This window comes from Lycium barbarum, chromosome 8, assembly GCF_019175385.1.
Source record: "Lycium barbarum isolate Lr01 chromosome 8, ASM1917538v2, whole genome shotgun sequence".
In the NCBI taxonomy this organism is placed as follows: domain Eukaryota; kingdom Viridiplantae; phylum Streptophyta; class Magnoliopsida; order Solanales; family Solanaceae; genus Lycium; species Lycium barbarum.
The window spans coordinates 112774065-112846153 of NC_083344.1; the positions used below are offsets into that span (position 1 = coordinate 112774065).

A 72089-nucleotide genomic window follows, 5' to 3' on the forward strand; every position below is an offset into this window, starting at 1 on the left:
GTTAATTGAGCATTCTGTTATATTACTTGGTATCTTATCATCATTATGTTGGATATTCTCCTTTGTTAGGTCTGATATTCAGTGGAATAATAGTGGGCAGCGGATGAAAATTGCCTCTATATAACAAGTTTAATGTTTCTATCCATTCTAAAGACATTAGATTATCTGTAACAATTGGAGTAATAGGGAACCTGCAATAGTGTTTGCTGGGAAGCATATGATGGCACCAGCATATGATGGTGCCATAATAACTCCTTGTTATGTTTATTACTCTGTCTCATGTTCACTTACTATTTACTTTGCTGATCAGAGTGGAGTTCATCATGCCATAAATCCTGATCCATACAGAGGTGTTTTCGGTTCTGATGGGGAGAAGTATGCAGAGGACGTTGAAGATCTTATCCAATCCGCAACATCTGGAAGATGTGCTGCTTTTATGTCTGAAGCTATACAGGTAATCATCCCTCAATGATTTTCCGTACAACATCGCGTGTATCATCCTCTAAATGTTCCTTTTTAAGTGTAGGGTGTTGGTGGGATAGTTGAATTGGCTCCAGGTTACTTGCCTGCTGCATACAGCACTATACGAAAAGCTGGAGGCCTTTGCATTGCAGATGAGGTTCAAGCTGGATTTGCTCGAACCGGAAGCAACTTCTGGGGATTTGAGAACCAAGGAGTGGTTCCTGACATAGTGACAATGGCAAAAGTCAGTCTCTTCAACAATGACAGTCTGCTATTTTCCATACTCGATTACAAAAGAAGACGTCCTTCTCTTTATAATTTGGCCAAAAATTAAGCTTCTTTTACTTCGTCATTTCCAGGGCATTGGAAATGGAATACCCCTTGGGGCTGTGGTAACAACTCCCGAGATTGCACGGGTCTTGACTCCTAGTCATCATAATTACTTCAACACATTTGGTGGAAATCCCGTGTGTACTGCTGCAGGACTTGCTGTCCTTAAAGTGATTGAAAAAGAGAAGCTTCAAGAAAATGCCCATGTTGTTGGTTCCTACTTGAAAGAGCGCCTTATGGATTTAAAAAATAAGCATGAAAGTGAGATTTTTTTCTCCTTTCACCCTTATGATTATTACCTCTACAGGAGGATGATCTAATCATTTTTATAAACGAACCACTGCATCTCTATCATTGTCATTTTCAATTGACTATGGCTTCTGCAATAATGTTTATGCAGTTGTTGGTGATGTGAGGGGAAGAGGACTGCTTCTAGGCGTCGAACTAGTCACTGACCGCAAACTGAAAACTCCTGCAAAAGTTGAAACTCTGCATATCATGGAGAAGATGAAAGGTAAGTTTCTTTTAAATCGTCATCCTTTTGTCCTGTCGTTAAATTAAACCTTACGTATTAACTTAGTTTATCTATTCGGTTTAAAGATATGGGAGTACTAGTTGGCAAGGGTGGATTTCGTGGAAATATCTTCAGAATTACTCCTCCACTTTGTTTCACTAAAGAAGATGCAGGTACTTTTTAGCTCTTAGAAGTACTTGATTGCTTCCAAATCTCTTCCTTCCTTTCTCAAAGGAAATTGGCTACTACATGTTTTCCCAATTCAAGCTTTACTCGGGCTCTTATATATCTAAAACTTCGATTGCAGATTTTCTAGTTGATGTCATGGATTGTGCAATGTCAAAGATATAATGGCTCCTCTTCACTACACGCGTACATGCGTTCAAGATACTACACTATAACAGTTTGGCAATTACATTATCTCGAATATGATAATGCCATAGTTAATGGAACTCTTTTATACAGCTTTTATCTTCATATGTCAGTTGAAATCAACAGCCAAATGTATCTGTATGGCCTACTTCAGTACGTACTGTACCAAACGATCATATAATATGTGAGTCAACAGCTCGTTGTCTCTGGAAATCCTGTCTTGTTTTTTCTTTATGTGCTAGCACATCATCTTATTATCACCTGCAATCATACCTCGAGACAATATTAGGACGATAATGTGCGTATACTGAGTCAAAACTAATAGCTTGTTTGGCTAAGCTTTTAAAATCAGCTTATTTTAAAAAATATTTTTTTTTCAAAAGTATTTTTTTGGCTAAAAGCAGTATGTGTTTGACCAATTAATTTAAAAAGTATTTTTGAGCAGCAATTAATATAAAGCCAAGCTTTTAAAAGTACTTCTTTGCGTATTTTTCTCAATAAGTACTTATCAAAAAAGTGTTTTTGGACAAAAGCTATTTTTTTAGCTTCTCAAAAACTGCTTCGGCTACTCATCAAAGCTTGGCCAAACACTTTACTTTTTAAAAATGAGCATTTATTGAAAAAATAAGTACTTTTGGAAAGAAAATAAGCTTGGCCAAACAAGCTATAACATTAATACCCTTGGTTTGTGTTCATATTTCATGATTTATCTGATGACTCAATAACTAGTTGCCTAAGCATCAGTGTCTGTAATGACATTATCAAACAGTGTAAACTCTCAAGATGAAAGACTAAGCAAAGTCTTCTCTACATTTTCCTCTAATTATACAATACCAAGAGACAGAAGTATATGAGAAGGGACTATAGTTGCAAAAATAATGACCTAATGTGACTTACTATTACACTCGAGTTACTATTAAAATCGCCTCAAAACAGAAGGCTCGTTTGGTTGCTGGGCAATGAGGAGTTATTTATGTAATAAAACTATCATTATTTTGATACTTCGTTTGGTTATAAAAATGGGGAAAGTTATCCTTCACATAGAATTTAATATAAGTTATATAATGTTTGGTTGATTTTTTCTCTTTATTTATGGAAAACATAACATCGCTAATGAAACATTTGGCTCAAGTTTTCTTTTCCACATAAGTAATACATGTTTAATTAAACTTTGCATAATTAATCTCTGCATTATTTATACATTAATAACTGATTCCTGCATTACTAATGTTTGCATAATTAATCTAAGCATTAGTAACACTTGCATTATTCTAGCGAAGAACTAAACGACCCCAAAGTGATTCCGAGCCCATAAGTGATCTTATAAAACAGGACCATATTGTCATATACTTCAAGTATATATTTGTTTAATCAATTTTGTACTCATTATCGATCAATCACGTTTCAAATCACATTTATCTGCTTTATGAAAGCTGTAACCTGCTGTTCGATTTAACTCGATACGGAGTTAGTACTCGAGGGGGAGTGTAGGGCTGTTTATTTTTATTAAAATTAAGACGTTTGAATTTGAATTCATATTTAAATATTAAAATATAAATATAAAATAATTAGATTGTTTATTTTCTAGATATTTAAATGCATTAAATATGCATCTTTATTTTAAATATATAAAATTTAAAAAAGAATAATATAATATTATATTAATAGAATATTTAAAATATTATACGGTGGTAGTGGTGGTCATTGGTGATTGTGGGTGCCAACAGGGGTGGTGGTGGTTAGTGGTACTGTTGGGTTGACAACAACGGTTGTGGATAATAGCTAGTAGTGATAGTGACCGGTATAATGGTTAATTGTGGAGATAATGGTGATAGCTAGTGATAGCGATTGATAATTGTGATTGATGATAGTGACTGACAATGGCGATTGTTGATACATGGTGATGAATTGATAGTGGTGATTATCAATAGTGATTGGTGATTATTATAGTAATCGTAACTTGCGGTAATGATAACTATAACTAATGATTACTGACGACGACGACTGATATTCATATAAAAATGCAGAAGTATTATAATAACATTTTTTTTAGTTTATTGAAATCTATATACGTAATTTGAGTCAATGCAGTGAGTGAGTTGCATTCTATCACATAATTACATATATACCATTCGGTAATACGAAGTATCCAACTAATAAGTAACTGGAGAAGAGAAGATTTAACTAAAGCGATTTCTCAAGTCTTAATTTGAAAAAGAAAGGAAAAAAAGTGATTTGACCAGGTTAAACATAGTTAAGAAAATTGGGGTGTGATAATGACTACATTATTAAAAGCTTGGGGGTAAAGATAATTTCGAATCTATTTTAAAATCATCATTAACGCTTTTGAATTTCAAACTTCAAATTTAAAATTTCCCCTAGTTTCTTTTTCTTCTCTTCATTACAAGGAGTAAAGATATCTAATAAGAAAACAAATTATCAAAAAGAAACAAAAAAAAAAATTGATATTTCATAGGATATTTGGCATAAAATTTTGGGTAAAAACAATTTCGAATTTGTTTTTAAAAAATCATTACCACTTTCGAATTTCAAATTTCGAATTTAAATTTCTTCCCTCTTCTCTTCTTCTGTTTCCTTCTTTTTCTCTCTCAACTAGGAACACAGATAATTTGGTAAGAAAACAAATTACCAAAAAGAAACATAACATTTTAATATTTCGTAGGCTACTTGGTGTTGGAATACAATTTAATTTATTTTATAACATAAATTTAATCTATTTATCATTAATATAAAATAATTGTAAAAATTGACATTTTGTATTTCAAAATCTTCAATTTCAATTTGATAATTCGGTATATAACAAATTATGCATACTAGGAGTTTTTATGGGACGATACGGTATAATTTAAAAAAATTGTTTAGTAATTTTAATGTTTATTTAAAAAATGTTCTACCATTACCATATTGAACTAACTCAGTATGATTTAATATTTTTAAGTTTTGAAATTCTCTTTATGTGGTATAATAAATTGCTAATCTCTATTTATTTGATTTTAACTTACATACAATGAGAAAAATAATTTTGATAATGGTGGGAAACTTTTCATGCTTGAAATGAATGAAGATTGCCCAAGTGTTAAGTGTTTGAAGGAAATAATTGCATATTTACATATTTGTATTGTTTATAATTATACATATTTAATTTAGTTTATATTTAATGGAGTAGTAAAATAATGAATCTATTAGTATGAAGGATTTCAGAATTTTAGGCAACTTTATTAATATATTTAAGTTAAATAAATTATTGTTATCAATATAATAATATAATATGTATAAATTACATATATAATTAAGTATTTCGATAGAATATGTAGTATTTCAATATTTTTAAAAAATGTTAGATATCATACTGAATACTAAATATTTTAAAATGCCGAATGTCAAAATACTGTATTGAATATGTAATACCAAAATTAAATTATCAAGATTTTTGATTTTAATATAATAATTCGGTATTTATTGATAAATAAAATCAGGAGGTTTTTATTTTTATTTTTTATTTATTTCTTAGTGATTTAGAATAGAACAAGTAATAATAATAGAAAGAGAATGCATAGAAATTTCCATCTCAAGATTTAGAAAATCTCGTGTTGAAATTCAAAATATGCACTCAAATAGTACTTATAATACATTTTTAAGAGGTAAATGGAATATAACATCTAAACATATCTCGATTTTTAATTTTTAATTTTTCTTTTACTTTTCTTTTTTGTATAGGAATTTCCGTCACAGGATTTAGAAGATCCTGTGTTGCTGTTCAAAATAGTACTAGTAATACTAAGAAGTAAATTGCAATATATAAGCATATAATATCTCAATTTATAATTTTCAATAATATTTCTTTCCTTTTTTGTTGCTTTCCCCATAGCCGCACTGTGTATTTTCCTTCTTCCTCTTTTTCTCCGTCATCCTACCTGTACATCCGCTCCTCTTCCTCATTAAATTAATCCTTTGAGTTTTACAGTAATTAATCTTGATTAATTAATTAAATTTAAATTCAACCACAACGCATCTCCCCATTTCTCTTTAATTAAATTAAATTTCTCCTTAAACCCTACCTTTTTATTAACTCTGTTAATGAGTTAGAGTTGAATGACATTAGGAGATTTAATGACTTCTCAAACAGCTGTTGTTGTGGATCACGAAAATGTAGATAGGGTTAATATTAGGGATTTGGAGGCTGGTTCTAGTAGTATTAGTAATAATGGTGTTGTCGTTGATAATGGAAAGGCGGCGGCGATGACGACGACAAGTATGGTTTATTTGCCACAAAATGTATGTTTTTGTGAGCTTCGACATGACGCGTTCGAGGATTATGTGCCTTCAGGACCGGCTGATACTGGTTTGGTCTCCAAATGGCGGATTAAGGACCGAGTAAGACGTTGCTTTGTTTTCATTTACACATCGTATGCTTTGTTTGGACGGTCGTTACGTGTCGTTTCATAATGTATTGTGTTTTATTGTGTTGTGATGATACTGTATTGTTTTGATGAATGCAACGTTAGGGTTAGGATAGATTGTAGTGTTTCCCGTCGTTATATAATGGTACACTTACAATGTTATAAGGGAAGAAAGGTATGACTTATGAGGTGGAGTTATTAAAAAAAGAAGGGTAAAGGATAAAATAATATTATTAAAATATAAGCAAAGGAAAACTGAGAAGAAAATAAGATGACGACGACGACAAGTATAACTTATTTTTAATGAATGCAATGTTTGGATAGATTGTATCTTTTTCCATCATTACATAATACCACACATCAGTCGAGTATGAACTTACAAGAAAAATAGGGTACGGAGTAGAGCTACTATAAAAAGATAGGTAAACAATTATTAGATGACAAGCAAAGACAAAATGAGAAGAAAAAAAAAAGGTAACGATGTGATCACACCAAATCGATCGTTACGTAAAATAGGACTTTTCGTCATTACATAAAGATAGATTTCATGATACGAAACAATAAAATTTAAGTAACAATCAAAACAAACATTGTATTTTAACTAACGATACGATACAATAAAACTTAAGTAACAATCAAAACAAGCATTGTATTTAAAACTAACAACACAATACACTACAAAAGGTAACAACCGTCCAAACAAGGTGTTAGTGTTGTAAATTTTCTGGAGAAAATTGTGTGAATTTGGAAGCACATTCTTAGAACGTTTCAGATGATAGAAAATTTTAGTTTTTAAATGTATAAGGTTGAATTTTTAGTATTTGCTTGTCCAAAAGAAAGAATCAAACTTTAGTATAAGGGGCAGCCTGGTGCACAGAGCATCCTGCGTTAGAAGGGTTCGGGGCAGGGCTGCACCCCAAGGGATGTGATGTAGACAGCCTACCCAAATGCAAGCATTAGTGGTTGCTTCGGTTTTTTTGATAAAGATTGAATTTTCAGTATTTACCCGTCCAAAAGAAAAGATTAAACTCTAGTATAAAAGGACAACTTGGTGCACAAAGCATCCCACGTTAGCAGGGTTCGGGGAAGGGCCGCACCTCAAAGGATGTGATGTAGACAATCTACCCTAATGCAAGCATTAATGGTTGCTTCAATTTATTGATAAAGATTGAATTTTTTGTATTTACCTCTCCAAAAGAAAGATTAAACTCTAGTATAAAAGGGCAACCTGGTGCACAAAGCATCATGCGATAGTAGGATTCGGGGAAGGGTCGCACCCCAAGGGATGTGATGTCGACAACCTACCCTAATGCAAGCATTAGTGGCTGGCTTCATTTTTTTTTTTTTTTTTGGATAAAAATTGAATTTTTAATATTTACCTGTCCAAATGAAAAGATCACAACTCTAGTATAACAGGGCAGCCCGGTGCATGAAGCATCCCGCGTTAGCAAAGTTCAGGGAAGGGCCGCACCTCAAAGGATGTGGTGTAGACAACTTACCTTAATGCAAGCTTTAGTGGTTGCCACAATTTTTTGATAAAGATTGAATTTTTAGTATACCTGTCCAAAAGAAAAGATCAAACTCTAGTATAAAAGGGCAGCCCGGTGCACAAAGCATCCCGCGTTAGCAGGGTTCGGGGAACGGCCGCACCCCAAGGGATGTGATGTTGACAACCTACCCTAATGCAAGCATTAGTGGCTGCTTCAATTTTTTGATATAGATTGAATTTTTAATATTTACCTGGCCAAAATAAAAGATCAAATTCTAGTATTAAAGGGTAGCCCAGTGTACACAGCATGGCCACACCCCAAGGGATGTGATGTAGACAGCCCACCCTATTGCAAGCATTAGTGGCTGCTTCAATTTTTTGATAAAGATTGAATTTTTAGTAGTCACCTGTCCAAAAGAAAAGATCAATCTTTTGTATCTGCTTATAAATCTTTAGTTTCAACTTTCACCTAAATCTATCACTATGCCTCAAGCTAATTGCAATCAGTCATATGAATGTTCTGTTCTCATTCTGCTCAAATTCAGTATTGATACTATTGTCATTCGAGCCTTCATTTCCTTTTCCCCTTTTTGATTGAGATAGTTTGAAATTTGTAGTTTAAAATTTGTTATCTTTAAGGAATGTTATTAGTTTCTGCTCAAGATTTTCTTGGATTTTAGTTTAGTGTAACGTTCATTGGTTCAAGGATAAATCCTCTCCTTGTCTGTCAAATTAAAAGTGAATTTTTTCTGTTCCACAATGTCCCACAATGTCTACCTTGGTAGCAAGCCAACCATTAGTTCCTTTTGGTTTGTTCTTTGACAATAGTTTATTAATATGAGTCAGCGGTAAATAATAATTGCTTAATATATTGTACCAAATATTTGCACTAAGCCAGTGCAACACATAATTACAAGTTGTACAAATCAGCTATTGCGTCTAAAATATCATCTACATCTAGTAAAAAAAAACTAATTTTTGACCAAAAGCGATCAACAAAATGCATCTAAGTTTCAGGCGCTGCATGTTTCTCTTTTTGCCTAAAACATTTACGCTGTTTCTTTCATGCCAAACAGACCACCAGATAACTTGAGGAACAGTGTTGCAGGTCCATTGAGCTTTCCTGCACAAACCCTCCCTGGTCAACCACTTCAGGATTTCTCTGACGGAGTTAGGCATGGTCCAAGTCATACCAAAAACTGACAAGCACATGTTCCATAACTGACTTAATACCCTGAAATTCAAAAAAAAGGTGGGCAACATCTTCAGATAGTTCTTCACACAATGGACATCTGCTGCACAGCTGAGAACCCCTTTTTTGGATATTCTTCTGTGTGAGGCATGCCTCCCTAGCCACAATCCAGGAGAAGCGAGAGACCTTTATAGGTGCCATGCTGTACCATATTTTTTTCCTAGGCCACAACTCGCTGTTGTTGCTAAAATCTAGCTTACTATAACAGCTTTTAACTGAAAAAAATACCTTTGGGGTGACCCTTCCAACTAATAGAGTCTATTTTGTTGTCGTCCAAAACAATGTTGCTTAGCATTTGTAGCAAGAGACATATCCTCTCCATTTCCCAACCATTAGTATTCCTTCTAAGATTCAAAGTCCAGCGTTGCGATGTACAGAAATCTGCAATTGTCCCATTGTGACATATTGATGGATTATATAGGAATTATATTTTCCACTTGTTGCGATTTACACCTGGAAAAAAGCTTTGTGAAAAAAGTCATGGTTTTACCTGGACCTCTAATCTAAATAAAGCTTGGTGACACCAGAAGAGGAGGCTACTATGAAGTATAAACTGATGTCTCAGTTTCTCTTATCTTTTGCTCTTTCTGACTTTTACTAAGTTGGGCTTACTCAAGAATCTGTTGTGAATGCTTTAACCTTGTGATGCTTTTGTTACTACTATCTTCAACAACTCAAGTTACCATGAAATGAAAGTGATTTTAAGATGTGATCATTTTCTTCTTGTGCACAAAAAGTTGTTTAGAGCTGCTTTATTTAGGCAAAAATAAAATAAAAAAGGTTGTCTAGAGCTGTTCTTGCTGCACAACAGTAGTCTGAAGATTAGAGTTGGATTTGTTAAATGCTTGATTAGATTTGTTTTATACCTGTTGCTTGTTGCTTTATGTCTTTTTTTATAACCAAGAAATCCCTGAGAGCCTCTGGCACATGGTTCAGAACTCAGTGGATAATGGGCTTGCCCCTCTCCCTTCTCCAGTTGTTGCTCGTTTCTTTATGTAAAAGAGATATGTAAAAGAGAAAATCTTACATATGTAGTACTTGAAGAACTTTTGTTTCCATCTTACTTTTGAGCTAGCTAATGTCTTACAGAGTTTGGGCTTAGTTCTCATGTAATAAATAAATGTTTGATTTCTTTACCATCTAGTCCATCTAAGCATGCAAAATTTCTTGCAGATGAAGACAGGATGTGTTGCCCTTGTTTTGTGTTTGAACATCAGTGTTGATCCACCTGATGTAATAAAGATATCTCCTTGTGCTCGAATGCAGTGTTGGATTGGTATGCTAAATTTTCCTTCTCTGAAAGAACAAGTATTTCTTCTTTTTGCTACTATTCCTTACTTTTAGACTAGGTAAATATTTTATTGACGTGATGGGAAAATCTCCAGTATACGAGGGCATACAAAAAGTAAAAGGTTTACAGAAAGATAAGATTATCTACAAAGAATACCGAATCATCTATCCTAACTGGGACCTCATTGGTGCTCCAAAAATTGAGTAGAACCAAAAGACAACAAAAAATATTTGTACTAAAGTATTATCCACCCTCCAAAAAGTCTCATGTTTCTTTCTCTCCATACAACCCCCTTAAGTGCCAAAGGGGTTACTTCCTAAGCTTTTGTGTCGTCCTTTCTTCCTCTAGGTTTTCGTTGTGAGAATGGTCTCCCTTACTGCTAACCAAGTGAAAAGCACATCTTTAGACCTTTCTACTCAACACCTTTGGTAGACGGCTTTTACTGATGCCCTCTTCTGATTTCATATTCAAGCATTTGGTCTGTCAAAATTTTATTCTGCTTATAGGGTAGGGCCAATAGATTTTGGAAGTCACCTACCTTGTAGTTCGAAAGGTTTCTAGATGTCCTACCCACATATACTATGTGTCTGTTCCAGTTGCTAGGAAGATGGAGAGAAGTTTGGAAAAGTTTAGGAGGGACTTCTTATGGCAAGTGAACAAGGAGAAAATAATATATAACTTGGTGAGCTGGAAATCTATAATGACAGAAAAAGAGACAGGGTGTTATCAGAATTAGGAGCCAGAATCTACCCAATAAAACTCTGTTATTCAAATGGCTTTGGAGGTTCTTTGGAGAAGAGGCCCTATGGAGAAGCGTGATCAATGCAAAATTATGGCTGGGGGGGGTACATATCTGCTACATGGCCTCATGCAGCTGGTTTATGGAACTATGGAAGTATATTTGACAGTTATTGAAAGAATCATAAGCAACTATTACATTCTAATTAGGAGCTGGAAGGAAACTTTACTTCTGTCAGGATCTTGGAGGGGTCATACATATCTTGAAGATCAGTGTTGTGAATTATACAGTTTTACAAGCAGTAAGTGGTGCTCATGGCACATACTGTGCAAATGATCAGGGATGGGATTCTCTTTAGTAGGCCCTCAATGATTGGGGGTTGGTAGGATGACCCTGTTCGTACTGGGTTTGGAGAAAGCTCCTGTTTTGACACAAAACTCTGATGGTATCTGGTGCCTGGATCAAAAGAATGGTCTGCTCCCTGAATATTCTTGCTACAAGCTAAGGCAGGAAGGCGGACTTCACTAACAAACTGGCAAGGAAGCACATACAAGGTGTAATGTTTCACTGACGGGTGGCAAAAGAGGCATGCATGACACAACATAACCTACAAAGGAAGGGGATGTATATTTGGAGCAGACATGTTTCGTGCGAAATGGAGAATCAAGATGCTAATCATTTGTTCTTACTGTGTAACATTACTAAAGTGAAAGTGTGTAAGCAAAAGCAACTGAAGAAGAACCACACAGCTGGAAAATAATCAGGCCTTGGAATATTAATACTTTCTTGGAAACAGGCCCTGCTTGCATTGTGTTATTTGGAAAAAGGAATCAATGACCTTTGAAGGGAAAAAGGAATGTGTAATTAAATTGAAATTGATATGTCTTGTTTTTGTTAGCTTTTTGGTACAAAACTGATGATGTACATGAAGCGGGCAATTCATTAGAATTCATCAGTTTAAAGGGTACAGTAGTGGCCCACTCTTAGTACTGTATCATCAATAAATATTTATCTTATCAAAATTTCAGATAGATAGAATCTGACGAATCATTCAGATAAGCACCATTCAATTAATTTTTTGGAGCCTTACTACTTTGAATACCTCCAACCAGAATAGCTCACTCCACCCTAGAACTCCAACATGTTTGCTGGGGTCCTCACTCTTAGTTCTCCGACTCCTCTGCTTCAGTGCTTGGAATCTTCAAAACCACCTAAAATAGACCTCTCCTAGTAAGCTCTTGTTCAACTTTTTGTTACGAGTAGAGTGCTTACGGTTAATTCTTTTTTTGGGGTTGGGGGTTGTTGAATAGCTTTCCAGTGCTCTCTTTTCACAGCATTTTTCTTGATTTTTCGTCCATCATGTCCATTCCCCAATAGCAATATGGGCAATTCTCCCATTTCTTTCCTTTTGTTTTTGTAGATTCTGTTCTCTTTGAGTCATTTTGCACTTTTACTTACCTTTGGATTTCATTCAATAGTTGGTCTTCCATTGACAAATTCCTACCTCAATTCCGTGCTGCCAATTCTTACCCCATCATCTGTCCTTTCATCATTTTATCATCAATGTTGTAGTTCTCATGACCTTCGAATGTGATTAGTCTCCTGCACCCCTAAGAATCCCTCGCCCCCTGTTTTTGCCCTTCCTTTTGTGAATAATAACCTTTGCAGGTTCTTCAGAGCTCTCAGTCCCTCGCATAACATTTGTTGAAGGTTCTGAGCCATACTTCTGCAATTGCTTATCTTTGGGAACCTTTGAAGTATAATGGAGTTCCGTATGCTTGTAGCTTATGCTATCACTTCTGCAATGGCAACAGAGTGTAGGAGAATAGTTGATGACAGTACATCTTGGCTTAGTCTGTTGTTTTACTTGAATATATTTTGGTATCAGCTATGCCAGCTTTCATAGTAAGCAGTTCATATTTTCTTGGGGATATTGGATGAATTCGGTTAAGACTTTACCTCTTAGTTGCAATCAGCAATTTTCAAATTCTAGTGCTTGAAAATTTCCGTCCAGCAGTGACTTTGGTACTTACTCAGAGTTACTCTTATTCCCGTATGACAGATCCATTTTCTGTGGCACCTCAGAGAGCTCTTGAAACAATTGGGAGAACATTGAACGAACAATATGAGAGGTGGCAACCCAAGGTAAGAAAAATGTTTTTCTTCTTATAGATATTATGCGGAACAAGGTCTATGCTATATTTTTGTGGTAAGATAATCAGTCATTTGTTTATAATGACCCAAATATCTTACTATATTTAGGCACGCTACAAGATCTCCTTGGATCCTACTGTTGATGAACTTAAGAAACTTTGCACAACATGTCGAAAGTATGCCAAGTCAGAACGAGTTCTGTTCCATTATAATGGACATGGTGTGCCAAAACCAACACCCAATGGTGAAATTTGGCTATTTAATAAGGTTTTCTTTCTTACTCAAATTGCTTTAGCAGAGCAAGTTGCAATATCTATCTTTTCTTATTGGGACATCTGGTTTAGAGTTATACGCAGTATATCCCATTGCCGATCAGTGACCTGGACTCTTGGTTAAAGACACCTTCAATCTATGTCTTTGACTGCTCAGCAGCTGGGATGATCGTTAATGCCTTTATAGAGGTACACATTTTAATAGCGCATTACATGCTTAATTATGAGGTGATCTATCCATCTGCTGAGTTCACACTCTAATAAAGCCATTTGTTTAATGCAGCTCCAAAATTTGACTGCCTCTAGTGCCTCTGGCCCTTCTACAAGAGATTGTATTCTGCTTGCTGCCTGTGAAGCACATGAGACGGTTCCTCAGAGTGCTGAATTCCCTGCTGATGTTTTCACTTCCTGCCTCACAACGCCAATCAAAATGGCATTGAGATGGTGACATGCTCTCAGCAAAAGTTGTTTATCCTATATCCTTTCTGCTTTTCTTCCCACTTTCTGTTAAACCTGTCCAATTGTGCAATGGGGCAATCTAGCTGCAATACTGGGAAACTTGGCATTTCATTTCAGTGGGTTTGGTCCGTTTGGTCCCCGACTGATGGAATATTATGATTTTTTCTCTTTGTGTTGTTCTGTAGTTTATCTTAAACATCATGTCTGTTCTGCCTCGGAAACAGCCATCCTACCTTGGTAGGAGTAAGGTCTGCGTACACTCTACCCTCCCCAGACCCCACGTTGTGGGATTTCACTGGGTTGTTGTTGTTGTTGTTATCATGTCTGTTCTGCATCTACTAACCGTATATATGGAAAGTCAGAATAGCTTTCTCACCAAAAGAATATTTGAAACAGGACAAGTCTCTCTGATACCCAAAGGAACCACATGGTTGTTGTTTATTATGCCAACTGTTGCAATAGGATTAATACTGTCTTAGGGAATTTCCACTCCAAATGTCCGAGTATACTCTTAGTTATTTGTGCTTACCTATGTCAGAATTCTTAGATAAGCTGTCACTTCATTTAAAAAATTATGACTTATCTTTTATTCATAAGAGTCTTTTCTGTTCTTTATTCTGTTTTTCTTAACTTTTCTATCAAATTTGTTATAACTAGTTTTTATTTTTTCATATCTACTTAATTGTTCTTTTTTGGCTGTTAGGTTTTGCACACGGTCATTGCTTCGTGAGTCACTTGACTATTCTCTGATAGATAGAATTCCTGGCCGCCAAACAGATCGAAAGACACCTCTTGGTGAATTGAATTGGATTTTCACTGCGGTAACTGATACAATTGCCTGGAATGTTCTACCACGTGGTAATGCGATAGACTAGTTAGATTGATGCAGTTTTCCTAGTTCCTTTTTGGCGTTTTACATTCTTTCTAATCTGTAAGCTTGGAAGCCACAGATCTATTTCAGAGATTGTTCAGGCAAGACCTGTTGGTTGCTAGTTTGTTCAGAAATTTTTTACTTGCTGAAAGAATCATGCGATCTGCAAATTGTTCACCAATTTCATACCCAATGCTACCACCTACTCATCAGCACCACATGTGGTAACTACATGAAACACTTCAGCTACACAAATTCATGCTTTACCTTCCCCTCATTTGGGGCCTGTACTTGTTCCACAGGGATGCTTGGGACATGGCAGCAGAAATCTGCCTTTTGCAGCTTCCAACTTTGCTGGATGATCCGAATGTGGAATTTCAGGTGGGATAATGAGTTATTGTCCCTTTGATTGTGTATATTTAGTTCCTAAAAGTTGGTCTGTATTCTGAAATATTTGTCCATGTGTTTTCTCAAGATCAAAATTTTCCCATCTTTTGATTTCTTCAGCCTAGCCCATTCTTCACTGAACAGTTGACAGCTTTTGAGGTTTGGCTTGACCATGGATCGGAGAATAAAAAGCCACCAGAGCAGTTGCCCATTGTGCTACAGGTAAGAAATATTATGGTTCAAATGACATGAAGGGCCATTCTTAGTTCTTCTTGCCATGCAATGGTCGTTTTAAATAATGCACGTTTCCGCATTCCCACACTATTGTCGACTTCTGTTTCTTTGTTTGGTGAAAAGGTGGAGTAAAAACATTTGGTTGTTAGCTTTATTGTTCCTTGATGAGGCATCAGTTGTTGACCTCTCGGGATTTGCTTAAATTTGTTCAAATAGAAGTAGTTTCTGCATATCATGCTAAAATTTTGAATAATAGAATGTTCTCAGAATTTAAAGAGGATAAATAACCAGAATGTTCATTCTCAAAAAAAAAAAAAAAACCAGAATGTCATGTCTTTATGTGAGGAATGGTTAATCTCTCCTCTTATACATTACTTAAAATGCCATCAAATATTGGATACTCCTCTCAGCATAATTGGGTTGTTTCATGTTTTCCATACTATTTTTCCCCCCCCCTCAAATAATCTAACAATCTATGGCAGATTATTGTACTGTTTTTGTCAGTTCTAGGGTGACCCATGTCCTTACTATTGCCGAACCAAATTACACAAGGCAAGTGATTAAAGTATCTTGGGTAAATCAGCAGAAGCATTGGTTTTAGTAATGTTAGTGTCCAGTCAAAACAATCATCTTAGTTTTTCTGTAGGGTTTGCTTGAAGGATTGTTGGTACTGTTCATTGGGTGAGCACATTTCTTTTATTTATTGTCAAGTGTGTCTGGATTTAGTCGGTGCTTTACCTATCCAACAGAAACGGAGTCACTTGGTGCATATGCTCTTGACTCTACGGAAGGATACAGAAATTGGAAAGTAATAGGATACAGCCTGATTACTAATTATCTTTCTAATATATTTTCCTATTTATTAGGTTGTCTTCACTTTTTGTTTTGAGACTAATTGTCTTCACATTCTCCAGGGCTTTGTTGTTTTGGTGCACTTTTCTCTTTGTAGGAGATGATAACCAGGTTATTCTTTGTTATTAGGTGTTACTTAGTCAATGCCACCGTTTTCGAGCACTGGTTCTTCTTGGAAGATTTCTTGATATGGGACTTTGGGCTGTAGATCTGGTACTTCTTGGTGGTAGTGCATTTCAAGCTTCTTGTTAATTAGCCTGGCTGCATCTAATTTTCAAGTAATACTTAAGTCATCAAATTTATTTCCAGGCCTTGTCAGTTGGAATATTTCCTTACGTTCTAAAGCTTTTGCAAACCACGACTCCAGAGCTTAGGCAAATTCTTGTCTTCATTTGGACGAAGATCCTTGCCCTTGATAAGGTACATAAATTGTTCTATCACCTGTATTATTCTAATATTAAATTTCCCATGTTTCATTTTTATATATATTTGTTTCTCATATAAATGTTTTGCAATCTCTTTCTGAACTTATTTACCATCACTGAAAAATAATAGATACAATCAAAAGAATTGAGAGTGCAAGAAATGCAGTGTGCTTCACCTGGATTACATTACACAAAGCATGTTTAACTCCAGTAAAAACTTTGGGGGCTCAGCATGTGGAGCTGATGCTTTTTTGTGCACATCAGAACAACTGTTCCTGCACTGCCCATCAGTGTTATCAAAAGCAAAAAGCGCAAAACAACTCTAAGCTCCGTTAGTGCTTTAAGCACAAAGCACAAATAAAGCGTGGGCTTTAGTGGAGGAGAAAAAAATACAAATATATATGTTTAGTGTAAGACTAATAAATAATAATAATAATAAGGATGAATAACAAATATGTGAACAAAGAAATTGATTTTTTATACGATAAAATATCAATTGTTATGTCAACTCTCTTCAGGAGACGTTCATTGGCAAGGAAAAGTACGTCTTAGAGCCCCGATAATGACACTGAACGCACATTAAGCGAGGCTAAGCGCTCAAACATGTTTTGTGCCTTGTTTCAAGGCTTTAGAGCGCGCATTTGACAACACTATTGCCCATGTCTTGGCAGATCTGGGATTCTTCACTAACCCATTTGGGGGTGGAAATTTCTCGATGTGATCTGATGTGATCTGCAGCTGAAAGACGAGGATAAATAAGCAGCATAAGGGTATATGAAATGCTAGCACTTTGTGTTTAATATGGAAACTTTTTGAAAGAATTAAATATAAGATGTGTTGGGAAAGCAGCCGATCTTTCCGCAACTATAAGAACTACGTCCCCATTGCAAATTAGTTGGGGTTGGTCATATGGATGCTCAATATTCATTCTGCTCCGTTAGACCCATTTCATTCAAATACTCAATGAATTAACTCTTAGGGAAACACCAGGCCGCGTAAGCGTGCCAAAACGACTTGTTAAAAAATGAATCTTGGGCTTAACTCAACCCCAAATGGCAAAAGCTTGCTCATGAGGTGAGCATTGTCCAGAGACCATATAAGGAGAAAAACAACCTATTCCTCAATCAATTTTGGACACTTGAACCCCTTCCTTCCCCCCCCCTCCCCCCCCAAATGCACACCAAGCCCACCAACTGGAGCGTAGACAACATAATATTGGGGGCCAATAATGGGACACATAGTAATAAGGATGGATGGGCATGACTCTGATACCTGTTAAGAATTGGACTTTGGACCTAACTCAATAGTAAAAAGCTAGCTCATGAGGTGAGGATAGCCCAAAGACCATATAAGGAGACAAACAACCCATTCCTCCACCTATGCGGGATACTTAACATGGCTAAACCTTAATCCTAACTAGTCAGTATTATCTATTTGGATTTTTTTCTCCATTGCATCCTATTCTTTGCCAAACTGATAAGGATTTTGAGAGATCGTAGGTCTTTTGAGACACCCTTTCTATTATGTGAATTAGGTCTACCATTCTTTTGTTATTGTTGTATCACTTTTGGGTGCATTTGGTGGTCTGCGTAGAACATTGTACATCTTAGACGATCTTTCATTTTTATCCTTTATGTATGTTACTTGTTCTGTTGAACATGGTTACTATGATCTTGTTTAATCTTGTATGAACATCTTAATGTTCACATTCTAGAATACTCTATCTTGCAAATGTGTTGGGCCATAGATGCTCAACAAGGACCTAGAGAAGCATATGACAAAGTCCCAAGAGAGCTTATGGAGATGTTTGGAGGCTAGAGGGGTTCCGGTAGCATACATTAGGGCGATCAAAGATATGTATGATGGAGCTAAGACCCGGGTAAGAAACGGTTGGAGGAGACTAAGGGCACTTTCCGGTCAAGATGGGGTTGCATCAGGGATCAGCTCTTAGCCCGTTTTTATTTGCTTTGGTGTTGGATGTCTGGACGAGTGACATTCAAGGAGAGATGCCATGGTGCGGGTTATTTGCGGATGATATTATATTGATTGACGAGACGCAAAGCGGGGTGAACTCCAGGTTGGAGGTTTGGAGACAGACACTGGAGTCTAAACGTTTCAGGTTGAGTAGGACTAAGATATAGTACGTGGAGTGCAAGTTTAGCGCAGTGATAAGTGACGTTGACATGGACGTGAGGCTAGACTCACAAGTCGTCCTCAGGAAAGGGAGTTTCAGGTATCTTGGGGCTATAACCAAGGTAATGGGGAGATGATGAGGATGTCACACACAATATTGGAGTAGGGTGGTTGAGATGGAGGCTCGCATCTGGTGTCCTGTGTGATAAGTAGGTGCCACCAAAACTTAACTTAAAAGAGAAGTTCTACAGAGTAGTGGTTAGACTTATGTTGTTGTATGGAGCGGAGTGTTGGCCTGTCAAGAGCTTTCATGTTCAGAAAATGGAAGTTGCGGAAATTAGGATGTTGAGATGGATGTGTGGGCTCACTAGGAGAGATATGGTCAGAAATAAAGATATTCGGGACAAGATGGGAGTGACCTCTGTGATGAACAAGATGCAGGAGGAGAGGTTGAGATAGTTCGGACATGTCTAGAAGAGAGGCACAGACGCTCCAGTGAGAAAGTGTGAGAGGCTGGGAATAGAGGGTCGGAGGAGAGGTAGAGGTAGGCCGAAGAAGTATTGGGGAGAGGTGATCAGGCAAGACATGACAAGTCTTCAGCTTACTGAGGACATTGCCCTAGATAGGAGGGTGTGAAGGTCAAGGATTAGGGTATAAGGCTAGTAGCAGGATTAATATTATTTTCCTTTTCAATAGGATCGGTATTATTCTCGTCTTTTTATTTCAGTATTCTCGTATTTTTTATTCTTAGTTTTCTATTGCTACTTGTCGTCGCTTCTGGTTTGTTTTCTTACTACCCTGATGTTGTTACTACTTACGTTTTCATAATTGCTGTATTTCACCCTTACTTGAGCCGAGGGTCTATCGGAAACAACATCTCTACCTACCAAGGTAGGGGTAGGGGTAAAGTCTGAGTACGCTGTAACCTCCCCAGACCCCACTTGTGGGATTGCACTGGGTATGCTGCTGTTGTTGTATAGATGCTCAACAGTCACTCCTGTGTTACATTACTGGTTTCACAGTTGTTGGATAAAATTTACCTTTTGCTTTGGTAGGTATCTTCATATAGCAAAGCAATCTTGCAGTGCCCTTCCATTTCAGCGATCCTATTTGGGTTATATGTGTTACAGCTTACAGTAGAGGGAGCTATTATCTTTAGACTATCCTGTTGACAACACTTTCTTAGTGCTGTTTCTATCAATAATACTACTTTCTGAAACAAAAACCACTCTCTCAGCACATATAAGCAATTTTAGCTGTGAAACGAAGGCAGTCGAACACTCATGGATATGTGGTTTCCAATTGAATTCTGCCCTTTTTCCTCTTTATCTTCTTACTTTCTTTTTTATTTGTGATCTTATATACAACCCATTGGATGCTTGTAACACCATGTTATTACCAATAGGAAGCAAGTTCCAGACTCTTTGGATTATTTAAATTTCTTTGCTCTTGGGTACAAACAAATTAATTAATACATACTTTGCTTTTCTAAGAAATGAAACTTAACGGAAAACAAAACCTTCAGCCAGCTCCATCAACCAAGCACCAAGTTGGAACGGACGTTATTACCACTAGATTTACGCATGTAGTTTGTGTTTTATGTTTTGTTAGGATATTGAACTATCTTGAATGCTATCTATTTGTTTATTCTGATGTTACCTGAATCTATTGATCTAGTTGTGGAAAGTGTAGAGTATGTTCTTTTCTCCTTCATTTAGTGCTTTTCACTGTGCATTTTCTTTCTTTTGTTTGATTATACTGTGTAGAAACTATATAATGTTAAAACGTTCAAATTTCTTTATTTTCTTTCAGATTTTTCGTGTTGGCATCTATCTTAGATTACTATCCCCTTTTGTTTGTGTTTGTCAATCCACTTTTAGTTTAATATTCATGAGATTACCCCTTTCTTTGGGATACCAGTCTTGCCAGGTTGACCTTGTTAAGGATGGTGGACATGTATACTTCATTAGATTTCTTGACAGTGTTGAGGCTTATCCAGAGCAAAGGGCTATGGCTGCATTTGTCTTGGCAGTAATTGTTGATGGTCACAGACGGGGTCAGGTGGCGTGTATGGAAGCGGGGCTTATCAATGTCTGCTTGAAGCATCTTCAGGGATCAATCGCTAATGATGCCCAAACTGAACCACTGTTTCTTCAATGGCTGTGCCTCTGTCTAGGAAAGCTCTGGGAGGATTTCACAGAGGCACAAGTACGAGGTTTGCAGGCAGATGCACCAGCAATATTTGTGCCTCTACTTTCTCAATCGCAGCCTGAGGTTTATTTTTAAATTATATGTCAAGTTGGTTTATTATTACTGTGGTTCTCCATTACTTTTTCAGACGTCGACTAAAGAGCAATTTATTTCAGGTACGAGCTGCATCTATATTTGCACTGGGTACTTTACTTGATGTTGTATTTGATACATCTAGGGATGACATTGGAGAGGATGAAGACTACGACGATGAGGAAATAATTAGGGCAGAAGTCATAATGAGGAGCCTTTTAAGTGGTCTTTCTGATGGAAGCCCTTTGGTACGAGCTGAGGTTGCTGTTGGTATGCTTTTACTGAATTAATCCCACCCCAGGGACCTTTCTTTGTGATGCACTTACGGTTCCTGCTTTCTGATTTGTCCCATATTTGATCTTTCTTTATGTTAGATGAGAATATTGCAGGTTTCATTATAGTAGAAATTTGATGATAAATCTAAAACAGCCCGCTATTATGTTTCTTGTTTATCTTGAGGACACCTTCTGAACTAAATCTGGCCAGTCTATGAATTTTGTTTATCTTTCACTTTAAAGAGGCTTCCTTATGCTGAATGATACCATTATTTAATAGCATACCACTTGTTCAAAAACTTCAGAGTTGCTCTAAAGTAGGAGAAAGGATAAAGCAAAAAATAAGTAGTACCCAAGGGTATTGCGTAGCGGTCAATGAAGTGGGTGGAGAACCATGAGATCTCCAGTTCATATCCGAGAAGAGACCAAAAACACTAGGATTTCTTCCCATCTGCCCAAGCCTTGGTGGGCAGAATTACTAGGTATCTGTACTGGTGAGAGGTAGCTGGTACCCAGAGAAATAGTCGAGGTGCGCACAAGCTGGTGAAAATAAGTGTAGAATAGTGAAACTTTTCTCCCTGCTTGCTCTATCATTGTCAAAAAGAATAAATATAGTTCAGCTGACAATTGTTTCATACATGTTTGCATGAGATATAATGCATGCCAACAAATATCTACTCCCTTAATAGCTCGTCTAATTCTCTGGTGTCCCCTCATTCCTCTCCTCTTTATCTTGTGCCTGATCTATTCGTGTGTACACAATATATTACTTAGCTAGTTCATGTTGCTCAATTGTTGTAGCTTTGGCACGTTTTGCCTTTGGGCATAAGAAACACCTGAAGTCGGCTGCAGCTGCATATTTGAAGTCTCAGTCTAATTCCATGCTGACTTCCTTGCCTTCTTTTGCGGTCAAGAGTTCAGGTAGTGGCTATACGACGCAACTCATTGTGTTCCACATGGAAATGTAGTTCCATCTCCTCATGCTCCTTTATTGACAGTGGCAGGTGACAGTCAGTCTATCTCTCGCGACGGTAGAGTCTCGACAAGCAGCCCTGTTGCAACACCTGGCTTCATGCATGGATCTCCTTTGTCTGATGGTTCTTCTCATCATTCTGATTCTGGAAGATTGGGTGATGCTGTTACCAATGGTGTTGTTAATCATAAAAGACCCAGGCCACTAGACAATTCAGTTTATTCTCAGTGTGTGCTGGCCATGTGTGTCTTGTCAAAGGATTCATCACCTCGCGTTGCAGGTCTTGGCCGGAAAGTGCTTTTGATTATTGGGATTGACCAAAACTCGGTCAAGTCAACTGTTGAATCCACAACATCCCCTAGCCCTAGTTTTGCTGGATTGAATCGATCGTCTTCTTGGTTTGACATGAGCGGAGGTATATTTAGTGACTCAAAGGAGACTAGGAGTCAATATTACTAGTTTTCTTACACCCACAATCCGCTAATCAACCTTGATGTTCAAGTATTTCCATCGATGCTCATTATGTTTTTTGAAGGATTTATTTTCCCCTTTGATACCTTTTTTTACTTGAACTGTTGCAGGTGGACATTTACCTCTGACTTTTAGGACTCCTCCAGTTAGTCCCCCCCGGTCTAGTTACTTAACGGGAATCCGAAGAGTTTATTCTTTAGACTTCAGGCATCACCTAATGAACTCTCCAGACTCAGGGTTAGCCGATCCCCTCTTGGGTTCTGGTGGATCTTCTGGAGCTTCAGAACGCAGTTTTCTTCCTCAGTCAACCATTTATAATTGGAGTTGTGGCCACTTCTCAAAGCCACTCCTTAATGCAGCTGATGATAGTGAAGAGATCATTACTAGGAGAGAAGAGAAGGAAAAGTTAGCTCTTGACCTCATTGCCAAATGCCAGCACTGTTGTGAGTCTATTGGGCTCATGGTTCTTTCCTTTTCCCACTGCTACCTTTCATGTATGTGTGTCATCATTTATCTAATAGGTGTCTAATGTGGCCAATGCTTATTTCTTTGTCTCAGCGGTGAACAGACTGCATAATCAAATTGCCAGTTGGGATACAAAGTTTGAGTGTGGTACCGCAACTGCTTTGCTGCAGCCCTTCTCACCAGTTGTGATTGCTTCAGATGAGAGTGAACGGATCAGGTAGACGAATATTGATCTAAATGAAGACATTGTTTCCATTGTTCCTTTTTCATGATCTTCTCTCATAGAACTGAGGGAAGGGTGGGTTAGTTCAAGTACTAGGTTAGTCACTGGAGCTATGTGTAATCTGTCGTTTCTACCAACAATGCTGCTTTGTTGGTAAGCAGCAAACAAGTGCTGGAACTATGCCTTTTTCCTAAGTAATTGCCAAATCTTCTTGGAGCTTCAAGAAAGAGATTCCATTTATATTGAAGTCTTTTTTGACCTCACTCTTTTATGGTGTTTCGATCAGGTGTTCTTGTTGGATCAGGTGGATAGGAGAATCATTGCCTTTTAGTTGCTTCACTTTTCTGGGATCAGTCTCTGTATCCATTTGGCTTAAGAGTGCTCAATTCTTGAGAACTCAAACCTTTCCCTGTAATTCATGCTAAGTTTTCCAACAGATTTGCTGCATTTGTTGCATATTTTTGTTGTTCTTTCTCAGTCTTCTCACCCCTTATGTCGCATCACCTCAGAGCAACTTCTCAACTTTGTGGCCATTAGGTTTGATTTATTGAGTTCTTTTACATGGTAAAGGTTTTGGCCATTCGGTCTGATATGTTGAGCATCTTTTGCGTGGTAAAGGAACGAGTGATAGTTTATTAGATCTATTTCTGTTAGAATCCTTGTGAATGTTCTAGAATATATGTAAATATAGTAGGTAGCTTAATTTACTCCTGATATAATTAGGTATTGATTTCGTTTTCTTTTTAGGACATGTCAACATAGTTAGTTGAACTCCAATAGCTTGAGGGAGTAGTCAAGCTGAGTTCCTCTCATTTTCTCTTCCGCTTTACATGGTATGAGAGTCTGGTTAAGGCCAGCAACATATAGGAAGAAGAAATTCCGAGCTCCGAAATTTTCCGGCAACCTCTCACGGCTGTCCGAAGATAACTTCGTTACCTTAGGTGTTGTGTTCAAACCAACACCACCACGAGAATCAGAACACCAACGCGAGCAAACCCTGGTCAGCTCCATCATCATCCGCCACCTAACGCTCCTCACGCGGCGACCGGAGCATCCTAGGATTCGGCGAGATCTGCTCATGTGGCGGTGCGTGAGAGCTCCTCCGGCCATTTTCTGACGATCTACCTTTTCCGATAGGGTTGCCTGGTGATTCCGAGCAGATCGGTACCTGTTACACTATTTCCTGACCAAATTCCGGCGACCGTCTATATCCCAGATTCAGGCGATTGTACTATTTTTTACTCTATTTTTGGACACTAATTGCACTCGGGTAACATTTACATTATTATATTTGGTATTTGGTGGAATTGTTTGACCATCATTATGTCTCTGGATTAGATATTTTTGTTTCTAAACCTATGGTTTCCAGCATCCCGAACCACTCGACCCACATAACCCTTGATAGGTAGTGCAAACTACTTATCTTGGTCTTCCTCGGTGCAAGGGACAAGGTGTTCATGATCGGTTAAACAAGCTAAGGATATTAATGAAAAAGATGGGGTGAATGGGGGAAGATTGATGCTCAATTGTGTAGTCTGATATGGAAATCTATTGGTTCAAAGTTGATGCCGTTGTTCCGACCATTCGTATACACAAATGACATTCCCGCTTTTATAATGGGATTTCTCGGTTAACTAACCTTAAAAAGTAGGATTCAGATATGTCTACCTATCTTGGGTTGGTTCAGGCGGTTATGGAAGAATTTAATGAATGTCCGCTACTACAAGTGTTGAAAAACAATTGGAGTGACGTATGTTTTTGGCTGTTACACCTGTTGGACTTCCATCTTATATTGATCGGAAGCGTGACCAAATTTTGGCTAGGCCCACTATTCCTGCTATGGATGACCTATTTGCTCGATTATTTATGACTGGTTGTACACCTATGTCGTTTAGTCACCCAGTAACACCTGCAGACTCTTCTGTTCTAGCTTTTCAGACTGGAAATCGACATGGAGGCCGCTTTGGGAAACCTCGATCAAGGTGTGGCTATTGTAACAAATTGGGCCATGCCCATGATGTGTGCTACCCTCTACATGGTAAACCAAATAAAGCAATAACGACGCAGGTCAAATAGGATAAAGGAAACAGTAACTACAACAAAACAGTATGCTACAGGAAAAATACTATGACTACTAGTAAGGAAAGATAAGCGAGACAATGCACTATTACCTACTAACTTTCTACCGTAATCCGTGTCCTCCCCAATCTCTTATCTAGTGTTATGGCCTCAGTAAGCTGCAACTCCACCATGTCTTGTCTAATCACCTCTTCCCAGTACTTTGTCGGCCTATCTCTACCTTTCCTGAAGCCATCCATAGCCAACCTCTTACACCTCCACACCGGGCATCCGCGCATCTCTTCTTGACATGCCCAAACCATCTCATACTCGCTTCCCGCATCTTGTCCTCTATCGAGGCCCCACCTTGTCCCGGCTATCTTCATCTCTAATGTTATCTCTCCTAGTATGCCCACACATCCACCACAGCGTCCTCATTTCCGCAACTTTCATCTTCTGAAAGTGAGAGTTCTTGACTGGCCAACTCTTTGCCCTATACAATATAGTTGGTCTACCACCACTCTATACAACTTGCCTTTTAGTTTGGTGGCACCTTCTTATCACACAAGACTCTGGATGCGAGCCTTTACTTCATCCAACCCTCACCAATACGATGTGCGACATCATCTTCAATCTCTCGATTACCTTGGATAATATGTCCCTTTCATTTGGATGGTATGTGTATCAAGCCTTACTTCCACATCAGCCTCTCGTGTCACGCCACTGAACTTACACTCCAAGTATTGTCTTGGTCATGGAAAAGTTAAGTAGTTTATTAGAAATATCTTAACTTCGTAAAACATTAATTATTGGATCTTGAAGATATTAAGATTTGATTCTTTTTATTCTCCAAAAATGGAACTATTTTTTCCATAAATTAGAATAAGTTGAAAGTAAGCTATCGTTTTCTTAGCAATAATTAGAAAAAGTTTTTAATGCCACTTATTACTATACAACTAAGTTAATTAAATTCATCATTACATTCAAATTGAAGATATTAATTTGGGCTTTAAGTTGCGCGGACTCTTCACTTTTGGTGTCGCACCGTGTCGACACAACATGCGTGTGGGTGTGGGATCCTTGCTGGCTATGGTCAATCGATTTTGGGTACTTTGACCAAAATCGATCGAGAAATTCGAGACTAATACATTGATTTCTGAAATAAAAACAAAATCTAGGTGAAATCATAATATAGACATTTTTTTTTTATCGTTAAAAGATGTTTGTATCAAAAAGTCCGCAACCAGAAGGTGCTTCAAAGATATTTACAGGTCAACATCACTGTTGAATGTGCAATGAACTCAATAAGTCAAGAAGTCTATCATGGCCTGCGATAACCATGTTACACCCGAAAAACAGTAAAGCGATGCATTTGTATGTAATAGTAATCACAAATTCAAATTTGCTCTAAAAATATCGTGCATTCCCTTCCTTCCAAATAGTCCAATTTAGGCATTTTTTTTTATTACTATAGTTTTAGGTATTTCTACCTGGTTCCCACCACCGAATCTTAAAATTTGGATCATGAAGGATCCGATCTCTAGATCCCCACCCGTATCGGACACCAGAGTCGGAGCAACTTTAGAATGTAGCTATTGTATTAATCTAATAACATATATTTTCTGCATTTAAATAACTTTTTTTTTTTAGCATTTTTTTAATGTCAGCTATTATTTTCCAAAACTTTCTTTATTTCGCATTTCGCATGTATTCTTTTATTGATTAGCGCGGTATACACGTGCAACACTTACTAAAGCTACTAGTATATGATAGTGGGTAACTTAATTTACTCCTATTGTAATTAGGTATTGACTTCCTTTCCTTTTTAGGACATGTAAACGTAGTTATATAAACCCCATTAGCTTGACGGCATAATCAAAGCCGAGTTCCTCTCTTTTTCTCTTCCGCTTCACAATTTCTTTGTGCAGTTGCCGAAATATCATGCTGCTTGTACCTTTGTGTATTACAGGGTCTGGAATTACAAGGAGGCTACCCTTCTTAACAGCTTCGACAACCATGGTTACCCTGATAAAGGAATTTCAAAGCTTTGCCTTGTGAATGAGCTTGATCAGAGCTTGCTCCTAGTTGCTTCAAGTAAATATTTGCTGCTACATGTGCTTTTTTATAAGTATTGATGTTGCACATGTTTAATCAAGTTTGATCATTGATGCCTTAATTTTTAACAAAGTTCACTTATAAAAGGCGATGGCAACATTCGGATTTGGAAAGACTATACTGCAAGAGGTCAACAGAAGCTAGTTTCTGCATTCTCTTCAATTCAGGGTCTCAGACCCGGTTCGCGCAGTGTGAATGCTGTTGTGGATTGGCAGCAACAGTCTGGATACCTGGTACATATTGTGTAATGCATTTAATACTAAGAAGTTAGGCGGTTCGTTTTTAAAAACACTAAGACGTTAGTCAGTGAATGCAAAGCGGCGTGATATTTCCATCTTATTTTTAAATAATTTACCGTTTTCCTAAGTGCATCCACTACAAGTAATGTTTTTTTTTTTTTTTTTTTTTTTTGTGATAAATCAAATGTCACTTTACTAATATCCCAGCTACTTGATTAAAAAAAAATCCCAGCTAGTTGGTCTCAAAAGCTATTTCTAAAAGGTGAGAGCGGTTCAAGCCATGACATCCATTACAAGTGATCTCGTTGCATGAATTTACTTTTGAGTATATATCTCACACATTTTTACTTTTATGTCAAATTGACTTTTTTGAAATTCTTTATCAGTTTGCATCAGGTGAGATTTCTTCTATCATGGCTTGGGATCTTGAGAAAGAGCAACCTGTTAATACTACTCCAACATCTTCGGCGTGCAGCATCTCAGCATTAGTGAGTTTTTTCACATTGCTCTGAGAGTTTATAGCAAATTTTAGTTGTTCATTTACTAGAAAATTGTTTAGCTGTGTTTAAGTATTTGTTAGTATCTTGTGCTCTGAATTTTGAGAAATGAATACAGGCGATTTTAAACTTCGAGCAAATTGCAAAAGTACGACGAAATATTGATGAATGAAATGGTTTCTGAAGACTCCCCCACCCCCACCCCCCACACACAAACCCAAACACACACGCACATATATGTATGGACGTATTTGTGTGGGTGTGTATGTATGTATGTGCGTATATGTATTCATGCCATGTCCTTCAAAAGTTTTCAGCACCACTTGCTGTGTCATGGACTAATGGTTTACACTGGCAAAAGATTTAGAATAATTTCTAGTTTTTGGTGGTGCTTTAAGCATCACTTTGAAGCAGGTTGATCTGGGAATTTTCTGATTGTTGTGATTGGCTTAGATTCTCTATCTTGTTATGCAGTTTAAGATGTTGGAAGTAGTTAACCTATCCAAAAATAAAGGATTCTGAAAGCAGTGGATTTTGCACATTACAACAGGAATATGATTTTTTTGATACTGGTAACTTTGTATTCCTCAGCATTAAGGGTATGCTGGCCACCTCCAAAAATTTACACTTTTTTTTTTTTTTTGAAAATGGTAACTATTGTATATATATAAGTGGGCAACACAGTACATGGGTTGTACTGAAACCATATTTACAATTGTTCTTCAGAAGCTAAACTGATCTGCCTCATATTGAATCTAGCACATCAATTATTTTTTTTGATTAAGCACCGGGTGTCCGGGTCTCTTAGAGCCCCGACTAATCCCGGGGGTGCACAGGCCCTCGGCAAGGAGTTTCCCGCAAGTGCAACACGGTTAATTCAGGTTTTACCCAGTCCGATAGCCCTCAGAAATTGTTTGCACCCAGTGGGTTTCGAACTTGAGACCTTGAAAGGGAGCACCCCAAGGCTCAAGTCAATTGCCACCAAGCCAACCCCTGAGGGTTCCACCAAGCCAACCCCTGAGGGAGCACATCAATTATGGTAGCAGTATCATCTGAAAATATCTGTTTACACCAAAAACATAATAGCAAAAGACAATTCAGTTTGATCTTTTGCATACTATTCTCTATATTTTTAAAACATCTTGAATTCCTCTCCTTCCAGATTGTCCACCAGATGCAAGCAGGGACAATTCTCCATCTACTTCTGTTCTTTGCCATAGACCCTGCTTCCTCCCAACTCTGTAAAGCTTCTGTAATCTTTCCAGGCATGATCCAGGATATGCCTTTAAGGTTAAAGAAAATTCTCCACAGCTGTTCAGTCACTTCGCAATGTAGGAATAGATGGTTAACTGTCTCTGCTTTATCTCCACACAAAAAACATTTGGGGCACAATGTTATCTGTCTTTTCATTAAATTTTCCTTGGTGAGGACAGCTTCCTTTTCCAAGAGCCACACAAAACAAGCCACTTTGTGTGGGATGTTAGTTCTCCAAATATGTTTCCAAGGCCAATTATCAATCTGCTGATTAGACCGATTCATCAACCTATATGCTGCATAGACCTTGAAATTACCACTGTTGTTACCTAGCCATCTCAATACATCTTCACCTGCCTGTACACCACTGAATTGTGCAAGTATGCTGTAAAATTCAGTTACTCTGTCCATCTCCCAATCATTGAGTAATCTTCTGAAAGTTATATCCCAACCTTGAGGTGTCCACATTTCTGCTATAGTCTTCTGTTGGTGAAGCAAAAGATTGAATATATCAGGGAAGTGTACTTTAAGAATCCCTATTTCATGCCAGTTGTCCTCCCAGAAGCTAGTTTTGTTACCGTCCAGGACTTTGATCTTTGTTTTGCTTTTCAGTTCACTCCAAAAGGTCCTGATGGACCTCCATAAACTAACCCCATATGGTGTATCAACCTCCTTGGTCATCCATTTGTCTTCCTTCTCATATTTGGCATTTATAACTTTACCCCATAGAGTCTGATTCTCATTGGTAAGTCTCCACAACCATTTCATCTTCAGTGCTTTATTGTGAATCTTCAAATTCCTGATTCCCAGACCTCCATATTTCTTTCCAAAAGTAAGAGCTTCCCATTTGACTAGATGATACCCTTTCTTTTCTTTGTTACCTTGCCATAGGAATGCTCTCCTGATTCTGTCCAGCCTTTTAATGACCCCTGCTGGGATTGGAAACAAAGACATCATATATGTAGGAAGAGCATCTAAGACTGAGTGAATGAGCGTCAACCTACCCCCCAAAGATAAGTATTGAGTCTTCCATCTAGCCAGTTTCTTCTCACATTTTTCAATAACACTGTCCATTCTTTAGTCTAGAACACATTATTTACACTTTACTGAAAGAGAAATACTTACAGTAATCCTAAAAAGTCCACTAACTGAATTTCCTCTTCTACATATTGTTCTTTACACCAAAAACTTAATGAAGTAACGACCTTGCATTGGATCTTCTGCCATGAACTTTCTATGCCTTTAAAAATTCTGTCGTTTCTTTCCTTCCAAATGTTCCACTAGATGCAGACAGGAATAGAAATTGGTAGGTTTTATAGAGTACAAGATAAGTTGAGCATGATGGTTCGTTATGTTTGGGGAACAGGAATAGGCATTGAAGTGTTGACGTAAAGGCAAGAGCTAGCAAGAATTGGAGTAGCTCGTTCTAAAGTGAGGTCAAAGGGAGAATGAACGTTTTATTCTTTTACTAAAAATGCCTTCAAAATAAATAAAATGGAATAATAGACCTAGAAATCACTAGAAGCCAGGAAAATTAAAAAAAGAGGCTGGTCCTTTCATATTTTGGTGGTTTCCGAACTGTTGTAAAATAACTCTACTTTCAGATAATGTGTGCATGGTTTGGGTTTTTGGAATTAAACCTTAGTTTCCAAAATGATCCCTTTTAATGTCCTCTTTTTTCATTGGAAGAACGAAAGACTTCTGAGGTTTATGCCATGTAATAATCATGCAGATAGCAGACTGTAGGTATGTTAATGCTCTCTGATGGATTCAAATGTTAAGCTTCTACCAGGTCAGGGGGAGCCCTTAGTGATCCCGGATAATAGGAGATTGTTAGTCAAGTTGGATTATCTCATTTTGGCTCAATCTAGCATTGCATTCCCCGTTATTGTTGTAAGTCAGTTTTTGTTTTGGATTCTTCTTCTGACCGTCATTGCTCATTGAAAAGCAATATTCATATCCTTCGATACATAAAATCTACTCCTGGTGAAGGACGACTTCACGAAAATCGAGGACATGAGTAAATTGTTCGATATACAGATGCGGATTGGGCAAGGTATCTTATGACACATGATCTACCTTTGCATAATGTGTTCTAGACTTCTAGTTGGGAAAACATTTGGTCTTGAAAAAGTAAGAAACAAAATGCAGTTCTTGAGTGCAGAAGCAAAATATCCTCTATGGCAAAATGCAATTGCAAGATTGAGTGCAGAAGTGGAATATCCTCTATGACAGTGGCTACGTGTGAACTCATATTTATCAAGTAACTATTGAGAGAATTTAAATTTGTATCTTTTCCAACAACCTATCTGAGACTAGCTTTGAGAGCAAAGCACGAATTATTGAAGTATGGCAGGGTTTATCGGACGAAGTGAAATTGGCAAGATGGAAATGCTAGTATCTCTCTCTCTCTCTCTCTCTCTCTCTCTTTTGTTTGTTTAAATAATAATAATTAAAAGCCAGTGTCTTTCTCTTGCTGGCAAGTGATCCTGGTGAAAATTATGCTGGATTCCATCCTGCTTACATAGTGTCTTTATTCCCTTTACCTGGTAACGTGGAAAAGAGACTTGGAATAAGGAGGCCATATGTTTTCATTTGGTGAACAGAAGGCTCTCACGTCTAGCAAGAGAGTTAGTGGTCTTGGCATCAAGCATAAATATTAGATTGCACAACAAAAGTTTTTATGGAATTAGCTATGAAGATATAATTGCAAAAGAACAAGCTTTAAGGAGGCAAGTGATTAACCTTTGTAAAGAAATGGATCTTGGTCCTAACTCAACCTCAAAAAGCTAGCTCATGAAGGGAGGATTGCCCAAGTCCATATAAGGAGACCATCCATCCCTTATACCACCGATGTGGGATTCTTCAAACCCCCTTCTCCCTATGGTTGGACATCTGGTGCGTGGGTAATTAAATATGGGGGCCCAACATTGGGAAATTTGAATTGGGATGGTCCTGTTCTGATACCATGTTGAAGTATGTGACCATCTCATCTGACAGCATAAGCCGTTAGAAAGAGCACTTTTTTTATGTAAGTATAATCTCAACAGGCCCCTTCACGTGCGGGCCTGATTTTTCTTTTTATGGGCCAAACACGTAGAATTTCTTTTTGATAATGTATGGCAGTGAGATTCAATCCAGGACCTCTGCCTGCTCTGATACCATGTAAAGAAATGGATTTTGGACCTAACTCAACTCCAAAAGCTAGCTCATGAGGGGATGATTGCCCAAGTTAAGGAGAGCAGCCATCCCTTGTACCACCAATGTGGAACTCTTCACAACCTTAAATTCGGACAAGAGACTCAGTGGTGTACCAAAACAGTAAAATCTCCTTTTGGAGTGAGTATTTTGAGAACTATCAATGGCCTAACTTCTTTGACAACATTGGTTTCATCATTGGCAATGGCGGAATAGTTTCATTTTAAAGTGATATTTGACTTGGGCATGGTCCTGTACAAGATCTGTTTCCTGACATATAATTTGGGATCAAATCCTGAAGTTACTGAAAAAATGTGGGGACAAGGATGGAATTTTATTTTCAGAAGACTACTTTGGGAAATAGATAGAGCTACTGAGCTTTTTAAGCAGCTACAACTGATTCAAGGTACAACATCTACAGAAGATTCATTAATATGGAAAGTAAACAGAAGCAAGGTTTACACGGTGAAGTCAGTTTATTCGGTACTCTCCGGTAATGGGCATCAGGGTAACAATGGGTCTCAGAAGCAGATTGGAAAGTAAGATTCCTTTTTAAGTGGCTTGATTTGTATGGTTAGTGGAAAGGCAGACTTGCCTAATTCAAGAAAACTCGAAGCTAAGAGGAATCCAGATGAGTTCCAGATGTTTTACTTATGCTATGCAGATTTAAGAACAAGAGCACCTGTTTTTGCACTGTGGTTTTAATGTTCAGCTGTGACAACTATTTCTTAGTATGACTGGACTCAGATGGATTATGCATGAGTCTACAAGTTTTTTCTTTTAAAGTGCTGGAATAATGAGGGAGGCAGTGTTAGACAAGAAATAAAGGAACATGATCCCTACTCGTGTGTGAGGGTTCTTGGAAGGAAAGGAATGCAAGGTGTTTTGAAGATAGATGCAACTTAATTCAGAGGTTAAAGATGAATTAGATATAGCTATTTCAGTTTTGGTGCAAAGAAATCTATAAAAATAATGCTGAATCATACTAGATCTCACAGGTTCGTTGTAAGATGAGCAAGGACAGGTTCTTGTCTTTTGTATCTGTAAATATGGCTACCAGTACAGCCTTTCTGCTGCTGATTTAATATAAAATTAAAGATGTTTTGAAGACAAATGCAGCTCAATCTAGAAGATTAAGATTAGTTTCCCTCTTATATTTCATTTTTGGTGTAAAGAGGAATTCTTAGATTATTCAGATTTAATGGTGGATGTTATACAATCCTTGTAAGAAGAATAATGACATACTGTATACTCCAGCACGGCCTCTGCGTTTATAGATATATAATGTGTTACCTTCCTCAAAATAATAATAATAAACCACTCATATAAGGAGTGCATGTTCACCTACCTGAACCTATTTTTGACCACCAGGTTACATAGTGGTTTGTTGACATTTTAAACAAATTTATCACGCGTATATGTTATGCATTTTTGCTGAATGCTCCAACCATGCCACTTATCATTCTGATGACTTCTTAACTTTTTTGTGCCTTGTGCAGTCTGCTTCTCAAGTTCACGCGGGTCAATTTGGTGCTGGCTTCGTGGATGGATCTGTCAAACTATTTGATATTCGAATGCCAGAAATGTAAGATGCAATGCTTGTAATTCACGAGCATGTATGTGTGTGCATGCACACTTGTATGATCATCTCAAGTACAATAGGGGAATTGGTGGTGTGGAGTTGCATTATATAACTTAGACCACAAGTCTTAATTTTTTATTTTTTTTTGGAATGGGATTGGGGTGTAGGAATCACGTCTCCTGCAGTCTGATTTATAAATTTCAGGATGATAATGTTATCCTTGGCATTATGAGGTGTGAGGGCAATTTCAGACCTCAAAGATGGGTATCTGTTCTGCATGGTTCATTTCATACATTAGGCACTACCCACACATGCATATTTTTTGGTTCATAAAATACATCATCATTCAGTGTTTTTTGACTGTTTAATATGTGTTTGTTTAGGCTTGTTTGTTCAACGCGACCTCATCCCAAAGCGGAAAGAGTTGTTGGGGTTGGCTTTCAACCTGGACTTCAACCAGCAAAGGTGACTATTATTTCCCTCTTTATATCTGGCCCTGTCAACTTGTCGGTTACTGGTTTGTCAGAAGACCATCTCTTGAGAAAAAAGAAGAAGAAAAAGTGTACACATAACACATACACTTTCTCTCTCTCTTTAATATTTATTTGTTCCAACAATTATTTCTACTAATGACAAATTTTTCGTGGAAAAAGTTCTCCAAAGCAAAATGCGAATTCATGAACTGTTTCTCATGTTTCTTCTCAGGTTGTCAGTGCATCTCAGGCTGGTGATATCCAGTTCCTTGATATGAGAAATCTCAAGGAGGCATACTTAACCATTGATGCTCACAGGGGATCACTTACATCTCTAGCGTTACATCGTCATGCACCCCTTGTAGCAAGTGGTTCATCAAAGCAACTTATCAAAGTGTTCAACCTGGAGGGTGAGCAGTTAGGCACCATTAGATACTTGTCCACATTCATGGCTCAGAAGATAGGATCTGTAAGATGTCTTACCTTCCATCCCTATGAAGTGCTGCTTGCTGCTGGTGCAGCAGATTCTTGTGTTTCCATATATGCTGATGAGGTCGCCCCGCCAAGATAACAATTTCATAGCTTCATCACAAACACTCCGATTGAGAAACAAGATTTTCAGACTTCGGTGTTCCTTTGAGGTGGTCAGTGGCGGATGGATTGTAGACATCTTCTGGTCCCAGTCTACCTCTCTGGAACAGTGATCGGCTCATTGAGGCTGCTGTTGACATCTTCTGGTCAGTTGCTCAACCTCTCTGAAGCACTGATCTGAAGTTGCATCCTACTTATTTATTGAGTTCAGCGGCATGTAGTGGTGGAATGTTGAGAAGAATCTACATATTGGATGGAAGTTATGGAGAATAATTCGATACAAAGGCAAAAATAAGATGTATATATCTTCATTCTATTTTGTAAATACCAGTTTCTCTGGTTAGCTGCTAAATTCAATCTTCTCTCTGCTTAGCTACCTTCTTTTCTCCATTCTAACCCATTCAAGCCAATTTGTACATACCGACTAACCCCCTTTTACATGATTTATAAAATGATGTTGGCAAATACTGTCCCTGCGGTGTGCATGAATGCTTTCTTTACTTTCTGTGGTTTGAATACATCCAGTACATGAAGCCAGTTGAAGTGCCTTCACCGGATAACAATTTTAATGCTGTAAACAATCCTAATAGGGATGATAGTCGGACAATATTTTAAGCTTTGGATTAACTATTTTCTGTGGGAGGTAACAAGTACTTGGTGGGATTAGTCGAGGTGCGTGCAAGCTGGTCCGGATACTAACCCTGAAACTTCTGATTTACTGTCTGGATGGTACTTTTCAATAGATAAGTCGCCTATCTATTTTTTTTTTCTCTTTATTCAAAGTAAGCAGGTTGAAAGCAAGCTCTCACCTTACCAACAAGCCGAGAGCTGATTGTCGTTGGTCACGATTACTAATAGTTTTCTTTTCTCTTGCGACCTTCCACGCCAAGGAGGGTTGAAGGGATCGATCCCAATAGCCTTTCACGAGGGGAAAGACCCATTCTTTATAGCCACGAAAGCTCCCGAATAAGAAAAAATAATTTTAATGCTGTAAACAGTCCTTAATGGGGATGATAGTTGGACAATCTTTTAAGCTTTGGATTAACTATTTCTGGTGGGAGGTAAGAAGTGATGGTGGGATTAGTTGAGATGCGTGCAAGTTAGTCCGGATACCCGCGTCATAAGAAAAATTATTTCCGCTCACTTTCATTGCAATAGCAATTTTCTACCTTAATCGACTTCTATAACTAGTGTGCAATGAGTTTGAGTAAGTTTAGGGACGTGGCACACAGATAAAATGCCTCTCTTGCTATGTAAAACTGCTATTCATTCAGTAACTAAAACACAACTTTCTGTGGAGTGATGTCAGTTATTGCAGCAGGGTCTTGTTCCTTTTTTACTCTCTCCATTTCGCAGAACTCTTTTTTGATTTTGTGAAACTAGAGAGAGAAAAGGACAAAAATGTCCCTTAACTACTTAACTATGATAGTAGGTTCAAAATAGTCCTTTAATTATGCACTTAACGGTTTTAGTCCTTTAAGTTTGTTACAAGTTAACAAAAACGGTCCCTTAACTATGAGAGTAGGTTCAAAATAGTCCCTTAACTATGCACTTAACGGTTTTGGTCCTTTAAGTTTGCCATAAGTTGACAGTTTTAGTCTCGACAAAATATTCATCGAACTCTATTTGTTAGATTTGACGAGAACTATGAAAAAAAGAGAAAAATTAGTGAGAACTCTAGATCGGTCAAATAACTCGGGACAAAACCGACGGACGTTAGTCGGTTATAGGAAAAAACTGAGGAAAAACCTACAGACTTGATAATGTCAAAAAATAGTGTCTCGGAACACAAAGACCGACGGATTCTGTCGATTAAAATCGAGGGAGTCCATTCGCTAAGTAAAATACACTAGATTCGTTTTTACTGAAAACTAGAGAAAACTAAATACTTCCAGTGTAGTGGTTCTTTTTTTTTTTTAAAATAGTTTCCGCGCATTTTTCCTCAAAAATAACCGATGGACTTCCGTCGGTTTTCGTAAAAAACAATAAAAATTAAAAAAAAAAAATAGTGTCCCTCGATTTTATCCATCGGTTTCCGTCCATCGTTTTTTTCGCTTGTTTTTGGTAGTGACAACTTTTTTAGTTTCTGTTATTTCTAATTTATTTCTAAAGTCTAGTGTATTTTATTTAGTCGATGGAGTCCCTCAGTTTTAATCGATAGAGTCCGTCGGTCTTTGTGTTTCGAGACACCATTTTCTGACATTATCAAACCGTTAAGCATACTTAAGGGACTATTTTTAACCAACCCTCATAGTTAAGGGACCATTTTGTCAACTTATGACAAACTTAAAGGACCAAAACCGTTAAGTGCATAGTTAAGGGACTATTTTGAACCTACTCTCATAGTTAAGGGACCGTTTTTGTTAACTTGTAACAAACTTAAAGGACTAAAACCGTTAAGTGCATAGTTAAAGGACTATTTTGAACCTACTATCATAGTTAAGGGACCATTTTTGTCCTTTTCTCTGAAACTAGATTTAAATGGCAAGGTCCAATTTTTTATTTTATTTTTTATATTTTTTTTGTGAAAACAAAAGCTTTATTAATCACCGACCAAAACATTTACATCATTCACCACTCTGCCATTGAGACTAAGGCATTCCTTCAGTCTCCATGCTAAGAACAACAAAGAACAAAAATAATCTATATCACTCTGTATCTATGTATGTTGGTATAAACTCTCTATCCACCTCCTACCTTGTCTACTTCCCTTCACCCTCTTGCTCTTTTCTGGTGTATGTACATCCTGCTTGATCTCCTCACTAATCAGCTTTTGTAGAGGAACATTCATTTGTGAATTTACTTCATTTCTAGCCTTCCAAATTTTGTATATCAGTGCCACTAGCACAGCTGTAATGAAATCTCTACAATTCCTTCTGTATCTTGTCTTCCTCCTTCGGATACCATGGAATTTTGTCTTTTGAACCCCGTCCCCATCCAACTCATGATATTTCCCAGACATGTTCTTGAAAACTGACATTCAAAGAATAAGTGCTCACTGCTTTCTACAACATCTCCACATATGACACAACTAGGATCATCAACAACTCCAATCTCCTGGAGTCTTTGTTTTGTTAGTAACCTATTATGAGTTGCTAACTAGCATATGAAGCAATGTTTGGGAGTGGTCACCATGTTCCCACACTTCCATTTCTTCTTTTCTCCATAAGTACCCACTCTGGATGGTGTACTTGCCATCTGCTTTTAACCAACCATTCTCTACATAGCCTTGCTTGTATCTTTCTTTTATACTACTTATTTTCGTTCAGTACCAGCAACAACCAATTGGAGAAAAATATTGCCACCAGTCCTGATTTTATAAATAAAAGTGATTGGCCCCACAAAGATTATTTTCTTTTTGAGCCACATTCCATACGTACTTTGCAACTGCTGCTACATTCCAGGTTATACTATCTAGTATCCCGAGCCCCCAATTTTCTTCGGTCTGCACACCAAGTCCCATGCTACCGGTGGGGATGTTTTAGACACCTCTTTGCCATCCCATAAGAAATGAGTGAAAATATGGGTGAAAATGATTTTCACCCCCTAACTTTGCTTTAAAATCAAACTCCCCCCTCAATTTTGAGCAATAGTCATTCTCCCCCCTTTATTCTATGCAATGTCTATTTCGTCCTTGTTATTTTCAATCCTTCATTTATATAATACATTTTTATATTATATGTAATATTTATTTTTTTAACTTAGGTATTATAAATTTATTTAAGTTCATTAACATATTAAGTGGAATAATACTTTTACGAATTTGTCTAAAATCTAATGCTATATTTTATAATTGTTATCTCAATATTTTTTTCTTTTTTTGTTACTGGAAATTTTATTAGCAAAGTATAGTAGTAATATTTATAAATTATTTCTACATATGCATTAACTGTATGTATGTACAAGCATGTTTATGTATACTTAAATTTAACATCTCTCTTATTTTCTATTGTCCATAAAAATAAATAAGTTTTGATTGTAATTAATGGAATATTTCTTAAATTATAATTTAAAACTCATTTACTATATAAATAAACAATTTTAAAGAATTTGTCTCTATTGTATTTTTGTTTTTGTATTAGTTGCATTAAAATATTTATAAAGCTATTATTACCTATTATTTTTAGTTGTGTAAATAGATATTAGAGTTTTGATTGTTGTTAATAAAATTTATTATTTTTATTCTGCTAATTTATTTCATTATAAAACATTATTAACTTATATACTCAATTAATATTCCTAAATTTTTTTCACCCAGAAGATAATATTTATTTTTTATAGAAAATGTGTTATAGATTAAAAAAAAATGAAGAATATCTTGATTTAAAAAAGTAAAAAAAGAAGAAGACAAAAGTTAATAATGTAAGGGTAAAATAGAAATTTTTAAAAGTCAATTAGAACAAAAGAGGGAGAATGACTATCGTTATAATCCTCTTCATGACTTCCTTTGGAAGGATGAAAATAGAAGACCAATAAGAATGCATATGTAGTAGCACAGAGTTTACAAGTTGAACTCTGCCTGCATAAGAAAGTTTCTTGAACACCAGACCCATACTCTTGCCCCCATTTTGTCTATCAACATTTCACAATCAACTGCAGTAATCCTCCTTGCTGAGAATGGAACTCCCAAATATCTAAATGATAAGGTGCCCTTTTGATATCCCGTAACAACAAAAATATCCTCCAAACATTGAGTCTTCGTGTTAGCACTGAATATATTAGATTTACTTGCATTTTCTTGTAATCTTGATGTGTTTGAGAATGTCTGCAGCCCTCTGAGCAACAACATCACTGTTTGATAGTTACCCTTGCAAAAGAGTAGCATATCATCAGCAAAGCAGAGATGATTCTGCTTGAGGCCCTTGCACTTAGTGTGGAAGTCAAATCCTGGAAATTCGCCTAGTGACGTATTCCATGCATATGACAAATAGCAAAGGGGAGATGGGATCCCCTATCCTAATTCCTCTTCTTCTCCTAATGCTTCCATGTATCCCTCCATTTAGTGTAATGATGTATTGAGTAGTTGTTGTTAGGTATTTGGTGTGAATGGGAAATGAAAGTTTTATTTCCTTTGCCTTTTTCGGAAAAATATTTTTTTTGTCGAAAAGGCACATACCTTTTCAGAAAAGACACACCTATTTCGTTAACAGACACCTGTTGTTGGTTATAAATATCTAGTCATCCCTTCAGATTTTCCTAATGAAAAATTATGAATTCTTCTATCTTCTTCTTTTGCACTTCATAAAAATTCTGTGTGATTTTACAGCCTTCGAGTGGTTCGCTGTCACCAAAGTTTGCAGTACCGCTACTACGGTGAGTAAATCGTTCTATCCTGGGAGGATATATTCCATAACCTCGGGTACATTGAGGGGAATAATTTCCTTAAGGACACACTGTGCATTCAGTGGGCTCGATTTAATTCCTACACATATTTTCAGATACTGTTCTTCTGATTTTCGTTTCTGAAATTTGCTTTTGTTTCTGTTTAAGTATATTTTTGAATACAGGTTACTAACAATCTTAAGGAAATTATAATTTTTATAGTCTGTGTTCATCGCTCTTCTGTTTATTGGAAACTAAACAAGAAAGAGGAAATTTTTGTCTATGAAATAGGACAATACCAACATCTGAAAGATCCCTTCAGTATACGGATAAGCATCTATAATATTGATGCTTTCCCTTTTTATGATTTCAAAATAGTAATGTAGGAAGGGACAAAAAATAGCGATTCACCAGGAAGTCATTTGAGCTTTCTCATTTGAAAGACTTGAGACGTTGATGCTCTAATAACATTTGGAAAACAAATTTGGCACCGAATGGAAAGAAATTAGTTGGTGCTGCAACAGACACGAAGAAAGTTTTTGTTTCAAATTCGAAAAAATGTCTGTTGGGAGACTGATTTAGTGTCTGGATATTCACATGTGTCTTTTATTTAATGATATTATTTTTCTGTGTCCTGCTTTGGACTAAAAAAAAAATAATAAAAAAAAATGAAAGGATGGTTGATGTGACAGATGAGGAGCAATGCCTCAAGATTTGATCTTAAGTGAATGTGATGTTCTTCCATTAATATGCTCCAAATGTTTAACTGAATATGAAGAGTTGTCATCAAATGAATTAACCGATGCAATTTTTCGGGCGTAATTTGTTTGTTATGGTTACTGTTGGGAGAGATTGGAATGACATTAGAATTGAATTATATTTTATTCACTCCCTTGTCATTTAATCTCCTACCCTTATGATTTATTAAATTCATGTTTTATACATGTTAGGGTAGATATTTATTATTTGATGATCTCAAACTATATTCTATGGAAGAAACATTAGTAATACATGGCAAGGTGCTGAAAATTTATCTCATCAACTTAACTTGAAATTTCATTCATTGAGATCATCAGTTATAATTTTCAGGAAGTATGGAACCAACGATGAAGTGTTTTTCTTTATAGTCTACTTAGAAAAGAAAATCACTCTTTTGGGGGGAAAAAAAATACATTTTTTGGAGACTAAAACCTTTGTGGTTTTCTACTCCACTGTTTGGAGATTAAAATCTGTGCGATTTTTTACTCCAAGTTACTACTCGGTTTAAAGAATATAAAAATTTTACCGAGTTAGTAAATTCGGTTTAAAAAATATCAAAACTTTGCTGAAGTTAGTAAATTGTGTTGGTTTGAAGAAATAAAATCTTCATTGGTTCTCATTGTTTTGAAGAAAAAAAAAAGTATTTTTCCAGAAATAAAAGTACTATTTCCTGAGATAAAAAGATATCTTTTTCCAGGAATAAAAAGTTACTTTTTTGGAAATTAAAATCTTCAGATTTCCTACTCTAGTTTTGAGATGAAAGTTTTCGTAACTTTCTACTCATTTGTTTACTCGATTTGAAGATATAAAAACTTCATCGAGTATATATAAATTTCTGCATTCGGTTTGAAGATATAAAATCTTCACCGATTTATTAAATCTATTTGTGCCAGAAAGTATTAGGTTTGAAGATATAAAAACTTCACTGCTTTATTCTCTGGTTAAGTGGAAAAAAAAAACTTATGATCGTAAGGATGTTCATTGCATTCTATGGTACGACTGACTGATAGAGATGAAAATTAAAGGAAAATTCTAATTGGAGGTTTAAAGTGTGAACGAACACATTTTTTTCTATAACTCGTTGTGATTGTCCTTCTGATTGCAAAATTTAGTGGCTAAGAATTTATATGAAGAGGATCATATTAATTGCTGGACATTAAATATGTCCATGTTATCTATGTTCATGGCAAAGCCTTCTTCATCAGTCACGTTTCCTGTTTCCCTAACAGTCTCAAAGAGATTCAGGCCATCAATTTCTAACTGATAATTTAAGTGTTGATAAAGTGGTTATGATGCAAGGAGCAGGAGCTGGTTTCTTTAGTTCTCCTTTTACTAATGGGTGACTAGTACGTACGAGACTGATTCACGGGAACTAAGTCCATACGTGTTTAATGATGACGTTGCATTGTGAAGGAACAATTTAACATAGATGGTAAATGCCTTATAAACAAGTTCTGGTTTTCCTCAGAACTTGTAAGGGGAAGCTATCCTTACAGCTAGTCGAATACTTAATCGAGTGCCCCATAGTAAAACACAATCTATTCCATATGAAAAGTGGACAGGAAGAAAGCCTCATTTGAAATATTTCAAAGTGTGGGGGTTGTTTGGCCAAAGTGAAAGTTCCTAAACCGCAAAGGGTAAAAATAGGACTTAAAACCGTTGATTGTGTTTTGATTGGATATGCCACAAATTGTAAAGAATATCAATTTTGGTGTACAAATAAGAAAATTTGACATTCATGTTAATACGGTAATTGAATCATATAATGTTGAAACTATTTATCCGTATAAAAAGGAATGTGCGACGTCTAGTGAAAGATCTAAACGATCTTGGAAAGAAACAAAGGAAAGTACACATAACAAGAAAATCCAAGGAATAGTAAACGTCAAAGGATGTCTATATTCTTTGGACTATATTTTCTGATATTTTTGTTGGAAAATGAGCCTCAAACTTTTTAAAGAAGCTATGATTTCTTTTGAAGCTTAATATTGGAAAGAGGCAGTCAATAGTGAAAATTGAATTCATATTGAACAACCATACATGTGAATTGGTTGATCTTGCTCCTAGGGACAAACCTTTGAGTTCCAAATGAATTTTGAAAGGAAAATGAAAGCTGATGGCACTATTGACAAATGCAAGGCAAAATTTGTTGTCAAATGTTATAGACAAAAAGAAGGCCTTGAGTATTTTGACACATACTTGCTAGTAACAAGGATTATATCCATATGGGTATTAGAAGCATTGACAGATGTGTATGGTCTTGAAATCCATCAAACGGATGTTAAGACAACTTTCTTAATGGAGATTTGTGGAAGCAATTTACATGGAACAACGTAAGGGTTTTGTGGTTCCTGGTAACGAAAAGAAGGTGTGCAAACTTATTAAGTCGTTATACGGACTAAAACAAGCACCCTTAATAATGTCATGCTAAATTTGATCAAACAATGTTGGCAAATGGTTTAAGATTAATGAGTGTGATAAATGAGTTTACATTAAGAACTCTCTAAATCATATAGTCATTGTTTGTTTATTTATTGATAATGAGTAAAGACATTAATGACATAAATGCTACTAAGCGTATGCTTGTTAGAAATTTTGATATGAAAGACTTAGAGGTTGTCGATTTAATTCCAAGAATTAAAAACCATCGAACTTTTTAAAGTCTAGCATTGTCTCAGTCTCATTATGTTAAAATGGTACTTGAACCATTCAAGTATTAAACGCCGATTAATGTAAATCTTGCTATTACAAAGAATATTGGTGACAGCAAGTCTCAATTGGACTATATGCTTGGGTATTAAAGAAGCAGACTTGAGTGTTACAATGAAATCTGAATTATTGAATGTGCAGCTGCTGAATAGAAGTGGAATGGTTGGAAAAACAAATATTGTTAAAAGTTGTGGCCACAACTGTTGCCAACTATCCACACATATTGTTATAATGATGCTACATCAAGTGTAGCTAATAATCAGATATGTAAACTCAAGATGCATGAGTCTTCGACATACTTAAAACTTTATATTGCATTACAATAAATATCTTGCGGTTGTTGAAGGATATGTTGTTGCAAATTGGGTCACCGGATGAACTGAATCTAAATCCACAAATGAATATGTTTTCACCAATAGTGGAGGAGAAGTATCTTGGAAATCATCCAAATAGACATGTATCACCCGCTCTACAATGGAGTCTGAGTTTATAGCTCTAGACAAGGTCGGTGAAGAAGTTGAATGGCTCCGAAATTTCTTGGAGTGTATTCTTTTTGGCCCAAACTGTTGGCACATATATGTATACATTGTAATAGCCAAGCGGTAATAAGGAGGGCAGGGAGCATTATGTATAACGGTAAATCTCGTCACATACGATGAAGACATAATACCGTTAGACAACTACTTTCTAGTGGAGTTATCACTAGTGACTATGTAAGGTCTAGAGATAATGTCGCGGATCCGCTTACAAAAGGCTTAATTAGAGAGGTAGTTGAAAGATCAACAAAGGGAATGGGATTATGGCCTAGAACAAGTCATCATGGCAGTAACTCTACCTAGCAGATTGGAGATCCCAAGAGCTAGGTTCAAGGAGAAAACAAAGTTATGAATGACGGTTCAACATTGTCAAATAACTCAACCCATTCTCGTGATCAGACAATGTTAAAAAACAAGAATAAGGCCTTAAGGCTTTTTAACGAGTTAATAAAGCTAAAGCTTTTTAATGATTTCTAAGTTTGGCATATGACCAAATAGTGTATCTACGAGATGACACGTTTAGGAATCACCTATGTGAGTGTGAAGTGTAAGCCGCTTCAAGAAGTATGTTAGGTAAAGGCCCATGCTCTACGCACTCATGAAACCAGGCGGTGTTCATGGCTAAAACGAACACAACCGTGAGAACCATAGACGGTTAAGGGTTAATTGTGTGACATATGGTTGTCTAGGTATACACCAAAGCTCGACGGTTCAAAGATATCAAATCTACCGATTGACCGAGTATATCCGACATATGTTCACTACGGAAAGTTCAAAGGGAAACCTACTTATCCAGATGCAATTAATCTTTATTTGTAAATCACACACTTGTCCGTGCATTTTTATATCATAGAGCCATTCCCCATTCATGTGGGGGATTGTTAGGTATTTGGTGTGAATGGGAAATGAAAGTTTTATTTCCTTTGCCTTTTTCGGAAAAATATTTTTTTTGTCGAAAAGGCACATACCTTTTCAGAAAAGACACACCTATTTCGTTAACAGACACCTGTTGTTGGTTATAAATATCTAGTCATCCCTTCAGATTTTCCTAATGAAAAATTATGAATTCTTCTATCTTCTTCTTTTGCACTTCATAAAAATTCTGTGTGATTTTACAGCCTTCGAGTGGTTCGCTGTCACCAAAGTTTGCAGTACCGCTACTACGGTGAGTAAATCGTTCTATCCTGGGAGGATATATTCCATAACCTCGGGTACATTGAGGGGAATAATTTCCTTAAGGACACACTGTGCATTCAGTGGGCTCGATTTAATTCCTACACATATTTTCAGATACTGTTCTTCTAATTTTCGTTTCTGAAATTTGCTTTTGTTTCTGTTTAAGTATATTTTTGAATACAGGTTACTAACAGTTGTAATACACTACATTACCCACGCAATGAATTGCTCAGTGCTTCCATCATTTCCTTCACAAATTCCACTAAGTCATAAGCCTTTTTAAGGTCAATCTTATGAAGGCAGCTCTGAGTTGTGTTCTTCCTTTTCACCAACTCTTAACAAGTCAGTATATTCTGCAGGCGATGAATGCATTCTAGTTATCAAAGATTATAGTTGGAAGAACTGGTTTCAGTCTGTTGCACAAAACCTTTGACAATTGAGGTCACTTTATAAACTGTATTGCAACATGCAATAGGCCTATGGTTTCAGTTTGTTGCGAAGGTTTAGATTTATTAAGAGCAAAAACAAATGAAAAACAGAAGCATTCGTTTCTCTATGTATTCTTTCTTCTTACTCTATCTTCATACTTTTCAAAAAACGAAAAACTTCTTATTGTTGTTTTTTGAAAACGATAAATAGATCTAATTTACAACAAGAAAAATTTCCCCTCTTGATATAACTGTCTTGTAAGCTACGAATTGGAAGAACTAAATGAATAGTAATATATGTGAATATATAGCAAAGATAACTATAACTTGTGTTGTTAGATGTCATAATTTATAGGAACGAGTTGTAGGAAAACTTCTAATAGAGCTCTTTTCTTGCGTTTTCACATTATACTAATTTCCTTAAAATAACAAATGTTCTCCAACCGGTTGGGTGCAAAAGAAGTAGAAATATGTTATAAAATAAAGACTACAAAGTAAATACACCAGAGAAAAGTATATAGAGAGGACCTGATTGTCTGTATAAATTCCTACGAATGGCCACTATTTATAAGGATTCAAGTGCAGACAACATGACCTTCCGTCGCGACATCAAATGTTGTTCATGCGCCGTGACATGGTTTCCTGTTGTGACCACAAATGTTGTTGATACGTTGTGACATGGTTTCTTGTTGTGACCACAAATGTTGTTGATGTGTCGTGACATGGTTTCTTCTTTGTTTCCATGATTCATCATCACAACTTCGTGACCACGTATACTTCTCTCCAAGTCCCAAATGGACAAACATATTATTATTTACAACATATAGTACTTGATGGCCAAGCATCAATATATAAACTTGGTGGCCACTTTTACGTGGTGGACATCCACCAATAATATATTTACAACACTCCCCACCCTTAGATATCCATTAATAGATGATGTACTCCGATCTTGTATATACCAACTTATCATATCTTGAGGTTGGTACTGTGTTTGTGATCAGATCTGTCAAACGACCTGGCTGACAATCTACATCTTCATTCCTTAGATAGAATTGCATCATCACCATATAATATTGTTAAAATCACATCAAGTACATTCTTGATTTGCTTCATAATCTATCTGATGTTATTATTCTACGGTTTGACTGTCATGTATAATAACATGATTTGACAGTAATCCTTCATGGAAAGAGATAACATATTTGGATCGAACTCTTATGTCGATAAGATGAATGCCCTGTATATCCAAAACACTTGACAATATTTGTTAGGATAAGCACATTCATGCCATACTTTCATTAGCAGTATGCAATTGATCTTATTTCAATATCTCCATATAAGATTAAATTATATCATGCTCGTAGTTATAGCAAGATAAATAAGTGTATTAGTTGCATAAAGATATGGTAAGTCAGGACCAATTCAATTTTCTTATTTCAACTTCTTTCAGCAGATAATGTACTGCTTTTGTAAACTCTTCAAGAGCTCCAATAATATTCATATGAAAGGTTATGACTATCATAAAGAGGCAAGAGTAAACATAGTATATTTGTACCATTCGTCAATAAATATAAATTAAGGCGATTTCAGTACATCAACCTTGATTCATTTAATCCATTTAAGGATTATAAACAAATTTCCCAGAATTTGTATATGCTTCAGGCATTTTCAATCCTTCAGAAATTTTCATATAAATTTTTTCAAGTAAGCCATATAGGCTGTGACAACTTCCATCATTATAAATTGTGACATCTTCTAATGTCTGGACTACTGGTCCAATCGCTTACCAAGATGCATTATATCACTTGGTAATTATTTCTACGTCAGCATGCTTTAAGAGACGTAGAACTCGTATCCTCACAATCTTATACAATATTGCGCGCCATACCGTATCAAAGATATCATCGATGAGATACCATCTCATATTGGTTCGCAACTTGACATAACTTACTGAGATCTCATCACTTCATTATTTTCAGGTACCTGAACCTCTCATAAGGTTTACGAAGTGTTATGTCGTAGCTCTTCAAGAGCACATTGCCTCCTTATCATGATCATTTGCTCCTCCCTTTTTCAAGGATTATTATATTTGGAACCGATTGGTCTACCATGATCCATGCATGTTGTAGATTCTGTCCTTCAGGGACATTAAGAGCATTTTACAGATGAAATATGAAATAATTGGGTCAACAAATGCTTCCAGCATTTGACTTGAATTATCTGAGGATCACACTGATGATAATTCACAACATATTTCTTAGCTGCTTATTCTCTCCCCCTTATTTTAGTGACATATATTCTCATTTTCTTTGGAAAAATCCATCTGTGTGCATCATTATATCAATTAATCATATATTGCACATTAAAATCTATTAGATGGAAATATATAGTTCCTGACCCTGAACAAATTATGAAGGAAGAATTTATTATAATTTATTGGTCTGTCGCATACAAGTGCATTTATATGCAATATATCATTTCTCAAACCAATACCTGAAGCTCTGTTCTCATAAACAATGGTTTAGCTATATTATGGAGGTATCCAATGTCAAACCAGCTTAGATATAAACCAGCATTATCAAGATGAATTGTCTTGATTACACATTCTGAAAATTGTTCTTTCAACTCAAGTTTGAGCAAGCGATTTCGTAAATTTCAAACTTCCAGTTAACAATAAACGTATATGCAACCGTCTCATAGATGCATCTATTTAAGACATCACATCACAAGTGAACGGGCCCGTATTCACCTTTTATATTTTTCAGAATTTAAGGGATTTAGTCCCAATATTAGCTGGTGTAATCAACTTATCATGAGAACAAGCAACATAAAAGAAAATTTGAAGAATCTTCTAGTTTTTCAATATATTTCGAATACTCGATTAGCACATCAGATTTAAACCAGGACAACCAAAATGGTCTAGTCAACTGATAAAATTATCTGTACCCGTAAACTTCCAGTTTACCATGACGAGTGTTTTTTATTTTAATAAACTTCTAGTTTACTATCGCATGAGATTGTATGTCAATAAACTTCTGGTTTATTGTAGTATGTGATCTCATCATGCTCGGGTAACATTTCACATGCGTATTTCTTACCAATAGTAACTTGATGATATTTAATATTCCGATAATTTGTAGTCTCAATATGATAACCATTTTTATTGTTAGTAAACTTCAGGTCTACTGCAGTGTTCTGATCGTACCAATTACGATCTATGATGAATGGTATTATCATATATAACATCTTCAAGAGACTTCAATTTATTTATCATAATCAGATATTATTTGGACACTGCTAGTGTCATGATACTTGTAAGTAAATAATTAGCTCTTCTGGAGCCTTTGATCATTAATTTGTATTACCAAATATTTCTTAAATACTTCTGGTTCCATGAAAGCAAATTTCAACACTACTGGTGTCACGAAATAAACATTGAATTCTAAACTTCAATAATTCAAACATCTCCTTCAGGGAGATTCATCATTAACTGAACATTTTGTATCTAAGCGTCAACCACATAATAATCACATCCTTCATAAAGAGATACATTAATTGTTATTTCCTTCAAGGAAATCAATAACAACTAACCATAATGTATCAATGTGGTTATAGTAGAAACATTCTATTTTGCTTTTTTTTTTTCTTTTTCTTAAAAAGATACTTTGATAAAATTATTTAAGATGTTTCTGCGTACGACAGGTACGTGTTGCTATGTCTTAATTTTATACCACAAAAATAACATGTATATTGCTTGTATTTTATCTGTCCAGGAGACAGGTTGTGGTATTTCTTCATTCACTTCGGGAAATGAAACCTGATTATTCAAATGTGCTTGAAATACGACGTTCATCAATAGCTCGTTATTTTGCTCAAGCACAAGAAGACATTGCTCAGAATATTTTACCCGTTCTTTCTGCTTCAGGAGTAAAGTTTAAAGTTTTACTATTTCAGAAGTAAAATTTAAAGGTTTACTACTTTGAGAGTAAATTTCAGAATTCTACTACTTCGGGAGTAGATTTCAGAGTTGTACTACTTCGGGAGTACACGGATATCCCAACGCAAAGTTATGACCATCTAAAGTTTGACCACTTTACAACTAGTTTTTCTCCCTATATTTTTTAGAATTAGATTTATATTCAAAATAAAGTTATGTCTTGATTAAAAAATAACACGCTTAAATCAAAACTTTAAAAAACAAAACACTGAAACCTAAAGTTTCCAAACAAAACTTACTTCGGGTACCTTTTCAACCCCTAAAATGACGATCCGAACGTTTACGTATCCTTGATGTATTGAGCCTACATTATAGTACGCAGAAAAAAAATATCAGGTTCTATATAAAATATTGACGTTTCGGAGTCTTGATACATGACTAGTCGTTGGTCAAAGTATGGAAAAAACACTAAGTGTTGCAAAGAAAAGATTTATTAAAATAAGATGTTACGATCTTTTTATGAAACAAAACACTAAGTGTTCCTTAAGTGTGTTATTAAATGTGTTATTTTTTATTACGTAACTTTATTTCGAATATGTTGTAAAAAATAAAAAAAAATCGAATATGTTGCAAAAAAAAAAAAATCGCGTGAATCGGACGTCCGAGAGCAAAACATCGCGTATATTTGAAATAAAATTACACTTTAAAAAATAACACACTTAAATCTAAACCCTAAAAATAAAAAACTTTAAGCTAATGACAACAAGTCTTCAAACAAGAATGGACATCTATGTACATAGAACACTTAAACCTAAAGTTTTCAAACAAAACTACAAAGAACACTTAAACCTAAAGTTTTCAAACAAAACTTACTTCGGGCACCTTTTCAACCCCTAAAATGACGATCCGAACGTTTACATATCCTTGATGTATTGAGCCTACATTATTGTACGCAAAAAAAAAAAAAACCAGGTTCTATATAAAATACTGACGTTTCGGAGTCTTGACACACGACTAATCGTTGGTCAAAGTATGGAAAAAAACACTAAGTGTTGCAAAAAATAAAGTTGGCCAATTTTTTTTTTTTTTACCGTTTCTATAAAGCAGTAATTTTTTACTGGGTTCTATAACACAGTATTTTATTGTGTTAAAGGACTTAACCGCGCCATTACGGTTAAGTCCTTTAGCGCTGTAAAAGGTACTTATGTACCTTTTTTTTGTTGGGGTATTTTGGTTCAAAAGGCTTTTTTTCGGGTCATTTTGGTTCCGGGCATATAGTGTTTCCCGAAGAGAGTGCAATATAAATTTTCACCCCCTTGCCACATGTATATTTATTGTTTTCTATTTTTTTAAATTCTTTTTGCTTACATGGCAATTTAAAAAAAAATGAAAAACTGATAATGGATATTTAAAAGAAATGTGAAATTTGATTTTATTAAAACCCTTTTCTAAAAATTAAAAAAAAAAATCTGAAACACATGGATTTTTTTTAATATGGAAAATTGATCTAGATTTCATGCTCTCATTTTTGTAATAATTTTTAAAAAATAATCTGGAAAAAGGGTTTTTTTTCTTGTGAAAATGTGAAAAAACTAAATTTTGATAAAAATTTGGAAAAACTAATTATTTTTCAAAAATGTGGAAGACCACTTTTTTTAAACTATATTTGGGAAACTAGATTTGTTTTTTCATATATAGAAAAAAATAATCAGTTTCCCACATTTAAAAAAAAAATTAGTTTAGCAAAAACTTTAAGCTTTAATGATAATTAATTATTAGATGTAATTAAATGTGAAGTACCCAATTAAAATATGACACGGTCAAATTTTATACTTCTCACTCTCCCAAAGAGAGTGAAATATACTCTCCTTGTCACGTTAGTGCTTAGGGTGGTAATTATTCTGTTTTTAAAAAGTTCAAGGGGATAATAAGACCCCTGAAAAGGTAAGATGTGTCATAACAAGTAATAGTGTCTTATCCCTCTAATATACTTCTATAAAAGAAGTCATCCTTCCACATTATTCATCATAAATTGTTTAGATGACACAAATTGCGGTGACTGAACTCGGCAAAGTTAGGTATTATTAGTTCTCTTTTATTTTTTATTTTTCCTTTTTGAGCCCGAGTATTACTTCTATATCTTAAATTAATAGTTGTTTTTTAATGGTTTAAGCTTATAAGTATTGTTGTGGTTTTATCCATTGCATGTTCGTGTGATTTTGTCGTTATGCTTAGTTTGTATGCATGCAATTGAAATTGTGGTGTGTATAATTCTGGAACAAGCTAGTAACCTTTAGTTTAATATATAAATCAATCAGAGTTTAATGTATAAATTAATCATCCATATTAGTATAAATTAATCATCCATATTAGATATTGTTTTGCAGCTTTTCCTTATCTATTACAGGTGTTTGCGAATGACAATGAAATAAGATTTGAAAAAGCAATGTGTCCCTATAAATAACCTTAGACCTTATCATGTTGAATGGGTAATTAAGGTATTGATCCTTCGAAGAAGACCAATAACAGAATATAAAAAGGACAAAGGATAGGGTTCCTGTTGGCATTTGACAATTGTTGACGAAGAGGTAATCCTCTTTCTTGTATTTATTTAGATATAATTTACTTCTTTTATGTATTATTTTAATTAGTTTTAAATTACTTTATAGGGGACAAAGATCCAAGCCGCACTTTTGAATAAAGATGTTGAAAATTGGAAAGATTCATTTCGACAAAACAAAAATTATTACATTATAAATATAAATTGTATATGCTTTAGATGTCGTTTTTATAAATATTTTGAAGATTATACTTTCGCTTTCTTTATATCTCTTGAATATGAAATAAGTTATTAGTTTATTTAAAAAATTATTTTCTAGATATCATTTAAAAATTGGTGTATTCGATGGCTAACTACAATGTAATTTTACACACTTTTTGGCATGCAAGATACTTGCTAGGTTGTGATGTTAAGGAGAATAGTCAATCAATCTTCTCAAAAGGTAATCTCATCTTCAATTTTATCTTTAATTTACTGAAGATATAACTTGATGGCAATTTGGATACTTTTGTGCTTCTTTTTTGATAAGCAAACTCAAGCCAGTAGAGGAGTTTAATTGCTAAAAAGATGCATGAAGTTGGAATTATTACCGTCATTGAAACTGCCGATGATAGAGATGGAGAAAAGAATCACTAAGACAACAAGGGATTGTGGAGACAAAGGAGACCCTCATTCAATAATTCATAAAAAAAATCAAAATAGAAAGAGATTAGGGATTTATTATTATAATTGCGTCATTCCAGTACATTTTCATTATTGTTTTGGGAAGATTTTTAGTAATCTTGATTTGTTGCTATAATATGCTATTGTAGTAGACTTCTGATGGTCTCTAATATGTTACTATTTTAACTTCTTTTGTGAATTAGTTATTAATAATTTGGTAAAATTTAAGTTTTTTAAGGTTAAAAGGGCATAAAATCGGCGGAATTGTAGAGAGCGGATACAGGTTGAATGTTATGAGAAAGGGATGCAAAGTGGATACACGGGATTATGTAGGAGAGAATCTAGGATAATCTTTTTCAAAAGTATCAAAAAAATTGAATAGGAAAATTTTAAACTTGGCAATGACCTCCTAGGTAACATTTATAATTGCAAGAAGTGAAGCGAAATTCAAAATCATTGTGCTAGAAGAATGTTACAAACGTTCCATTATCCTAAATATTTCTCACAAGTTAAATTGAAGATCGGAACAGACACGGAAGTGATGGAACATTATTGCAAACCTTACAACAATTTTATTAGGAGTGAAACACAGCGGCGGAGCCACATAGAGTCGAGGGTGTTCATCCGAACCCCCTCGGCAGAAAAAAATACTGTTTTTACAAATTTAAAATTATTTAATATATATATATATATATATATATATATATATATATATATATATATATATATATATATATATATATATATATATATAGATGTTGAAGCCTCTTAGGCTTCTTGGTATATATATATATATATATAGATGTTGAAGCCTCTTAGGCTTCTTGGTATATATATATATATATAGATGTTGAAGCCTCTTAGGCTTCTTGGTATATTTAGTTTTTATATTTTGAAACCACCTAGACGGAAATCCTGGCTCCGCCACTAGTGAAACATTGATCGTTTTCTATTATGTTTGTCTTTCTAAATGCTCCTCTTTCAAGGCATAGTTTAGTTATGCCTAATGGACAAAACTTTTCCTTAAGGAACTATATCTTATGGGGCAGACTTTTAATTAAGGCATAACCAAAAGTATACCCTATAAGACAGAACTTTTTCTTAAGGTATGGACTTTGCCTTATAAGGCAAACTTTTAGTTATGGCTTAAGGAAAAATTCCGCCTTATGTGGCATACTATAAAAGTTTGTCCATTAAAAGTATGCCCCCACCGGCATAAACTTGTGAAGGAATTACCAAAGTTATGCCGGACCCGGCATACTTATGCCAAGTCTGCCCATAAGGCATAAGTATGCCGGGTCCGGCATAAGTTTGGTAATTCCTTAACAAGTTTATGCCGGTGGGGGCATACTTTTAATGGGCAAACTTTTATGCCGGACCCGGCATAAACTTGTGAAGGAATTACCAAAGTTATGTCGGACCCGGCATACTTATGCCAAGTCTGCCCATAAGGCATAATTATGCCGGGTCCGGCATAACTTTGGTAATTCCTTCACAAGTGTATGTCGGTGGGGACATAGCGAAATTTAAACTCTGCCTTGCGAATTTTTTTAAAAATTTTGACTGTGTGGGGGTTCGAACCTGGAACCCATGGGGTTTAGCCGAAGGGCAAAATTTAAAAATTTCAAATATGAGGGACAAAATTTAAAGATCACCCCAAAAGAAGGGCAATTCTGTGAATTGCCCAATTATTATCGTATAAGTATAACTTAATTTTATCTAACCATCTATATAAAAGCAGGACATAGGCCCGTTGACCTGGCAATAATGCAAACGCAGGGATTGTATTTATTTATTTTGACAATTTTTTGGATTTTACCCCTATTTTTCCACAAAACGAATACAAAAATGACACGCTTCCAAAAACAATGGCTCCTTACCATTACTTATTCTTTAACCTCGCTAACTTCCCCCGCTCTCTGTGCATGTATCGTTCCTTCTCCTCTTTCAAAATCTAATTTTTCTTCCTTCAACGTTTCATCAATGTCTTGATTTTCCCCTGCTAATATCTACGTTCTACCCTCATTGCCATCTTCATTTAATCGGTTACACTTACTTGCGCTTTGGATTTTTACTTCAGTCATCTTTTATTCACTCCATCAATGTTACCAACATTAATGTAGAACTGGATTACAAGTACTTACAAATTTATTTTGAGGAAAACAAAGAGCAAAATTACATGCTTATTTGCGATGCCCACGGAAGTATTCGCTAAAATGCCCTAAGAGACAGACATCGCCGGCAAGAATATCTGTCACTCTACTTTTTCACTTTCTTTGAGAAGTTCTCTGTTTATTATACTTACTCGTGTAGTTCGATCATACAATGCGGGGGAGTCATTCAATTTTCATTCATTGTGTAATTTAAGGAGTATCGTCTTTATAGTAGATAAGCTTAGGTTCTGAAAGGAAGAACACTTTTGTGGTCTTTTATATAAGTATCTCGAGGATTCTAGCATTTCTTTATCTTTATTTTCTGTTGGATTTTACTTAATCGGTTTGATATCTAATAGAATATGAATATACTGTAGAGACCGACAAAGTTTTTGAGACCAATTTCTTGAGTTCGTTCGAGCAAATATGCTCATCCTCATATATAGAAAGAATCAAAGAATAAGTGTAATGTTGTGTTTGATAAGGCTTACCGATGTATTGCTTTAATTAAATTCGCCACTATTTATTGTTGTTTGTGTTCAAGTTTGTTAACCACAGTTCAAACACTTTGTTACTTGTCTACTGGTGAAAGTTTTAGTACCAAGATGCTTTTGAAAAAACAAAGCAAATTCTTTCGCTCACGACACATAAATTCCAAATGCCGATGGAGTCTTACACAAATCTTTTAATTCTAGGAACAAAATATCAGTGGATCTATGCAAATTCTGTTTGGCCCCTGCTTTTATTCTCTGGAACCTCTATACATATTAGGAGTGAACTGACTTCCGGCATTTCCGGAAAGGTTTCCGTAGCAACCTTTGAACATGAACATGTAGCTCATGGAAAGTATTGCATTAGTTACATAGACCCAATGACCTGGCGCTTTAAGAAATCAGTATTTATCTTTTTCCTCAAATATTTGAGATTTTCACCAATTTTTTCCCCATTTATTAACTAATAATAAAACGCCCAAGGTTACCTAAACATTGCGTGCTTTCCTTCATTGATAGTCGTAACGTTACCAAACTCTTTCTTCTTTATGGTGCCAATTGCAGACGCTCCTTATCTCTGCTCTCTCTTCCCTAGAAAACAAAATTTTCGTTTCCCTTTCATCTATTCCATTCCTATGGAGTTCCAACAATTCTTTTCTTTTTACCACTGAAAATTCATCAAACCCACTGTCAAAATTTGCAGAGCATGTGAACAGTGAACTCAATTAGTTGACATTCAAAGTCGGTAATTTCTACCGCTTTTTCCCGATATCTATCAATCACTATTGTATTCCTTCTCCAAAATATCAGCATCAAATTGTCAAGCACTTAGGATATCAAGATCTTCAATTGTCAAGCACTTAGAGTATAGATTCTTGAAAAATTTACCTAAGGCTATAATTGGTTCAGAGACTTCCTTAGGCAACAAACCACGTATAGCAACTGGGAAAATGTCTTGCAATAATACATGATGATCATGACACTTCAATCCATGTATCTTTTTCTCAAGTATGCTAACACACCTGGAAATGTTTGATGAAAAGGCATCTGGAACCTTCTCTTGTGGGGACAATGCATAGCATGCCGCCGGTAACAAAATATTGTCCCCATCCTCAATAGGATGCAATTCTTGCTTGATTCCAAGGTCCACCAAATCATATCTACTTTTCAATGTGTGTTTTTTTTTCCAACCATATTCATCACAGTTGTATATATATTGTCGAACACATTTCTTTCTAGGTGTATCACATCAAGGTTATGACGTAACGTAACACTCTTCCAATAAGGCAATTAAAAAAGGATACTTTTCTTCCTCCAATTATAAGCATTTTAGAAACATTATGCTTTCGCTTTTGCACTTTACCATGAGTCACATTGCCCAAAATTTGTAATTGCATAGTGCTTCATCACCTGTTAAAGGTCTGGGTGCAAACCCCATTTTCACTTTCCTATCAAATAACACCTTGTTTCTAGGCCATGGATGGTTCATGGGAAGGAAGCAATGATGACCAATATAAAACAACTTATTACGTAAAGAAACTGATTGTGTGTCTTTATGGAAACAAGGGCATGCAAGCTTGCCTTTGGTTGACCATCTTGAAAGGTTCCCATATGCAGGAAAGTCATTAATCGTCCATATAAGAGCCACACACATAAGAAAATTAGATTTTGAGTGTGCATCATAAGTCTCCACTCCGTCCTATAATTCTTTTAACTCTTCAATCATTGGTTGTAAGTATACATCAATATCATTGCCTGGACAATTAGGGCCTGGAATAAGTAAGTGTCATCATGAAATGTGGATTTTTCATGTAATCCCATGGTGGCAAATTATATGTAACTAGTACGACAGGCCAAATACTATGCTTGGAACTCATATGCCCATAAGGTTGGAACCCGTCACTTGCTAAACTTAATCAAACGTTTCTTAACTCGGTTGAAAAGGTTGGATTACGCTCACTGAAAGATTTCCATTCTATTGAGTCGGGTGGATGTCGCAAGACACCATCATAAATATTTTCCTCCCTGTGCCACCTCATCTTCTTTGCTGTCTCTTTTGCCGTGTATAATCTTTGAAGCCTTGGTTTGATTGGAAAATGTTGCAATACGTTATGAGCTACTTTCTTGCCTTTGTATTCTTTTGACTTCCATCTAGACTTACCACACTTGGGACATGATTGAGCATTGACATAATCACGCCAATATAGAATACAGTCATTCTGACATGCATATATTTTGGTGTACCCCAATCCTACATCACGAAGAACTTTCTTTGCCATAAAAAGATTTGGTTAAAAATGAACCCTCGGGAAGAGCTTCTTTAAAGAATATCAACAATTCATCAATCGATTTGTTGCTCCAATGGTTAGGCACTTCAAATGCAGTAACTTAACAACAAAAGACAACTTTGAGACATTTGTGCAACCAGGATAAAGTTTTGTCTGAGCATCTTCTAACAATTTGTAGAACTTTGTTGCATGCACATTTGGCTCTTCATTGCCTTCTGAAGAATTAGTATTATCCTCCACATTCATATATCCATAAGCATTGTGAATCATTTCAGTAATATCATCCTCTTCAATGCTATCATCTTCTACTTCATCACTACATGCGTCATTAGAACTTTCAATTCTAACGAACACTTCTCCATGCAAGTCCCACACTTTATTAGAATCCCAGAAGCCCTTCTTCAACAAATCTCCTCTTACATCAAGCCTTAGCTTGAACACAGTGTTCATACACCCTTTACAAGGACATCGAATAATAGTGCTCACCCCAGGTTGACTGAATGCCCAATTAAGGAATCCTTCTACTCCATCTCTATACCTTTGGTCAACTCTATTCCTAATATTCAACCAACTTTTATCCATTCCTATTTTTCAACAAAAAAGGAACAGATTAATTAATTAGATTTTTCATAATGGTAAACAGTGGAAAAAGATACGAAGATGCATCAGCATCAGTGAGTCCATATGAACGTTCATATTTTAAAAAAATAATATATTTATAACTAAAAAATACTTTAAATGAGAGGCGCATTATCATTATAAGAAGAATAGTTGTGATTACTATAATTTATGAAGAATATTCAAATCACAAATGCTTAAATTCTTGATAGTTGACTTGCTTCAAGAAATTAAAGGATAAACTAAGCATCTTATAGACAATGGTAATACCAGATCTCAAACATATAAGAAGTTCACTGTCAATTATTGTTTTCCATAATATGTATTGTAATCTCAAAATCAAAAGAGAGAAAAAATATCACACATTATGAAATAGCATTTTGTAAAGTATGAACTCTAGTGACTCTATTCAAAAAGTGTTTACTATCTTTCTGCATTTTGATCAGATTATCAATATTTGCATTTTCATCATTAGTTAGTTCAAATTATCTAGTATAATAAAAAAAAAACACATACTGGTTTCATCCCCCAAAGTTCTAAACTAGCACATTTCATAACAAACTTTCATTTAATCATAGTTATATGCTTAAAGGAGCACACGAATATTATACTATTTAAGAACTTAGTGGATTAATTTTGTTCATGACAAAACTTAGCTATATACATAAATCAGCGGAAGAATTTAGTAGCTACATACATAAATGATGAATTTACTAGTTATACAAATAAAGCACCAAAAGGCAGAAGAGTCTAATTTTTTTATGACAAAACAAAAGACTAAAAGTGAACACCCAGAACTTAACACATTTATAAATGAGTTTAAGTTTTGTGCAATGTCCCAGTAGCCTAAATTATTTCCTAGGTTTACTGATAGCCAAAGGTTTTTCCTTTTCCCACTTTATTTACTAAAGTCTAACAGTTTTCATGGATTTCTATCGACATTCTCGTCAAATTCTTCAACCCCTCAACTTTTTTTTTTTGAGAAAGTAACAGCAAATTCTTCAACCCCTCAACTGGAAACGCAAATTCAATCTCAGATGAGAATATTTTCATATTCAATATATAAGCAATATGAATTCATAAGCACGATTCAAATCTTAGATGATATTGTAACTGAAGCAGTAATTTTAGTCACATCTCTTGAGAGACTATTCTTCCAGAGCAATTCAAGTTTTTAGAACACGCACGAATTATAATTTTTCAAAGATCCTGCCAGTTCTAACTTAAAATTGTAGATATCTTAATTTTTTTTACCATAATAAAAATGACAAATGAATCTAGTAACATAAAGGCCCTAAAATATAACAAAACTCAACAGACAATATACTTTCCTCAGGCTTAGCTACATCGAACATTAGGCATATGAAATTTATCTTGATTAAGCATCATTCTTGCACTAACTTTATTTATGCTTTGAAACTATACCTTTACCACAAGATTAAAAAAACCTTTCAGATTGTTTTTAAGAGTTTGCGTTGTCTATTTCATTATTACAATTTATAGGGGCTGATCTCTTTAGTATTACCCAAAATCATATTCTAGTGAAATAGATAGTAGGGATGGAGGGTCTGAAGGAGAAAAAAGAAGCTGACGGGATGGAAAACCATAGAAAATGGCTAACTGATAGCATAATTTGAGAGAGCAAGAATAACAGAGGAGCGGTTGCATTTTAGAAAAAGAAAAAAAAAGTTGGTAACCTGCTATTGGAGGTCAAAATTACCTGATAGTGTAAAAAATTCGTACACTAACGGTGCACAAAACCTAAACTCTTTTAGAATTTGAATGAACTCTAATAAGATTAGATTGAGATTGATTAATGTCAAGGATAACTGAATACACATAACCGATTCAACTAGATTTAAAGATAAATCTGAATTGAATTATCCATTCAAACAATGAATCCCCTGTAAAATTCATGTACAGAATCAGAACTAATAACTAAGCAATTTATATTCCTTAAATATGTAATGGAGAATTACACCATCTTGAAAGAGAGATGGGTAAAGCTAATTCAGTGATTTATGCAGAGAAAAGAGCCTAATTTAGGTTAAATTTATATGGGTTTTGAAGTATTGAGTACATTTTTTCTTGAAGAGAGATGTGTACAGTTAAAGCAAAGAATCAAAATTTAATCCAAAGATTCAACCTGTAACTCACCTTAGCTGGAATCTTGAAGTTTTGAGCATGACCAATAAAGGGAAAGATATATTCTTAACAATCAAACTAAGCAAAATCATTATTCATAACTGTTGTCTCCCGTGTTCAAAAACAGAAACTGGAAAAACCAGTAGGTCGAGGATGGGAAACAAAACTGTTGGAAAAACAAAATAATGTAGAAGCATCCGAGACCACAGAATACACTGTGTGTCCTTAAGGAATTTAACCCCCTCACTGTACCCGAGGTTGCGGATTATTTCCTCCCAGGATAAAACGGATGTACCTGTCGCAGGAGTGGCGGTACCTCAAACGCCTACGACTTCGGCGAACTCAAAATATGGCAACGAAAACACACGAAGACTCGATTGTTTATTTTGTGAAAGAATGCAGATGCAGTGAAAAATTCAGTAGTCGAAAACTGAGGCATTGCCTCAGTTTATATAGCCTTGAACATGCCTCTTCAGATTAGGCTTGGTGGCTGTTCGGAAAGGCCATGCCTTTTCCGAAAAAAAATAAGAACGTTGGGAAATTTAATTTTTTTTTCTTTTAAATTTTTATTCCGCGAAAATTTAATTATTTATTAATTAACGGCGGAAATAACAAAATATTTTCAGAAAATGAAAATTGAATTTAAATAAATTTGGTCCAAAAAGATTATCATCCAAATCCGAAGCCGAAGCCGAAGCCGAAGCCGAAGCCGAAGCCGAAGCCGAAGCCGAGCCGAGCGACGACGACGGCGCGAGGGGAGCCCCTCTTCTTGACCCTTTAAGAGCTAGAGGAAGTGCTTTCTAATATAAGCACATAACTTTCCCTTTCTACCACCAATGTGGTACAAGGCTCCTTTTTCAACAGAACTTTGCTTTGAACTTCATTTTCCTTCCACTATCTTTTTCCCTCCATTTCTCATTCACACCAACTTAGCTAGCTTCAATAATTAACTAGCTTTAACAATCCCCCACATGAATGGGGAATGGCTATATGATCAAAGGGTTTCTCATTAATTCTTTGCCCTTCCACTTCCTCAGCTTTCTTTTGATCAACTCTTCTACATTCCAAGATTGAGTGTCCCAATAGTTCATAATGACTACAGAATTTAGGAGCATTTTCATACTCCACTTTCTGGGTAAAACCTTTCCTAGGACAAGATTCATCCTCTGATCCTATCCATAAAGAGTTAGTTTTTGGTTTTGTCAAGTCAATTTCCACTCTAACCTTGGTCATACTAGGTCTAGTCCTATTCTCTGTAGCTTGGTCCATTGTCAATGGATTACCCAGAGGTGCTACTATTTGCTTAAGATAGTTCCAAGCATGATAGTGAAAGGGCAATTAGGAAGTAATACCCAAATAGGAACAATAGGAGAATCTTCCTCCGGTTTAAAATCCGGAGTCCATTTCTCAATCCACTGACTTGACCATCAATTTCAATCGATCTTTTATAAAATACTGTTTTAAAATCAATTTCGCTAGTACAATCCAGTAGAACAATATGATAATCAAAACCCCAATTTTACAACACCTTTTCTCTGCAAATTTGGATCTGATTTTGTCAATCTGAGGTCTAGTCTTTATGAACTTGCCCACTAGCGTGAGCTTACATTCTTTGACCATAAAACCATAAAATTCACTGGATTTGAAAAGAATTGCGGTCTTTCCATCATGAGAGGCATACCTTGTAACACCCCGTACCTTTAACCTAAGCTTTGACCATGATCCTAGACTTAGAAAACCAGATAAAGAATGTGGGAATTGGAAATTTCCTCTTCAGTTGTAAGATGGTGGTTTACGCCCATGAACAGTGACCGTATTTCAGTTTACGGGCCGTAAATCAAATCGTAAACTGGTAGTTGAATGTCATATGGTTAAATACGGACCGTATGTCACAATACGGCCCGTATTTCAAATCGTAAACTGAAACCAAGGATTTCTGAGCATTCTGGAATTTGATGCCAAATGGTTAAATACGGCCCGTATTTCAAATTGTATTTGGAATTTGGGAAAACTTCCTTCATGAAAGTTGTAGAGCTTTGAAATACCTTTCCAACGGTATATTATGAGGGTCAAACGGACATCTGTGCAAAGAATTATGGCCATTTTACTGAAGAGAGGCAGTGCTGTCCGTATTTCAAAATAGTATTTAACTGGGCCGAAAAATGATTTTTTCCAGAACAGTATATATTCGTCCATATCAGTTCAAATCATTATTTTTCATTCCTTCAAGCCCTAGAACGACTTCCTACCCTCTTGCATCATCAAGAACACCAAGGTAAGTCTACTCTAATTATTCCAAATCAATTCTAATACCTATCCTTGTAATCTAAACAAGAAATTATCATTCCTAAACTAGGGTTTTCAAGAAAACCCATCTCAAGGTTCAAGAATTCAAGATTTTGGAAATCTTCTTCAAAGCTCAAGTCTTTAATTCAAGTTTTGGAGCAATTAAGGTATGTAGAACTTCCATCCACATGTGGGAATCTCTACGTTTAACCCCCTCACTGTACCCGATGTTGCGGATTATTTCCTCCCAGGATAAAACGGATGTACCTGTCGCAGGAGTGGCGGTACCTCAAACGCCTACGACTTCGGCGAACTCAAAATATGGCAACGAAAACACACGAAGACTCGATTGTTTATTTTGTGAAAGAATGCAGATGCAGTGAAAAATTCAGTAGTCGAAAACTGAGGCATTGCCTCAGTTTATATAGCCTTGAACATGCCTCTTCAGATTAGGCTTGGTGGCTGTTCGGAAAGGCCATGCCTTTTCCGAAAAAAAATAAGAACGTTGGGGGCCCCTCTTCTTGACCCTTTAAGAGCTAGAGGAAGTGCTTTCTAATATAAGCACATAACTTTCCCTTTCTACCACCAATGTGGTACAAGGCTCCTTTTTCAACAGAACTTTGCTTTGAACTTCATTTTCCTTCCACTATCTTTTTCCCTCCATTTCTCATTCACACCAACTTAGCTAGCTTCAATCATTAACTAGCTTTAACAATCCCCCACATGAATGGGGAATGGCTATATGATGGAAAAACATGCATGACAAAACTACTGTGTGATTCGTAAGCAAGGATTAATCGCATCTGAATAAGTAGATTTCTCTTTGAACTTTCCGTAGTGAACATATGTCGGATATACTCGGTCAATCGGTAGATTTGATATCTTTGAACCGTCGAGCTTTGGTGTATACCTAGACAACCACATGTCACACAATTAACCCTTTAACCATCTTTGGTTCTCATTGTTTTGTTCGTTTCAGCCATGAACACTCCTAGTTCATAAGTGCGTAGAGAATTGGCCTCACAGAATTCTCCTTGAAGCGGCTTACACTTCACACTTACATAGGTGATTTCCAAATGTGTCATCCCGTAGATACACTATTTGATATACCCTGTATCAAACTTGGAAACTATTAAAAAGCCGTAATGCTTTATCCTGGTACTGAACATTGTCTCATCACGAGAATGGACCACAAAAGTTATTGTGACAATGTTGAACCGTCATCAATGACTTTGTTTGATCTCTTTGAACCTAGATCTTGGGATCTCCAGTATTCTAGGTGGAGTTACTGCCACGATGACTTGTCCTTGGCCAAAGTCCCATTCCCCTCGATGATCTTTCAACCACCTCTCTAGTTAGGCCTTTAGTTAGCGGATCCGACACATTATCTCTTGACTTAATATAGTCAATTGTGATAATTCCACTAGAGAGTAGTTGTCTAACGGTATTATGTCTTCGTCGTATGTGACGAGACTTTCCGTTGTACATAGCGCTCCCGGCTCTTCCTATTGCCGCTTGACTATCACAATGTATGCATATAGGAGCCAACGGTTTGGGCCAAAATGGAATATCTTCTAAGAAATTCCGGAGCCATTCAGCTTCTTCACCGGCTTTGTCTAAAGCTATGAACTCAGATTCCATTGTAGAGCGGGCGATACATGTCTGTTTGGATGACTTCCAAGACACTGCTCCTCCACCTATGGTAAAAACATATCCACTTGTGGATTTCGTTTCAGTTGAACCGGTGATCCAATTTGCATCACTGTATCCTTCAATAACTGCAGGATACCTATTATAATGCAAAGCAAAGTTTTGAGTATGTTTCAAATACCCCAAAACTCGTTTCATTGCCAGCCAATGTGTTTGGTCGGGATTACTAGTGTAGCGACTTAGTTTACTTATAGCACATGCAATATCAGGTCGCGTACAGTTCATGATATACATCAAACATCCCAACACTCTGGCATAATCCAATTGAGAGTGACTTTCACCTTTATTCTTTGCAAGAGCAAGGTTCATATCAATTGGTGTTTTTGCAACTTTAAAGTCCAAGTACTTGAACTTTTCAAGTACCTTTTCAATATAATGAGATTGAGACAGTGCTAGACCTTGAGGAGTCTTATGGATTTTAATTCCCAAAATTAAATCGGCAACTCCTAAGTCTTTCATATCAAACTTACTAGCAAGAATGCACTTAGTAGCATTTATGTTAGCAATGTCGTTACTCATTATCAGCATATCATCCACGTACAAACAAACAATGACGACGTGGTTCGGAGTGTTCTTAATGTAAACACATTTATCACATTCATTTATCTTGAATCCATTTGACAGCATCGTATGGTCAAATTTTGCATGCCACTGTTTAGGTGCTTGTTTAAGTCCGTAAAGAGACTTAACAAGTCGACACACCTTCTTCTCTTTCCCTGGAACTACAAACCCTTCAGGTTGTTCCATATAAATTTCTTCCTCTAACTCTCCATTTAGGAAGGCTGTTTTCACATCCATTTGATGGATTTCAAGACCGTACACGGCGGCTAACGCTACTAACACCCGAATAGATGTAATCCTCGTTACCGGCGAGTATGTATCAAAGTAATCAAGACCTTCTCGTTGTCTAAAACCTTTAACAACTAGTCTTGCCTTATATTTATCAATACTACCATCAGCTCTCATTTTCCGCTTGAAGATCCATTTGGAACCTAAAGGTTTATTCCCTGGAGGAAGATCAACCAATTCCCAAGTATGATTGTCCAATATGGATTCTATCTCACTATTGATTGCCTCTTTCCAAAATTGAGCTTCCGATGAAGACATAGCTTCATTGAAAGTTCGAGGCTCATTTTCCAACAAAAATGTTAGAAACTCTGGTCCAAAGGAAGTAGACGTCCTTTGACGTTTGCTGCGTCTTGGATTTTCCTTATCAGGAATATTTTCCTTTGTTTCTTCCCGAGGTCGTTTAGATTCTTTGCTAGATGACTCACATTCCTTTTTATACGGATATATGGTTTCAAAGAATTCAGCATTATCTGATTCAATTACTGTATTCACCTGAATGTCGGGATTTTCAGATTTGTGAACCAGAAACCGATATGCTTTACTATTAGTGGCATATCCTATAAAAACACAATCAACGGTTTTAGGTCCTATTTTTACCCTTTTGGGTTTAGGAACTTGCACCTTCGCCAAACACCCCCACACTTTGAAGTATTCCAAATTGGGCTTCCTTCCTTTCCATTTTTCGTATGGAATTGATTTTGTTTTGCTATGGGGCACTCGATTGAGTATTCGGCTAGCTGTTAGAATAGCTTCCCCCCACAAGTTCTGGGGTAACCCAGAACTTATTAACAGGGCATTCATCATTTCCTTTAGTGTTCTATTCTTTCTTTCTGCAATTCCGTTTGATTGTGGCGAGTAAGGGGCAGTCGTTTGATGAATAATACCATATTCCAAACATATTTGTTCAAAAGGAGATTCATATTCACCGCCCCTATCACTCCTTATCATTTTAATCTTTTTGTTAAGTTGAGTCTCAACTTCAGTTTTGTACTGCCTGAATGCTTCAATTGCTTCATCTTTACTATTAAGTAAATAGACGTAGCAATACCGTGTACTATCGTCAATAAAAGTTATGAAGTACTTCTTTCCACCGCGAGATGGGATTGACTTCATGTCACAAATATCTGTATGGATTAAGTCTAAAGGACTTGAATTCCTTTCAATTGACTTATAAGGATGTTTTACATACTTAGATTCAACACAGATTTGACATTTTGATTGATTGCATTCAAACTTAGGCAATACTTCCAAACTAATCATTTTTCGCAAGGTTTTATAATTGACATGTCCTAAACGTGAATGCCATAAATCATTTGACTCAATCAAGTAAGACGAAGCAGAAACTTTATTATTATTAGCAACAACCATTACATTCAGTTTGAAAAGGCCCTCTGTAAGGTAACCTTTTCCTATGTACATCTCATTCTTACTTATTACAACCTTGTCAGAAACATAGACACATTTAAAACCATTCTTCACTAGAAGTCCGGTAGATACTAGATTTTTCCTAATTTCAGGAACATGACAAACGTTATTGAGAGTCACCACCTTGCCAGAGGTCATCTTCAACAGGATCTTTCCATAACCTTCAATCTTGGCTGTTGCAGAATTTCCCATGTAAATGGTCTCGTCGGGCCCGGCGGGAGCATATGAAGCAAAGGCTTCTCTAACAGCACAAATGTGGCGAGTGGCGCCAGAGTCAATCCACCACTCCTTCGGATTTCCCACTAGGTTGCACTCAGACAACATAGCGCACAAGTCTTCAACTTCATCGTTTGTTTCAACCATATTAGCCTGACCCTTCTTCTTTTCCTTCTTTGGAGCACGACAGTCTGCAACTTTGTGTCCGATTTTTCCACAATTGTGGCAGTTTCCCTTGAATTTCTTCTTGTTGGGATAGTTCCTTGGTCTCGATGCCTTTTTCCTCTTTTTCAGATTAGTTGAGGCAGTTTCAACAATATGTGTTCCCCCTATGGTTGATCTCCCATTTGCCTTCTTCTCCGCTGCCTTGTTATCTTCCTCGATTCTCAACCGGACGATGAGATCTTCCAGTGTCATCTCCTTTCGCTTGTGTTTCAAGTAATTTTTGAAGTCCTTCCATGAAGGAGGCAACTTCTCTATCACTGCCGCAACTTGAAACGCCCCACTAATTACCAAACCTACACCAAACAATATGTAAGTAATAGTGTGCTGAATACTTTCGATAAAGGTATTAAGCAAATTTATACCTTCAGCGAGGAGATCGTGGATGATAACCTGCAACTCTTGAATTTGAGTAACAACAGACTTGCCATCTATCATTTTGTAATCCAGAAACTTGGCAGCGATAAACTTCTTTAGTCCTGCATCTTCTGTTTTATATTTCTTTTCCAACGCATCCCATAGCTCTTTTGATGTTCCCACATTGCTATAGACGTTGTAAAGATCATCCTCCAGTCCGCTAAGAATATAATTCTTACATAAAAAATCTGAGTGCTTCCATGCCTCAGTTACAAGAAAACGTTCATTCTCAGGAGTTGATTCTGGCAGAACCGGAACGTCCTCCTTAATAAACTTTTGAAGGCTTAAAGTAGTTAAATAGAAGAACATCTTTTGTTGCCATCGTTTAAAATCAATCCCGGTGAATTTTCCGGGCTTCTCTGCCGGAGCCGGTGCTGGTGCAGTACGACTGGAGGACGCGGCATTGCTCGTAGAACCAACCACGGGGGCTGGTGTGACAGTAGCAGTAGCATTAACATTCAAATTTGGAGTTTGTTCTCCCATTTCTGTCGCAGGAACAACAGAAAAATTTAATAAACACCAGTTTATTGTAGAGAACAAATACTTAGAACTGAATCTGTTTTGACTGCATAATACACAACGGTGAAGATTTGATTTCTTCAAACCGAATCAAGTTTACACAAAAAAAAAAAAAAAAAATTCAAACAGAATGTAGAAAACTGTATGTTGTACACTTGATGAAGTTTTTATATCTTCAAATCAAGTATCCAAATGAGTAGAAAGTTCTGAAACTTTAATCTCAAGCGGAGTAGAAATCCGAAGATTTTAGTCTCCAAACAACATACAAGTTCGTTACATGCAAACAAGAAAAAAACAGGTTTATTTTATTTTGTGGACAGCACTGTTTTATGATAAAGAATTTTTTTTTCTTTCTTTTCTTTCCCGTATAACGTTCTGTAATCGCTAAACAACAACTAATGAACACAGAAATAATTTGTGTAAATTCCTTAAGCTTGTTGTCTCCCGTGTTCAAAAACAGAAACTGGAAAAACCAGTAGGTCGAGGATGGAAAACAAAATAATGTAGAAGCATCCGAGACCACAGAATACACTGTGTGTCCTTAAGGAATTTAACCCCCTCACTGTACCCGAGGTTGCGGATTATTTCCTCCCAGGATAAAACGGATGTACCTGTCGCAGGAGTGGCGGTACCTCAAACGCCTACGACTTCGGCGAACTCAAAATATGGCAACGAAAACACACGAAGACTCGATTGTTTATTTTGTGAAAGAATGCAGATGCAGTGAAAAATTCAGTAGTCGAAAACTGAGGCATTGCCTCAGTTTATATAGCCTTGAACATGCCTCTTCAGATTAGGCTTGGTGGCTGTTCGGAAAGGCCATGCCTTTTCCGAAAAAAAATAAGAACGTTGGGAAATTTAATTTTTTTTCTTTTAAATTTTTATTCCGCGAAAATTTAATTATTTATTAATTAACGGCGGAAATAACAAAATATTTTCAGAAAATGAAAATTGAATTTAAATAAATTTGGTCCAAAAAGATTATCATCCAAATCCGAAGCCGAAGCCGAGCCGAGCGACGACGACGGCGCGAGGGGAGCCCCTCTTCTTGACCCTTTAAGAGCTAGAGGAAGTGCTTTCTAATATAAGCACATAACTTTCCCTTTCTACCACCAATGTGGTACAAGGCTCCTTTTTCAACAGAACTTTGTTTTGAACTTCATTTTCCTTCCACTATCTTTTTCCCTCCATTTCTCATTCACACCAACTTAGCTAGCTTCAATAATTAACTAGCTTTAACAATCCCCCACATGAATGGGGAATGGCTATATGATCAAAGGGTTTCTCATTAATTCTTTGCCCTTCCACTTCCTCAGCTTTCTTTTGATCAACTCTTCTACATTCCAAGATTGAGTGTCCCAATAGTTCATAATGACTACAGAATTTAGGAGCATTTTCATACTCCACTTTCTGGGTAAAACCTTTCCTAGGACAAGATTCATCCTCTGATCCTATCCATAAAGAGTTAGTTTTTGGTTTTGTCAAGTCAATTTCCACTCTAACCTTGGTCATACTAGGTCTAGTCCTATTCTCTGTAGCTTGGTCCATTGTCAATGGATTACCCAGAGGTGCTACTATTTGCTTAAGATAGTTCCAAGCATGATAGTGAAAGGGCAATTAGGAAGTAATACCCAAATAGGAACAATAGGAGAATCTTCCTCCGGTTTAAAATCCGGAGTCCATTTCTCAATCCACTGACTTGACCATCAATTTCAATCGATCTTTTATAAAATACTGTTTTAAAATCAATTTCGCTAGTACAATCCAGTAGAACAATATGATAATCAAAACCTCAATTTTACAACACCTTTTCTCTGCAAATTTGGATCTGATTTTGTCAATCTGAGGTCTAGTCTTTATGAACTTGCCCACTAGCGTGAGCTTACATTCTTTGACCATAAAACCATAAAATTCACTGGATTTGAAAAGAATTGCGGTCTTTCCATCATGAGAGGCATACCTTGTAACACCCCGTACCTTTAACCTAAGCTTTGACCATGATCCTAGACTTAGAAAACCAGATAAAGAATGTGGGAATTGGAAATTTCCTCTTCAGTTGTAAGATGGTGGTTTACGCCCATGAACAGTGACCGTATTTCAGTTTACGGGCCGTAAATCAAATCGTAAACTGGTAGTTGAATGTCATATGGTTAAATACGGACCGTATGTCACAATACGGCCCGTATTTCAAATCGTAAACTGAAACCAAGGATTTCTGAGCATTCTGGAATTTGATGCCAAATGGTTAAATACGGCCCGTATTTCAAATTGTATTTGGAATTTGGGAAAACTTCCTTCATGAAAGTTGTAGAGCTTTGAAATACCTTTCCAACGGTATATTATGGGGGTCAAACGGACATCTGTGCAAAGAATTATGGCCATTTTACTGAAGAGAGGCAGTGCTGTCCGTATTTCAAAATAGTATTTAACTGGGCCGAAAAATGATTTTTTCCAGAACAGTATATATTCGTCCATATCAGTTCAAATCATTATTTTTCATTCCTTCAAGCCCTAGAACGACTTCCTACCCTCTTGCATCATCAAGAACACCAAGGTAAGTCTACTCTAATTATTCCAAATCAATTCTAATACCTATCCTTGTAATCTAAACAAGAAATTATCATTCCTAAACTAGGGTTTTCAAGAAAACCCATCTCAAGGTTCAAGAATTCAAGATTTTGGAAATCTTCTTCAAAGCTCAAGTCTTTAATTCAAGTTTTGGAGCAATTAAGGTATGTAGAACTTCCATCCACATGTGGGAATCTCTACGTTTAACCCCCTCACTGTACCCGATGTTGCGGATTATTTCCTCCCAGGATAAAACGGATGTACCTGTCGCAGGAGTGGCGGTACCTCAAACGCCTACGACTTCGGCGAACTCAAAATATGGCAACGAAAACACACGAAGACTCGATTGTTTATTTTGTGAAAGAATGCAGATGCAGTGAAAAATTCAGTAGTCGAAAACTGAGGCATTGCCTCAGTTTATATAGCCTTGAACATGCCTCTTCAGATTAGGCTTGGTGGCTGTTCGGAAAGGCCATGCCTTTTCCGAAAAAAAATAAGAACGTTGGGAGCCCCTCTTCTTGACCCTTTAAGAGCTAGAGGAAGTGCTTTCTAATATAAGCACATAACTTTCCCTTTCTACCACCAATGTGGTACAAGGCTCCTTTTTCAACAGAACTTTGCTTTGAACTTCATTTTCCTTCCACTATCTTTTTCCCTCCATTTCTCATTCACACCAACTTAGCTAGCTTCAATCATTAACTAGCTTTAACAATCCCCCACATGAATGGGGAATGG

The 72089-nt window shown here is 36.2% G+C and overlaps 2 protein-coding genes across 2 annotated transcripts in view; both read left to right on the plus strand.

The window, feature by feature from the left end:
• The window catches only part of LOC132606756 (alanine--glyoxylate aminotransferase 2 homolog 2, mitochondrial-like), a 4164-nt gene extending 2273 nt beyond the window's left edge, over positions 1-1891 (plus strand). Inside the window, exons 4-9 of the mRNA XM_060320380.1 lie at positions 311-454; positions 527-706; positions 822-1053; positions 1193-1306; positions 1393-1479; positions 1614-1891. Coding sequence (XP_060176363.1) covers positions 311-454; positions 527-706; positions 822-1053; positions 1193-1306; positions 1393-1479; positions 1614-1657 — 801 coding nt within the window. The 3' untranslated portion in view covers positions 1658-1891. The remainder of the gene's footprint in view (positions 1-310; positions 455-526; positions 707-821; positions 1054-1192; positions 1307-1392; positions 1480-1613) is intronic.
• A 3627-nt stretch (positions 1892-5518) lies between these two features.
• On the plus strand, positions 5519-35819 carry LOC132606757 (regulatory-associated protein of TOR 1-like). The gene is made up of 24 exons (XM_060320381.1): positions 5519-6073; positions 10014-10116; positions 12933-13015; positions 13133-13291; positions 13369-13485; positions 13580-13740; positions 14459-14613; positions 14706-14850; positions 14929-15007; positions 15134-15235; positions 16229-16312; positions 16409-16519; positions 20578-20931; positions 21024-21210; positions 22017-22136; positions 22214-22603; positions 22770-23102; positions 23218-23341; positions 27375-27499; positions 27608-27753; positions 28146-28247; positions 34208-34293; positions 34674-34755; positions 34996-35819. Exons 1-24 carry the CDS (start codon positions 5792-5794, stop codon positions 35332-35334), a joined length of 3969 nt encoding a protein of 1322 aa, XP_060176364.1. The 5' UTR covers positions 5519-5791; the 3' UTR covers positions 35335-35819.
• Positions 35820-72089: the final 36270 nt, after the last annotated feature.

Coding starts and splice junctions, on each gene's coding strand:
- LOC132606757 (XM_060320381.1), top strand. CDS start 5,792: ATGACATTAGGAGATTTAATGACTTCTCAAACAGCTGTTGTTGTGGAT. Junction 14,614..14,705: donor CTGGAATGTTCTACCACGTG/GTAATGCGATAG, acceptor TGGAAGCCACAG/ATCTATTTCAGAGATTGTTC. Junction 22,604..22,769: donor TTGGTTTGACATGAGCGGAG/GTATATTTAGTG, acceptor GAACTGTTGCAG/GTGGACATTTACCTCTGACT.